The sequence below is a fragment of the Plecotus auritus genome (genome assembly GCF_963455305.1).
Source record: "Plecotus auritus genome assembly, chromosome: 6".
Classification (NCBI taxonomy): Eukaryota; Metazoa; Chordata; class Mammalia; order Chiroptera; family Vespertilionidae; genus Plecotus; species Plecotus auritus.
In genome coordinates this window covers 98,242,555-98,314,643 of record NC_137773.1, presented here as the reverse complement: position 1 = coordinate 98,314,643, position 72,089 = coordinate 98,242,555, and the positions used below count along the sequence as shown (strand labels likewise).

The 72,089-nt window shown below is 41.6% G+C and overlaps 1 protein-coding gene across 5 annotated transcripts; it reads right to left on the bottom strand.

The window, feature by feature from the left end:
- Positions 1-13,767: 13,767 nt before the first annotated feature.
- LPL (lipoprotein lipase) lies at positions 13,768-38,351 on the bottom strand (the record flags this gene model as incomplete). 5 transcript variants are annotated; one of them, XM_080676937.1, is made up of 10 exons in its annotated part: positions 38,024-38,351; positions 31,873-32,042; positions 27,690-27,869; positions 26,044-26,155; positions 25,103-25,336; positions 23,262-23,504; positions 21,071-21,191; positions 20,163-20,345; positions 18,349-18,453; positions 13,768-15,676 (listed from the first exon to the last, which is right to left on the bottom strand). In XM_080676937.1, coding segments are annotated over exons 1-10 (1,434 nt in total). In that variant the 5' UTR covers positions 38,109-38,351. The 5 variants fall into 5 exon arrangements, with proteins under 5 accessions (XP_080533063.1, XP_080533061.1, XP_080533064.1 ...); XM_080676935.1 differs by lacking the exon at positions 38,024-38,351 and adding an exon at positions 37,714-37,999; XM_080676938.1 differs by lacking the exon at positions 38,024-38,351 and adding an exon at positions 36,800-37,532.
- Between the last annotated feature and the right edge of the window lie 33,738 nt (positions 38,352-72,089).

Genomic DNA, 72,089 nt, shown 5'->3' with positions numbered 1-72,089 from the left:
ATGGGGCAAGCAATTTACCAGATATAGGTTTCAAAAGAATGGTTATAAGGATGCTCATGGAACTTAGTAAGAACTTAGTGAGAACTATAGCAGCATGAAAATGACTTAGATACCATAAAAAAGAACCACTCAGAAATGAAGAATACAATATCTAAAATGAAGAATACACTAGAAGAAATAATAAGTTGGATGAAGCAGAGTATCAAATCAGTGATTTGAAAGACAAGCAGCAAACAGAAAAAAGTATTTTAAAAAGTTAGGATAGTTTAAGAAAACTTTGGACAACATGAAGCATACCAACATCCGTATCATAGAGGTACCAGAAGGAGAAGAGACAAGCAGGGGACTGAGAACCTATTTGAAGAAATAATGACTGAAAACTTCCCTAACCTGGTGAACAAAAATGACACACAATTTCAGGAAGTGCAGAGAGACCCAAATAAGATGAACCCAAAGAGGCCTACACCAAGACACATCATAATTAAAATGGCAAAGGTTAAAGACAAAGAGATAATCCTAAAAGCAGCAAGAGAAAAGACAGTTGCCTACAAGGGAGCTCCAATAAGACTATCAGCTGATTTCTCAACAGAAACATTTCAGGCCAGCAGTGATTGGCATGAAACACTTAAAGTGATGAAAAGCTAGGACCTATAACCAAGACTACTTTACCCATCAAGGCTATCATTTAAAATTGAAGGAGAAATCAAGAGCTTCCCAGACAATAAAAAGCTAAAGGAATTCATTACCACCAAACCAATATTATAAGAAATGTTAAAGGGTCTTCTTTTTTATTATTATTATTATTATTATTAATTTCTTTATTGATTAAGGTATCACATATTTGTCCTCATCCCCCCATTCCCATCCCAAACTCCTTCCCACTCATGCCCCCACCCCCCTGTTGTCCGTGACCAGTGGTTAGGCTTATATGCATGCATACAAGTCCTTTGGTTGATCTCTCCCCTAAAGGGTCTTCTTTATGAAGAGGAAAAAGATGGAAGAGGAGGAGGAGGAGGAGGAGGAGGAGGAGAAAAAGGAACATAGTTAAAAGAATCAAATGGCAATAAATACATGCCTATCAATAATCACTTTAAATGTAAATGGTTAAATGCTCTAATCAAAAGACATAGGATAGATGAGTAGATAAGAAAATGAGACCCATATATATGCTATCTACAAGAGACCCACTTCAGAAGGAAAGATACACACAGAGTAAAAATAAAGGGATAGAAAAAGATATTTCATGCAAAATAAAATTTTTTAAAAAGCTGAGAAAATAGACTTATATCTGACAAAATAGACTTTAAAACAAAGGCTATACTGAAGGACAAAGAAGGACACTACAAAATGATAAAGGGAGCAATCCAACAAGAGGATGTAATCATTGTAAGCATTTATGCATATAACATAGGAACAACTAAATATGTAAATCAAATCCTACTCTGGCTGGTGTGGCTCAGTTGGTTGAGCATTGTCCCATGCACCAAAAGGTTCCCAATTTGATCCCCAGTCAGGGCACATGCCCGGGTTGCAGGCTTGATCCCCAGTAGGGGGCATGCAGGAGGCTGCTAATTGATGTTTCTCTCTCACATCTGTTTCTCTCTCTCTCCCTCTCCCTTCCTCTCTCTCTCTCTAAAATCAATAAAATCATTTTTTAAAATATGTAAAACAAATCTTAATGGATATAAAGGGAGAGATAGTAGGGGATTTTAACACCCCATTGACATCAATGCATAGATCTTCCAGACAAAAAATCAACGAGACAGCAGCCTGAAATGACACACTAGATCAGATATACTTAATTGATATCTTCAGAGCATTTCACTCCAAAGAAGCAGAATATAATTCTTTACAAGTGAGCACAGAGCATTTTCTAGGATACATCATATGCTGGACACAAAACAAGTCTCAATAAATTTAAGAAGATTGAAATCATATCAAGCATTTTCTCTGATCATGATGGTATGAAACTAGAAATCAACCACAAGAGGGGAAAAAACACATCTGAAAAACATGCAAAGACATGGAGGTTAAATAGCATGTTACCAAACATTAACAATGAGGTCAAGAAAGAAAAGTGAGTGTCCATTTACATTTTCACTAATAGTATCTAAGGGTTCTAGTTGCTCAATATTATTACTCTCTCAATTTCTGCTTTTTATTTGGGGGTATTTATCATATTTACAATTAATGTTATTACCGATATGGATAGATTTAAGTATATTACTTTGCTAATTGTTTTTTATTTGTCCCATCTCTTATTGGTTCCCTTTTTCTCTTTTTCTGTCTTCTTTTAGATTTTTTCTTTTTAATACATCACTAGAGGCCCATTGCACAAAATTCATGCATGGGTAGGATCTCTAGGCCTGTCCAGCAATCACGGCTGATCTGTGGGACAACCGGCGGGGTGATTGGGGCCCCTGCTCGCACCGACCTTGGCTGGCCTGGTGCTGCCTGCTCGCTGGCCCCGCCCCCCACTACCGCCAGTCAGGGCCTGTGTGCTGGGGGCAGCCCCTGCGTTGAGCGTCTGCCCCCCTGGTGGTCAGTACGCATCATAGCGACCGGTCGTTCCACCATTCAGTCAATTTGAATATTAGGGTTTTATATAGATAGACTACTGGCCCGGTGCACAAAATTTGTGCACGGGGAGGAGAGGGTGTCCCTCAGCCTGGCCTGCACCCATCCAAACTGGGAGCCCTTGGGGGATGTCCGACTGCCAGTTTACAAGTGGGATCAGGCCTAAACCAGCAGTCGGACATCCCTCTCGCAATCCGGGACCACTGGCCCCTAACTGCTCACCTCCCTGCCTGCCTGATCGCCCCTAACCACTCTGCCTGCTGGCCTGCTCGCCCCCAACTGCCCTCCCCTCCTGGCCTGATTGCCCTTAATCGCCTTACCTCAGCCCTGCCACTATGGCTTTGTCCAGAAGGATGTCCGGAAGGTCTCCCGGTCTAATTAGCATATTACCCTTTTATTAGTATAGATTGTTCTCCCTTTCCTTGTTTATTAGCTCAAACTGTTTTGTCATTTTATTTTCTTTACCAACTATGGTGTGAAACTTTAACTTATCACAGTCTTCATTCTAATGCTGTTATGTAATACAACTTCACTTGTAGCATACAGCCATAGGATACTTTTCATTTCTCCCCTCCCAGCCTCTGCTTCATGTTGCCATCCATTTTCTTTTATCCTATCTAATAAAAGAGTAATATGCAAATTGACTGTCACTCCAAGACACAAGATGGCCACCCCCATGTGGTCAAAGATGGCTGCCCCCATGTGGACACAAGATGGCCACCACAAGATGGCCTGCAGGGGAGGGCAGTTGTGGGCAGTTAGGGGTGACCAGGCCAGCAGAGGAGGGCAGTGGGGGAGACCAGACCAATAAGGGAGGGCAGTTGGGAGGGACCCAGGCCTGCAGGGGAGGGCAGTTGGGGGGGACCAGGCCTGCAAGGGAGGACATTTAGGGGTGACCAGACTGGCAGGGGAGGGCAGTTGTGGGGGAACCAGGCCTGCAGGGGAGGACAGTTGGGGGCAACCAGGCCTGCAGGGGAGGACAGTTAGGGGTGACCAGGCCAGCAGGGGAGGGCAGTTAGGGACAATCAGGCTGGCATGGGAGCAGTTAGGCGTCAATCAGGCTGGCATGGGAGTGTTTAGGGGGTGATCAGGCTGGCAGGCAGAAGCAGTTAGGGGTAATCAGGAAGGCAGGCAGGCGAGCAGTTGGGAACCAGCAGTCCTGAATTGTGAGGGGATGTCCTACTGCCCATTTAGGCCCGATCCTACCTGGAGGATCAGGCCTAAACGGGCAGTCAGACATCCCTCTAGGGGTCCCAGATTGCAGAGGGTGCAGGCTGGGCTGAGAGACACCCCCCCCCCATGCATGAATTTCATGCACCAGGCCTCTAGTATATGTAATAAACCCCATGAGTCTTTGTTGTTATTTTTGCTTTAAACAGATGATTGTTTAAACACATTTAAGTAATAAGAAAAAAACTTAAATACTTACCCAAATAGTTACCATTTCCGGTGGTCTTCAGCATGTTGTGTAGGTCCATGTTTCCATCTGGCACTATTTTCTTTCTTCCTTGGGAACATTTAACATTTCTTGCAGTCTGCATCTGCTGGTGCTAAGTTCTGTCACCTTTGGTATGTCAGAAAAAGTTGTTGTTTTTTTATGTTTTGGTGGGGTTATTTTTAATATATTTTTATTGATTTCTGAGAGGCAGGAAGAGGGAGAGAGATAAAAACATCAATGATGAGAGAGAATCATTGATTGGCTGCCTCCTGCACACCCCACACTGGGGATTGAGCCACAACCCAGTCATGTGCCCTGACCGAGAATTGAATGGTGACTTCCTGGTTCATAAGTTGACACACAACCATGGAGCCATGATGGCCGGGCTATTTTTTTATTTTGGAAATATATTTTTACTAGGTATGAATTCTATGAAACAGTCTTTGTGTCTGTGTATTTAAAAGATGCTGCTCATTAGTATTTCATGCATTTTTTTTCAGCAAGAAATATTTCGCCAGTGGTATATCTACACAATGGAATACTACACTGCAGTAAAAAAGAAAGAATTCTTACCATTTGCAACAGCATGTATGGAATTGGAGAGCATTATGCTAAGAGAAATAAGCCAGTCAGAGAAAGATAAATATCACATGATCTCACTCATTTATGGAATATAATGAACAACATAAAGCGATGAACAAAAACAGATCCAGAGACAGAGAAGCAATGATCAGACTGTCAAACCTCAGAGAGAGGGGAGGGCAGGGGAGGGGTAAGAGGATGAGATCAACCAAAGATCTTGTATGCATGTATATAAGCCTAACCAATGGACACAGACACCAAGGTGGTGAGGGCATGAGTGGGGGGGTGGGGGTCAATAGGGGGATAAGGACACATATGTAATACCTTAATCAATAAAGAAAAAAATTATTTAAAAATAAATAAAAATAAAATAAATAAATAATAGAAGCAAAAAAGAAAAAGAAATATTCCGCCATCCTTATCTTTCTTCCTCTGCATTCATATATCTTCTTTCTCTAGCTAGTTTAAAATTTCTTTCTCACTTGCTTTGAGCAACTTGATCACGATGTGCCTTGCTGTAGTTTTCTTTTTGCCTGGGTTTTATTGAGTTTCTTAGATCTATGGAGTTATAGTTTTCATCAGATTTGAAAATATTTCCACCGTTTTTTCATTGCACATTGTTTCTGTTCCTCAAAAGCCCTCCTCTCATTCAATGTCACTAATTGCACATCACAGACACTTCAAATTATCCACAGCTCACTGATTCTGTGTTTAATTTGGACACTTTTTACTTTCTTTTTAATGTTCTATAGTATGTCTTCTGGTCTATTAATCTCTTCTTCTGCAATGCCTGCTCTGCAATGCAATTAATTTGATTCAGTTTATTTTTTATCTCAAACATTACAGTTTTCATCCCTAGACATTTGATTATTTTTTAAGGTAACTTCCATGTTTCTATGGAACATAGTCCTATCTCTAGCTCTTAGAATAGATGGACTATAACTGTTTTAATGTCCTAGTGTACTCACTCTATCATTTGTGACATTTCTAGGCTGATTATGACTGATTGGGTTGTTTTTTTATTTTTTAGTTATGGGTCACATTTTTCTGCTTTTTACATTCCTGATCATTTTAAATTGGACACTTTGTGAATTTTACCTTGTTGGGTGCTCAAAATTCTTATCTTTATAAATATTCTTTAGCTTTGTTCTGGCATGCAGTTTCTTAGAAACAGTTTGAGCCTTTTGGGTCTTGCTTTTAAGCTGTGTTGGCAGTGAAGTGTTTAATTTAGAGCTAATATTGTCTACTATGGAGGCAAAACCCTTTTGTGTTTTCTACTTGATAAGCTATTAAATATGAAATTTTCTAGTCTGTGAGTTGGAGACAGACAATATTTTATTTCTGTGTGTTATGTAGTTATTCTTTTCTCTATTTCTTTTAAATGATTCTTTTGTGACCATTTGGTAGTTCATTCTCTCTCTCTCTCCCTTTCTCTCTCTCTCTCTCTCTCTCTCACACACACACACACACACACACACACACACACACACTGATCAGTAGGAAACTGAAGACTCAAGGGACCCCTCAGCAGACTCTAGAGCTCCCTTTCTGTCTCTCCCTCATATCTAGTAAGTACTCTTCCTTCAAGTTCTAGCTGTTCCCTAGATACTCAGCTTTGTTTTCCAAACTAACACTGGGTCCCTTCTCCTGCACTGCAGCCTTAACACTCTCCCCAGATATTAACCTGGATCATTGCAGGACTCACGTCATTTGTTTCCCTTCTCTCAGGGATCACTGTCCTTTGTTGTCTATTGTCCATTGACTTAAACACCATTGTTTCATATATTTGTCTGGTTTGGTCCTTTGCTTTCATCTGTATTATTTATTACTTCATCTTACTTGGAAGTGGAAGTCTGAAGACATCCTCTTTGTAGCAAAGTCCACACTTTAAAACTCGTAAATGAATCTCTGGTAAACCAATTTCAGTCTCTTTGAGGAAGATGTTCATGACTCACAATGGCCTTTCAGGGTCACTCTCTGGAACCTGATATTTTGAATGAGGAAACTGAAATAGAGAGACTACATAAATTGCCTAAGATTACAAGAAGGAAATGACAGGCACTAGAATCAAATCCAGGTGAGTCTTTTGCCAAAGCCCACATTCTTTACTCCATTATGCTTCTTACACCTGTAAGTGAATTATGGAGGCCATATTTGATATCAGAGACTAAGTGACTGTAGTCCAACAAAAATACCAATATTGTGCCCTGACCGGTTTGGCTCAGTGGATAGAGCGTCGGCCTGCGGACTGAAGGGTCCCAGGTTCCATTCCGGTCGAGGGCATGTACCTTGGTTGCGGGCACATCCCCAGTAGGGGGTGTGCAAGAGGCAGCTGATCGATGTTTCTCTCTCATCGATGTTTCTAACTCTCTATCCCTCTCCCTTCCTCTCTGTAAAAAATCAATAAAATATATTTTTAAAAAAAATACCAATATTGTGAAATCCAAAGGTCAAGTGGCTAGGAAAGTCTCAATTGAGAATAGACTTGACTTCTGCAAACTAACTTCTCTCCTTCCCCCCTACCTCCAATTCTCTCCTTTTTGTCCCTCCTACCATGTACTTTTACTGGATTTACCAGGTTCATCATCTGACAGTTGATTGAGATTAAAATCCTCTAATCAGTCAGAAAGATGGTGAAGTGGTACTGCTAGTCAAAGCTCCATTTCAAAAAAAAATAAAAATGAAAGAAAATAAATGAAAGTGACCACTGAAACACTGGTGACAAGGTAGCTCAAAGATTACCTTTCATCTGCTGCTTGGACCTCACTTTCAGCTTCTTGCCTTCCTCCCTGAATAGCATGAGCTTCAGCACCCACTCCAACTTCTCCACAAACTTCGGAATGTAGGGCTCTGTGCAATAAATAGCCCAGCCACCCGGCCATCCAGCCAGCAGCACAGCCAGCATCCATGCAGGTGCTGAGGTTTTGGGCTCCTGGTTCTCTGTGTCTTACTCTACCAGTGTGCAGGGCAACTGGGGGTCCCAGGGCCTGACTACGGAGATGGCATGGTTCTGGTGGGCATAAGGAGCATCCAGAGTAAGAAGGAGACTGCAATGCCTGAATGACTGCCTGGCCTCCTACCTGGAGAGAGTCAGGAGCCTTGAGGCTGATAATCAGAGACTGGAGAGCAAAATCCAGGAACACCTGGAGAAGAGACCCCAGGTCAAAGACGGGGGCATTATTATTTCAAAACCATCAAGGTCCTGAGGGCTCAGATCTTTGCAAGTTCTGTGGACAATGCCCGTATTGCTCTGCAGATTGCCAATGCCCATCTTGCTGCTGAAGACTTCAGAGTCAAGTATGAGACAGATCCGGCCATGCACCAGTGTTTGGAGAGTGACGTCAATAGGCTCTGAAAGGTCATTGATGACCCCAATGTCACTTGACTGCAGCTGGGGACAGGGATTGAGACTCTTAATAAGGAGCTGCTCTTCTTGAAGAAGAAATTGTCTACAAAACCAGCTTGCCAACTCTGGGTTGACTGTGAAAATAAATGCGCCCAAATCTCAGGACCTCAGCAAGATCATGGTGGACACTGTGGCTCAGAAGAGATTCTTTTTCTAGAGCATTAATAACTGTCTCTAAATGTCTTAAGAGATCATTACATATTTTATAAAACCATACTTATTTTATTTTAAGGTACTAGGAAAACAAAATATATGGCTCATAACACTTTACATGAAGAAAGTGTGGGTTGGGAAATCAAACCAATAAGAAGCTAATCTGAGTCCCAGGAGGGAAATCCCTGGTCTAGAAATTGGTGCAGGAGTCAGCAACCTCTCCCAGGCGTGGCAATAGGAAACATGCTGTGATTTGTTCAGTGACATGGTGGCCAAAGCTATGGAGAGTCATGCGTAAGCATGTGCATGGACACAGGTAAAACCCACCCAGCCAATGCACCAATTTTTAAGTTAATCTCTTCTCACTCCTTCCCGTTACATCCCAAGTCTTCGGGTTTCTGGATAGCGGAGAGCCTGAGGCCTGCTCAGCGTTCCTCTAGGTTGTCCCCTATCTCTGGAGCAACCAGGCTCCCAGTGAGACAATATTTACCACATGTATCATAGTGTCTGGAACACAAAAAGATATTCAATAAACATGGTTAGCACCTGTGAGGCAAATGTTGACTGGTTATTTTGTCCCTTCACCTTGACTTGCTTGGAAAGATCTTAACAAGGACTTGGCATGTCTCTTCAGAAAGCTCCCAGTCCCTGAATTGAAGGGTGTAATAACAGAAGGGAGACCACATACTGACAGTCATGCTACTGGATAAAAACTGGCCAGGGAGGATAGCTAACTCAAACACAAAGAATTTCTAAGCCACAGGAATCTCCTAAGATTTCTTGTGTGAAACCAGTTTTCTAGATGGCAATTCTGTGGGAAAGAAGGGAAGAATGTAGTTGGTAAGTTCTTTGGTTATTCTTAGCCCCAAATCTCATTGGGGCTATGACTCTATAAATAATCCTATTATGTGGAAGTAGTGTATCATTTTGTAAAAACAAAAATGAAACACAACAGAAATAGAAATCAAAGAGCTGATTTGCATTTTCTTTTGCCCTACCAAAGAAAGGTAAAAGAGAGGGAAAGAGGGTTCTTTCAAAATGTAACCTTCCCTGATTCTTTTGAAACATGGTTTTCTAAATGTTCAGATTTATGAATAACTATTGGAGGGTCACTTATCAAGTAAAGTAAACTATGCAAATTCATTTTCTATTGCTCCATAACAAACCATCCCCAAATTTACCAGCTTCAAACAATAAACATTATTTCACAATTTTTGTGGGTCAAGGATTTGGGAGTGTTTTGCTGGGTCTCTCATGAGGTTGCATTCAAGCTCTTGGTGTGGGCTGCTGTCTCTGATGCCAGCCTGGCTCTTGTGGAGGCACTTCTGAGCTGACCTGGTGGTTGCTTCCCCAGAGCAAGTGATGAGAGAGAGAGAGAGAGAGGAGAACAAGAGGGCAACCACAATGCAAGTCACAGACCTGTTATCACCTTATTTTGGGAGTGACACACCGTCGCTTCTGCTGAATGGCATTGGTCACAGTGATCAGTGTGAGAAGAAACTGCCCAAGCATGCAAATACCAGGAAGTGAAAATTTTGGGGACCAACCTGACGGCTGGTTGCTACACTATTTCAATTGTTGTACACACATTTGATCTGCAGCCTCGTGGTCCTCTGTCTAGGACACTGTGATGACAAATAAAAATTTGAGGTGTGATGAACTAGTTGGTATCCATGGTACAGAGTGCCCTTAGTGGGTAGGCTCACCACCACACACATACTTTTATCCTATTAGAAGTCCAAGGCATGCGTCTTCTAATGATAAATGTATTGTGCTAGGTTTGTATATGAAGCAAACTTATAATTAAGCATGTAGTTTAGAATGTATTTAGGAAATAGAATGATGTAAACAAATGAGGATACACTGAGTATTATTCAGTAAGAACCAGTTCCAGGTCCATGTGTGTGTTACTAACTACAACTGCAATGTTAGGCAAATCACCTAACCTCTTTGAGCTTATTATCTATATATATAAAAAGCCAGTGACCAGAACGCTATAACAACCAGAATGACCGGTTGCTATGACACCCACTGTGGCCAGCAAACCGGCCCTATTGGGGGATGGGGCCAGCCAGTCAACCTCCTGCAGCCCCTCCGCCCAGCTGGCCCCACCCCTGATTGGAGTTGGGGGGTGATTGGGGGCGGAGCTGGCTGGCGGTAGGGGCCATGGGCTGATCAGGGTGGTGGGCGCCCATTGGGAGTGGGGCCTGCTGCGGGGAGGGCCTGGCCAGCCCTGACCCTGATTGGGGTAGGGTGGCTGATCTGGGGTGGGGCTGGCTGGGGGGAGGAGCTGCAGGAGGTTGGCTGGTCAGCCCCACCCAATTGGGGCCTGATCAGGGCCCGGCCAGCTGAGGGGAGAGGCTGTGGGTGATTGGCCGGTGGACCCACGGCCTCTCCCCTCAGCCAGCCAGGCCCTGATCAGGCCCCATTTGGGGCAGGCTGGCTGGCCAACCTCCTGCTGTCTCTTCCTCCCAACAGGCCCGGCCCCAATCCGCCCCAGACGGACCCCACCCATGCAAAAATTCGTGCACTGGGCCTCTAGTATCAACTATAAAATGAGTGTGTTGTATTAGGTGGTTTCTAATAATACTGCTACTTCTAAAAAATGGTTATTTGATGATATTCTAATTATGGAAAATTCCTAATAAGATGAATTTCAGAGTATAATTTTCTAGACGATAGCATTTCTAAAGTAAGAGAAATGCATCACAAATGGGCCTTTAATCTAACTGAATCAGATCAAGATTATTGGCTGCATTCGCTTATGACAAACTGCCATATGCTGGGCACCAGGGATATTCAGGGCCGGCATTAGAGGATGGTGTGTAAGCACTGCAGAGCTTCCTCCTCTAGGGGCCAGAGAGGTGTGTCCCCAAAGTACAGTTTTCATAGGTCACATACGCAGCATGTGGTCATGTCTATCCCCACAGGTCTAGGAGTATACTTTTTTTCATTTACATGCCATAAAATTGACTTATGTTAAGTGTACAATTCAATGACTTTTAGCAAGTTACAGAGTTATGCGATCATAACCACAATCTAATTTTCATCATTCCCAAAGGCCTTAGATCCATTTGTAGTCAATTGCTTTTCCAACTCCAATCCCCAGGCAACTGCTAAGTCTACTGTCTTTATAAATTGCCTTTTCTGGAATTTTCATACAAATGGAATCATACAGTATGTAGTCTTTTGCATCTAGTCCCTTCCTATAGCAAGAGGTGTTCAAGGTGCATCCATGTTGTAGTATGTATCATCAGCTTGTTCTTTTAATTTCAGAATAATATTCATTCGTACAGGCATTTTGCTTATCTCTTCACCAATGTATGGACATTTGGCCTACTTCCACTTTGGGGCTGTTAGAAACATTTCTGTCAAATCTTTGTGGACATATGTTTTCATTTCTCTCCGATATATACCCAAGTAATGGAACTTCTGTGTCACATGGGTTAAATTCTATAATTAAGTTTTAAAAAAACTGCCAAACTATTCTCCAGAGTGGCTACACCATTTCACATTGCCATTTTTTATTATATCAACAGGTGTTGATGGGCAGTGAGGAAAGCATAAACTGGGGAGTCTCTTCTTGTCAGGGTGACCCCAGCTCCAGAAGACCTTATGCCTAACTGACAATGAAGTTTTGGGTCAGTGATCACTGAAACAATTGTTTTCTGGACTAAATTCTTCCTGATTGTACTAAAAAGTAATCCCTATTGCCTACCTGGTTTGGCTCAGTGGATAGGGCATCGGCCCACAGACTGAAAGGTCCCTGGTTCGATTCCAGTCAAGGGCACGTACCTTGATTGCAGGTTCCCCGACCCAGGTAGGGATGCGTGCAGGAGGCAACCAATTGATGTGTCTCTCTCACATCAATGTTTCTCTGTCTCTCCCTCTCCCTTCCACTCTCTCTAAAAATCAATAGAAAAATATCCTCGGGTGAGGATTAACAAAAAAAAAAAAAGAAGAAGAAGAAGAAGCAATCCCTACTCAGTTGTGTGGGTGCTATCGTATGTTCTTTTTCACTATCAAGACAGCCCAAAGCAAAGTTCTAAAAAATGTACCTCCCATCCCAAGTAGTTCATTTTATTGCATAAATGCCAATTTCTTTGTAGCTAGTTATTTAGACCTCAGAAAGAGACAATGTATTCCAGAAAATGGACAAAGATATCTTTATATTAATCTAACATTTTGCTTGTGAAAAAGTATCCTGCAGGTGAGGAAAGTTCTCTGTATTTTATTTAGGAAAAAGTCTGCATCATTTTCCTCTGTAGTTAGTTTAAAGGAACTTTAAGACATGGATGGACCTAAAGAGTAATATGCTAAGTAAGTCAAACAGAGAAAGACAAATACCATATGATTTCATTTATATGTGGAACTAAAAAAGAAGATAAATCAACAAACAAAACAGAAATAAACTCACAGATACAGAGAACATTTTGATGGTTCCCAGATGGGAGGAGGTCAGGGGGTGGGTAAAAAAAGTGAGGGGATTAAAAAGTACAAATTGACAGTTATAAAAAGAGTCATAGGGATGTAAAGTACAGCACAGGAAATCTATAATAATAAAAGCGTAATATGCTAATTAGACGGGACAGCCAAACAACCTTCTGGACATCCTTCCAGACAAACTTCTGGATGAAGGCAATAGTCAATAATATTGTAATAATAAAGAGGTAATATGCAAATTGACCCTCACTTTGTCATGCCATCACAAGATGGCTGTGCCCACAGTGGAGAAGGGGTTCCCGTAATGAGCCATATGGAACAATCAGCAGGGACCTGAGACTGCACTCCCCACCCAGCAGGGCTTGGTGGGGGCCCTGAGGCTGTGCCCCCTGCCTGGCGCCGGGCCAGGGGACCTGAGGCTGCGCCCCCCGCCTGGCAAGGATTGACGGGGGTGGGGCCGGCTGGGTCTGGATCTCGCCCAGTGGGGGTGGGGCCAGCCAGATCTGGGTCTCGCACAATTTTGAGGTGCACGCGGTGGGCAGGGACTTGACTCTGGGTCCTGCGGAGTGCCCCAGACTCTGTCAGGAGGAAGATTTTCATATACATTTTACTAATTTTCTTTCATCTTTGACACTTCCATTATAGAGAAAGGGCAAATAGCAATATTAAAATATTTCCTCTAATTAATTCCCTTTTAATGTGCATGAATTTTGAGCACTGGGCCACTAGTATTCTAATAACTATGTATGGTGTCAGATGGGTACTAGAATTATCAAGGTGATCACTTCATAAGTTATATAAATGTCTAATCACTATGTTATACACCTGAAACTAATATAATATTCTATGTCAACTGTGATTGAAAAATAAAAAAAAAAATTATTTTTAAAAAAAATTCTTAGCTTGTGGGCCATGGAAAAATAAGTCACAGTGGATTTGTTTGGCCCATGGGCTGTAATTTAGTGACAAATAAATAAATAAAGGGTCTCTAAGTATGGCCCTGTACAAATGTCAATATAAAAAATGTACATAATGTGCACTCTTATTTTAGAAGCCATATTTTTTACTAAGTATAGTGGTTACTCAGTAAAAATTTACTAAATGAATCTGCCCTAAGAATAAACTTCTACTTTAGGGGACTAAAATTATACAAAATAATGACTTAGTGTTGTAATAAAATGTCAATTTTATTAAAACTTCACATGGTTAAGTAAATTTGTTTTTCTTAAAGCCCATTTTATTGTATTTCTTCATCAGAGTCGGTTGGCTCAGTGAGACTGTCACCAATAAAGACATGTACAAAGTTAGCACCGCACACCTATAAATGCAGATAGCCATGACGACCTTTCCCATATGTACAACCCTTTTACACATACACACATATATTTACAGCTAATAAATAACACTTAAAGCCAAAGCATTGTTAATATATAGTGAAGTCCACAGAAGCCAGAGTTCCCAGGGCCATGCACTGATTTGATTCAGATGTTCTTAAGTTTATGCACTCAAATCCAGAAAATTAATGAATTACAATAAAGGGGGATGCCAGCCATGAATCACACAACATTTATTTTTAGAGAGAATTCATGCCAAACTGGCTGATATCAATCACAACATTCGTCCTACTCTGTACAACCGTATTTCTCAGATGAAGGGCAGACGTTATGGAACTCCAGAACCTTTCTAAGCCAACAAATCCCAATACATCTTTTGATCATTCACCTTCTGAGCTGCACTGAATAAGTAACGTACACGGTGCTTCATATGTGAGTATGCATGTGTTCAGGTGCCCACATGTGTTCACAGTTTGGATTCCCAGCAATAGCCTCTGAGATATTTGACTTCATTTTATATTAATAGATAGAAAAGCATTCTGAACGCAGGAGATCTATTTTATAAATAATTGCTCACTCACTCCTGACTAGTTGTTAAAAACAATTCTCATGACATTTCATGTGGCTGTGGCCATTGATGATTCTTTTCATCACGCAGGATGGTTTTAAGCACTGTTTATGAATCTGTCCCAGTGACTTTTCCATCTCTCTACTTAGTAAAAGTGGTCCTGGTCTAAAATGTGGAGACATTTGAGTGATGCAGAATTTGACTTGGAACACATTTTCTTCTCAAAACCAGGAAAAAAAGAGTCCTACTCAAAGTATGGCTGAAGCAGGGCTGAGATAAGCCTAAAGTCGAATAGAAACCATTAGATATTAAACAACTTCACATCGGTGAATATAGTTTGGAAATCTGATGCTAAAATTATGGGATCATTTCTCCATAGTGAAAATTATGTGTCAGCTAAGTGTGACAGGCTCATTTTAACACCTACCCAGGGAACACTGTTAAAATATAACTTAGAGACAAAGCAAGAAAAGGAGGGGAGAGATTAAGCAATAAACTGTAAAGCCTTTTAAGACTTAATTGTTCTAAATTTTATATCTCCTTTAATTTGTAACAGTTATGATGCAACCAACCACAGGAAGTGTTAAAGGTTCAGTGAACTCCATTCTCCACGCCTCCCTCCAGTCACTGGTTCCTGGTTAAACTCCTGGGCTGCAACCAATGGCAAGAGGGCAGCCATTCCAAAAAAAAAAAAGGTGTTTGACCGGTAAGGAAATAAGTCGCACTCAAGCCATAAAAAATTATTTTCTATTCAGGCTTGGAGTAAACTTTGAGAATGTATGGATCCTGAAAATGCAGAATTCCAACTAAAATATGAGGTTCTAATTAATTGTAGGCTATGGCTAACGTCACTACATAAAGAAGCTTTATTATTTTACCACAAGCCCAACAAATTCTTATTTCTTTCTCAAAGGACAAAATGCAGTGCTTTTCCTATCTGCCGGGGTTTTGTTTTGTTTTTTAATGTTGCAAGGCGTGCTCTTTGGCCACTGTACTCCTCAGATTAAATTAGCCACTTTCTAGTATTTGAAACTGTCTCTTAAGATAACTAACAAGGATAGCTGGGATTAATACTCAGGAAATTTCACTTTTAACCACCCAAAGCTCTGGGCATCTCTTGTAAAAGTTACTTCATTCTTCACAGAATTCGTGTGCTGTTCTTCCTTCTGCAGATTCTGAGAAAAAGAAAAGAGAGAGAGAGAAGGGTGATTTATTACCTGCTTAGTGTTTTACAACCCTCTCCCCTCCCCCACCACCTTCAGGATGTAAAAGATTTCAACTGAAAGGTCAAAACGAAAGTGAGAATAAACCAGGGAAGACGTGGAAAATGGGTCAGAGCAAGGTTGCATTTCCTAGAGAGGAAAGGTACTGTATCATCTACTCAGCCATGTTCCAATAAAGACTCTCATTCTCAGAACACTGAACCCAGTGGTTTCGAAATTTAGGAAGATGTCTTACTTCTAAACTTGCCAAACGAAATGCCTAGTTTGTGTGGGTGTGTTTTTTTTTTCTTGTGATATGAGACTTCTAAAGAGTTATATCAGAAAAAGAAACTTTGTTGATTGATTAACTTAGTCACAGAAGGAAACTGCAAAAGGTTGCTAGTCTGGTTCATAATGACCTAGATAAGTTCAGATGCATTAAAAAAATGCTGCCTAAGTATTTGTTGTCTCAGTAATTCTATAATCAGATAAGTATCATTAGACTTTCTCAGGTAAATTCTTATAACTTTTAAATAATATGACTAGAAATACCTTATAAACAGATGGAGCAATTTCCTAATTTGGGGTTTATTTGTTTTTACATTGACATGTAGATTTAAAGTTGTGAGTATTTTTGGGAGAAAGTGTGTGTGTACATGTATGTTTGTGTATGTTTGTATGTGACATAAATTCATGTATAAAACTTCACATAGGAGTCCCTTTCTAAGAGTTAAAGCAAATGTGAAATTGCCTCAAATTTGTGATGAGGAAAAACAATCCTCAAAAGCAATGAACCTGTTATTAGAACAGTCTCTATGCCACTAACTAGTCTCCGTTTCAAATTTATCTTGAGTGTCTTACATTAATGTTTGTAATCCAGATAGCTTCACCTTGCCACTGGATTCCATTTTTGTAAAATAATGTAAAATATATACGTACTATATATGCATAGAGAAAGTCTGAAAATATAACAGGCATATCTCAGAGACCTTGCGGGTTTGGTTCCAGACCACTGCAATAAAGTGAGTGTCACATTAAAGTGAGTCACATGAATATTTTGGTTTCCCAGTGCATAGAAAATTTAACAAGCATGTCAGACTCATGGCTGGCAGGCCACAGGGCCCACTGGCTACGAGTTTGACATGCTTGCTCAGTCTATTAAGTGTGCAATAACATTATGTCTAAAAACAATGCACATACCTTATTTAAAAATGCTTTATTGCTAAAAAATGCTAACCATCATCTGAGCCTGTTGGAAAAATAGAATCGGTAGACTTGCTTGGTGCAGGGTTGCCACAAACCTTCAATTTATTAAAACGCATTATCTGGGAAGCACAATAAAGCGAGACCTGCCTGTATATTAAAAAGTTAATTGGGGGTTGTCCCTAGGTGATAGAGTCACAGTGATGTTCATTTTGCCTCTTTTTCCTAATCTGCCCATAATCTATAATTATCCATGGATACATTACATTAAAAATAGAAATTAAAAATAATACATATATTCCATGTAGGTCTTTAATATGTTTTTCTCATTAGGCAATTCTTATTCTGTACTTTTGTCTACAAATGTAACTGGGAGAAGACAACCCAAAAGCAATTGCTTTTTCTCTTTCCAGATAACATTGTGGCCAGCCTTTCCCATTGCTTCTTGTGTCACTGGCTTGTAGGGCATGATCTAAGCTTTCTCCTCTTTCTCCCTGCCTGTCTCTCACATTAGCACTTGGCGCCTGACGGGGGAATGCGTGGAGGAATGGAAGTGGCACCGTGCAGGAATGTAGGAAGGGATGGGGAAGGTCACATGCTTAGTCTCCACTTAGTACTGACGCTCTGGAAAGATTCAGCTGACAGCTGCCACGTGGATTAGCCTTCAAGGTCAGGTAGGAAAGAGCCAGGGAGCTGTTCTGAGGTGGAAAGGAGACCAGCCTCCTACACTCTAACTCCATTAACGCCCCATCTTTAGAGTTTTGAGACGGATGCTTGGTGGCTGCCCCTTTGACTCTCTGTCCCTGAGTCGGCTGGCACTTAGAGCATCGTTGAAGGACTATGTGGCTGCAGCTGATGTTTCGCTCTCCTGGGAGGAGCGGCATCCACAGCCACATGACTACTAACTTGTGCTGTATGCTCTGCACACGGGGTCATAAAGGTAGAAGGGACGCAGCACAGGGAAAAGCACTGAACCCAGTGGTTTTGAAAAAAGTGAAGATTTTGTGGCTGTTGAAGAAGTAAAATAAAATCTAAAAAGTGTGTCAGGGATGAAGGCCAGAGCTGGCAAAAAGAACAGAAAGAGACAGAAAAGCCCAGTCAGTGTGGCTCAGTGGTTGAACATCGACCAGAAGGTCACAGTTCAACTCCCAGGACATATACCGGGTTGCGGGCTCAATCCCCAGTGTGGACCGTGCAGGAGGCAGCCAGCCAATTAATGTTTCTCTCTCATCATTGATGTTTCTATTTCTCTCTCCCTACCACTCTGAAATCAATTTAAAAAAAAAAAAGTTTTTAAGAAACAGATAAAAAACAAATGGACCAGTCTGATGTGTGTACAGAAGGGCTAAAGAAGACCACCGGAAGGTTCTGATCACAAGAATCAGTGAAGGCCTCTGTTCCTCGTGAGGGATACCCAGAGAGCTTTAGCCCATGATGCTCACCAGTCAGACTTTTTATTCAGAGACTTGTCGTGGCATTTCACAAATACCACAGATGTCTTTCCTTTCTGCAGACGAGATACTTTCTCCCTGGAACAGAAGATCACCCTGTGGGGGAAAAAGGGATGTGAATATGCCATATGGAACAATGAAAAAGACCATTCAGAAATCAAGGCTGTTTAAATCCCACGTGACTGGTCTGATTAATTTTTTTATATTTCTAATAATTAACTGTTTACACACAGGCCATTCTGATCAGCAAGACATCTGAATCAGAGGGTTATGCAACTGGCATACAACACCCTGGAGCATCCTTAAAATCACCAGGCTTCCACCAAGAGATGATACAAGATCAGTTTCACTGCCTCTGAGTGTCTGCCTTAGGGAATTCACAAACCAGCTTCCAACTTGCCCTGCTACAGAACGGAATGCTCTGCTCCTCCAGCCACACCCCATTATTATTATTATTATTATTATTATTATTATTAGTTATAAAATAAAATGACCAAAGAGAAATACTTATCAATCCTAAGTTTTAAAGTCATATTTTCACTAACAATATTATATTGGCACTGTAGGTTGCAACACCCCTGTACATTTCGTATAAAAGTTCTCAATCCTACGGGGCTCTCTATGCAATTCATTGTATAGATAAGTGTAGGGTGGGACTGGAGAGTCCGGGTGAGATTATCTTGGCATCTCATCCTTCTTGAAGAGGTTGGTTCTAATCTTTGAATGTGAAAGTAACATCTCCGAGGTTCTTTCCATAGCGGCTCTGTGCTTGCAAGAAGCAGTGAGAAATGAGAAACTGAGATTCCCCACTTCTCACCTCAGCTCTCACACGTAACTGTGACCAATGCGGGGCTTATGTTGTCTTTTCGTGAAATTCAGAAATACTGTTACTTCCCTGGTGTGATAATTAAGGAACACTCCCCCCAAAATTATAGGTGTCATTATCTAGCTGACATTGTTTTTTTGTTTATTTTTCAATTACAGTTGACATGCAATATTGTATTAGTTTCAGGTGTACAGCATAGTGGATAGACATTTATACAATTTACGAAATGATTCCCCCTGATAAGTCTAGTGCCCATCTGGCACCATACATAGTTATTACAATACTAGTGGCCCGATGCACGAAGATTCGTGCACGAATGGGCCTTCTTTCCCCTGGCTGCCGGCACCGCCTTCGCTCTGGCAGGAGCAGCCTTTCCGCTCCAGCCTGGAGCCGCCTTTCTGCCTTCCCACACTGCCCAGAGGCCCAGAGCATCGCCATGGCAATGACCCAAGCCTCCTGCCCCACCCCCAGCCGCCTGGCGCCTGTGTATGCAAATTAACCCGCCATCTTTGTTGGGTTAATTTGCATATTCACTCTTGATAGGCTGGTGGGTGTCTCGAAGGTATGGTCAATTAGCATGTTTCTATTTTATTAGTGTAGATTGTCTACTATACTACCTATGCTATACTTTACATCCCTGTGACTATTTTGTAACTGCCAGTTGGTACTTCTCAATCCTTTCCCCTTTTTCACCTAGCCCCCCAAACTCCCTCCCATCTATCAACCATCAGTTTGTTCTCTGTATCCATGCGTCTGTTTCTGTTTTGTTGTTTATTTTGTTTTTTAGATTCCACATATAAGTGAAATCATATGGCATCCATTTTTCCCTGTCTGACTTATTTCACTTACTAGCTGATATCGTTTTAAAGACAAAACTCACTAAAGTTTCATCTGAGTATTGAAGGCTCCAGAAACACTATCTCTAGGTAATGGCATTACAGTGAGTCTAAAGGGAGTGGAGAAAAATAAAGGTAGTTACTTCTTTTGAGTCTCTCCTGCTTTCACTCTGATCTTCTCAATGGCAAAGCCAGGGCTGCTCCACCAGTCAGACCAGCTGAAGTATGAGTCGCTATTCCATTTGAGTTTCAACATCAGCAGTTCTCCAATGTCCACCTCCGTGTAAATGAGGAAGGAGTACGTCTTATTTGTGGAAATTTCAGGCCTGAATACAAAAATCAACATATTTGGTTAGTTATGGGAATCAATTGTTTGTTTTTTTCCCCTTTTCTTCCTCCCAAGATATAAATAGCTTTATTGTTGGGGGAGGAGGAGGTTATTTTAAAAATGCAAAAAATGTCCAACAAAATATTCAAGATGAATGTCAATGGCATTTAATGTATTTCAAAAGATATCTCCATCCCTTTCATCAGTTCCAACTTTTATCCTAGTAATATGAACCATTTTACACAATTTTAAAAGAAAAAAATCCATTAGCCAATTATTCAGAGACATTATTTTCATTTTTATATATTCTCTTCCAATTTGTATTGATATGTGAACATGTGCTGGTTTTGTAACAATCACAGTGTACATAAAATTCTCTATTCTTTCTTTCTTCACTACATATTTTGCCTTCTACTTTTGCCATGTTTTACCTAGTTTTATATAATTATAGTTTTTAGAGGCTAGGTTGATTTTGTTGACTTGTTAAATCACAATTCACTTAACCATGGCCTCAATGTTGGACATTTACTTTGTTTCTAATCTATGCTATTATATGCACCACTGTCATGACCTTCTTTTGCCATATAGAGTTTTTTAAAATTCTCTTTAATATTTCTTTTTCTAGGTGTCTTACTCCTCTTCTGCTCCTCAGATCAATGGCTCTGGCAGGTAGCAGGGCCGTGGCAAACCCACAAGCTGGAGGCCATGCATGCGGCTACTCACAGGGTGAAGGGGATGTTCTCACTCTCGGCCACAGTGCCGTACAGAGAGATGTCGAAGGCCTGGTTGGTCTGTGTGTCACTCTCAGTCCCAGAGAAATGTATCTTTACTTGGTAATGGAAGACTGTAGGGAGAAAATAGAAACAAGTGCTGATCAGTCTTTATGGAAACATCACAGCCCCCCAAAAGCAGGCAATTCAGAGCCACAGATGGGATTTCACTAGTGATCAAGTAGGAAGTGCTCACACACGACTATCAGTGTGGTTTAAAAAGATTTCTTCATGTCTGTACGGTGTTTGCGACTAGAAAAGTCAAACCTTGACTTCTACTCTTTTTCAGAAAAGTGGGATTGCAGTGGAGAGGAAAAATCCAGGTGTATCTGAATTGCCAAGCAGTCCTAGGAAGTAGTCATCTTTGATGGGGTACTCGAAAGATTAAATCAAAATGCCAAATTACCCATGATGCTTTCTCCATGAACTCCACCTCTTTCTTGGCTAACATGTCCTTAAGTTTCTATACCAGGCATATTTGGCATTTGTTACTGTGTCACTGTATGTGACTATGTTTCTTTATGCTTCATGGGTATGGCTGACCTCCCTACCCTGTGTTTAAGCTCTTCCAGGTCAGAGGATCATGTTCATCCTCTGTTCCCCCATCGTCTAGCACAGTAGGTATATAGCAGTCTCACAATAAGACTTGTTTCGTTGGATCACCAGTGAGGCCATAAAGACTATCAGTTCCTAAAGCATCCTGTGTTAGAGACAGACTTTGAACTTGAACGTCTCCTCCCTGCTCTACCTATCTCTACCAAAAACCCTGAGAAGATGGAATGAAGGAGACAATAAGGACTAGGAGAGGCAGCAGACTAAGCTACTACAGGGTGAAGAGAAACAGAATTTGATGTTAAATGGAGCCCTTGCAAGCATCACCACAGACTGAAGCAGGAAAAGTCAGGGCTGCCAGAGTGCCCCAGAGACAATGGTGGAGCACTGAGTGGCATCATGCAGAATGCCTGGTCTCCTCTACACCTCACACACACTTCCTCATTCTGAAGAGTCAGGGAAACAAAGGGTTTGCTCATGACTTAAAAGGCTTCCTTGAATTATAGGAGCTCCAAACCTCCAGGCCACCAAATGCACCTCTGCAGTTTCACAAACCACCTCACAAACAGATGCCTCTGTCACATCTATTTTCTTTAATATCATTCCTTCCCTTGGACTTCCATTGGCTGCACATAAGCTAGAATTTCTGATGTTAGTCCTTCTGGCCAGGTACCTGATTATCCCCTCTCCTGTCTCTCCTCAGTTCCTGTAGGTCTTGCTCTAAATTTAACTGTAAACAAATTCATAATGAAATGCAAATACCTTAGGAGGTTTGATATATTCTCCCCTCCCAGGAATAGTTGTAGTTTAAAATACAGGTAGTTCTTCCCTTCACTTAAAGCAAACTTTAGGAGCTGGCCAACTTTTTCTGTAAAGGGCCAGGTGGTAAATATTTTAGGCTTTGTAGGCCATCCAGTCTCTGTCCCAACTACTCAACTCCACTATGGTGGCAGGAAAACAGCCTTAGTCTATACAGAAACAAATGCATGTGACTTGGTTCTAATAAAACTTTATGTACACCCTCACCCTTCACGCAACACACATTCATGGGGAACCTGGTGCTAAACCATTCATAGACGACCTGCTTCTGGGTCAGGGTTCTGTACATAGCAGAGCAGCTCCCTCACTGTGATCTATTGGAAGTCAGCCCTCGACACAAGGTTTTGTAAAAAAAGAAAACAAACCAAAAGAAAAAAGAAACTTTATGTTCAAAAGCAGGTGGTGACTGGATGTGGCCCATGGGCCATAGTTTGCTGACTCTCGATGGATGGTTTCAAATTAGCTCTGAATCTTGTACTAATGGGCTGGCCCATGCTAATGGTCATGATTACAGAGGAGGGTGGCCAGCAGGGCTGCTGCACAGGGCAGGCAGGTTGTGCGCTGGACCTTCCTGGCAACAGGAATTCAGTGCTTCAGTAAAGTGGATCCATGCAACTCCCTCTCTACCAACAAACACAATTTGGGCTCAGTGTTTAGTAACATCATTTTATCATCTCTGTTGCAATGAACAGCATCAGTATGTGTGATGCAATGAGCATGACAAAAAAGTGGGATCAAATTGATTTTCCTGTTTACAGCAGTCTCGAGCTTACCTTTGTAAGGCATTTGAGAACGAGTCTTCAGGTACATTTTGCTGCTTCTCTTGGCTCTGACCTTATTGATCTCATAGCCCACGTTGTTGCAACGGTTCTTTCTGCAACTCAGGCAGAGCCCTTTCTCAAAGGCTTCCTTTGAATTGCACCGGTAAGCCTTACTGGGGTTTTCCTCATTCAGCAGAGAGTCAATGAAGAGATGAATGGAGCGCTCATGGGAGCACTTCACCAGCTGGTCCACATCTGGTGAAAAAGGGAAGCAAAGAAAATTTCAACTCTGTAAAAGTCCTCAATGAGTGCCTCGTCTAGAATGTTTAGGTGTAGTGTTAAGAATAAAATGACCTCAGGCCCTGGCTAGGTAGCTCGGTTGGTTGGAGCATTGTCCTGTACACCAAAAGGCTTCGGGTTCAATTCTGGCCAGGGCACATACCTAGGATGCAGGTTCAATCCCCAGTCAGGGTGTGTACAGAAGGCAACTGATCAATGTTTCTCTACCTCTCTCTCTCTCTTTCTCTCTCTCTCTCTCTCTCTCTCTCTCTCTCTCTCTCTCCTTCCCTTCCTCTCTTTAAAAACATATCCTCAGGTGAAGGGTTTTTTTTTTGTTGTTTTTTGGTTTTGGGGTTTTTTTATTGATTTTTTACAGAGAGGAAGGGAGAGGGATAGAGAGTCAGAAACATTGATGGGAGAGAAACATCGATCAGCTGCCTCCTGCACACCTCCTACTGGGGATGTGCCCACAACCAAGGTACATGCCCTTGACCAGAATCGAACCTGGGACCTTTCAGTCCGCAGGCCGATGCTCTATCCACTGAGCCAAACCAGTTAGGGCTGAAGGGTTTGTTTTTTTTTAAATAAAATTGCCTCAGGATCTAGTCCTATGACTTTTTTATTGTATATCCTATTTAAGGAGCTATTCTTGGTGGCAGCTTCTCAACTACCTCCAATAATGTAAAAGTTGCAAATTTATAGGGAACTTTAGGCTTTACTGCTCTCTTATATTTGTATGTCTAGGACACCATAGGAGATATCCAAAGTAGAAGCTGATTTCAGCCAGTATCCTTCTCTTATATTTAAAGCATATAATAATCCCAAATTCTTCTAGAAATCTCATCATAAGGGCATAATTATTAAATAAATAGTATTTTGTCATAGATGCTATGTAACATTCAAGGGTTTTATTACTACTAATGATATTTACATTAAATGAATTATAGAAATAATCACTGATATCATAAGAGTATATCTCTTACCATAAACTTTCATAATTATTGAAAATAGTAACATTATGCTGTAAGTTTTATAATGTGCACAAAAGTCTTGAACATATTCTCTACAGGTATATCCCATTGTCTACAAAGTATACAAAGTTCCCTTAAGACAAATAATATATTTAACACAAGCTAATATAATTATTAATGTAAGTATTAAGCCAATATTATATTTTCTTCTTAGAATTTTGGATTATCTGTTGTTAGAGAATGGTGATTTGTTTCTGATTTGTGTATCTCTTTAAAACATGACAAAGAAGTGTGGACTAATTAACATGTCCCTTACTTTCCATAAAATTCAAAATAACTCTACTGGTTCTACAACTACATTCAAAGTATGACAACATGCTATGCTGCTATTATCAAAGGCAGTGGAGCTTCCTTGTCTAACCCTCACCTTGCTTGTCTTTTGTCCCTCCAAATGTGTTATTATGTGTAGTCTACACGTCATCAGGAACGTAACTCGGCTAAAAGTGTATATTAAAATGACATACTTTGGAGAATGGTAGAACACTGGCTTGATAAGAGTTAAGAACACAACTTATGTGAAATTAACTTCTAAATCATATTTACCTCCGAGGCCTCTCTCTGCAATCACACGGATAGCTTCCCCAATGTTACAGCCTGGTTGAAAAGTGCCTCCATTCGGGTAAATGTCAACATGCCCTACTGGTTTCTGGATTCCAATACTTCGGCCAGGTGACCCTCTAGTGAATGTGTGTAAGACGTCTACAAAATCCGCATCATCGGGAGAAAGACGACTTGGAGCTTCTGCATATTCAAAGTTAGGTCCAGCTGGATCTAGGCCTTGATGGGGAGGAGGGGAAAAGGGCCTCAAGATTTTTAAATTCCTATTGTTTTTAGTCTCCATCAGTATCACCATTTGAATAAATTGGCAGCCCCACCGATTCTTTTTTTTTATTATTGTTTAAAGAATTACATATGTCTCCTTTTTCCCCCATCAACCCCTCCCTGCCACTCCCACCCCCACCATGAGAAGCCCCCACCGCCCCAGTGTCCTTGTCCATTGGTTATGCTAATATGCATGCATACAAGTCCTTTGGTTGATCCTCATAGATTCTTAATAGGATCTTTAAATTACTGAGAGTCAGAAAAGTAAACTTAGTTCCTTCAAAAATGAAATTTATAGGGAATTTTAAGCATTACTGCTCTCTTATATTTGTGAGTATGAATTAGTAGTTTTCACTCAGGATAACTTGATTTCCTTCAATGGTAGCATATGGGCAACACACTCCCAAAGCCCGGGGCAAAGGGAGGAGGGACACCGCGGGCTCTCTGTGTTTACTCAGCTCTGTTTCCCTTCTGCCAGTGCATGGTCTGCCAGTAAGAGCAAGGGCCTATATTCTATCTCACCAGAAAAAAAAGAGCACTCCCATGAGATAATCAAGTGGCTGGGGATACCCAGAACACATTTGACAAACATTCCCATTCTCTTTCAGAATGACAGGCATCTCAACTCTTTTGTTGTAAGATGAAAGGCACTGCTTTCTTACCGGTAATTCTGTTGACCTTCTTATTGGTCAAACTTCCCGCAATGCCAGCAGCGTGGGCCCCCAGACTGTATCCCAAGAGATGGACATTATCCACAGGGTAGTTAAATTCCTCCTTTGGAAAAGAGAAAGAAAAAAAGGGTTCTTACAGTTCTTTGCAAAAGATCAAAGCTAAAAGAAAAATGAATATAAATATTGTTTTCAAAATATAGGCAATACTGAAAACTAATTCTACTTATTTTAATTTTGTGTTACAGATAAGAAAGACATATCCTCTAGTGTTGAGTTTTTCTTTTTCCTTAACAACATATTTGAATTAGAAAGCTTTTCAATACATCTGAAATTGAAATGTATGGAGATTTCCATATATCTGAAAATATGTGTATGCATGTATATGCATGCTTAGAGTTATATATAGATATGTATATCTGTATGATACACATATGTATACATATAGATACACACACAAATACACAAATTTAACTTTAACCCATTATTCCCTACTCTAAATATCCTGCAACTCTTTATTCTTTAAGGTCAGCCAAGCAATGTCTAAAAATCAGAAAATATTACAGGGAAAAGGACCACAGACATATATATGGCCCAGCCTCCTCATTCAACAGATGAGATGTCTGAGGTCCAGAGAGGTGATCTGATTTGCCCAAATTCACTCTCCTGGTTAGCAAAAGAATCAATGTCAACTTTTCAGTGTCAGTCCAATAAACACAGTTTATTGTTTACCTCTAAGCATCTGAGTTAAGTAATTTGGCCCTGTTCTTTCCATCCCAGGAAACTTTTCAAAGCTAATTTTTAGAGGATGGCCTCACTGAGTTGTGTGGGTAAAACTGGAAGCTAAGTTGAACTCCTGGCCCTGATCACCTCACATCCTACAGATTGTCCCTGCCACATTCTTGCTAGCTCACTCCCCTTATTCCCCTAACCCTCAACAAAAGCCTGGACCCCTAATCCATACTAAGGGATAAGTACCATTAATATTTTCATCAAGTAGATCAGCATCCCAACAGGCCAAAGCCAGAATAAAATGTCATGTGCCAGCCAACTGTTAGGGAAGGAAGGGCCCAAGCATGACATCTTCCCTAGGCCCAGGAGTAACAAGCTTTTCTTTGTTCTGCCCACTTAGTTCTTGGTCTCAGCAAATCTATTCACTATGAAAATATCAAAGGACAGAGCAGGACAGGACTACGTCTTGGCTTTATGGTTTTATCATTCTTATCATAATGCTGCTTTTGGATTAAAAAAAAATAATGCCGATGCCCACCCTAACTGGTTTGGCTCAGTGGCTAGAACGCTGGCCTGCGGACTGAAAGGTCCCAGGTTCGATTCCGGCCAAGGGTATGTACCTTGGTTGCGGGCACATCCCCAGTAGGAGGTGTGCAGGAGGCAACTGATCAATGTTTCTCTCTCATTGATGTTCTAACTCTCTATCCCTCTCCCTTCCTCTCTGTAAAAATCAATAAAATGTATTTTTTAAATAATAATAATAATAATGCTGATGCCCATCTAGTGTTGAGATTTGAATTGCCCCAGAAAATACCTATAACGGAGTGAAAAAGAACAAAGACCAGCCATTTGTCCAGCTCTAGCCAAGAGATCTGTTTTGGGCACACGGCTTCTTCCCCCAGTCTTACCACCATCCAGTTGATAAACGTGGCCACATCCTTCCCCACCAGCTTGGTGTAGCCCGCAGACACTGGGTAGTGCTGCTGGGCCCGCGACAGCCAGTCCACCACGATGACGTTGGAGTCCGGCTCCCTCTTGTACAGGGCAGCCACAAGTTTGGGCACCCAGCTCTCGTACATTCCCGTCACCTGAAGAGGATGATACAAGCTTTCTTAGAATACCCACCTACAACCTGTCACAGAGGTCAGCCAATTACACCTACATTAAGTGGAGAAAACAAACCCACAAGGAAGCCCATAGGTTCAGACAGAAGAATCAAACCACACAAATGTTCAGGGATGGCAGACTGCGGCTTAGTACGCCTTCAATTTTAAAAGCACGTTTTATGGCCCTAGCTGGTTTGGCTCAGTGGATAGAGCCTCAGCCTGTGGAGTGAAGGGTCCTGGGTTCGATTCCAGTCAAGGGCACATGCCCAGGTTGCAGGCTTGAGCCCCAGCGTGGGGCATGCAGGAGGCAGCCGATCAATGAGTCTCTCTCATCATTGATGTTTCTATCTCTCTCTCCCTCTCCCTTCCTCTCTGAAATAAATAAAAATATATTTTTTAAAAAAGAAAAGCACGTTTTATGAATTCAGTAAAATATCAATAATTTAAAGTATTAAAAGAAAAGATCAATCTGAACAAGTTTAAATTCTGCAGCAGAATTACAAACTGTATTTGAAAAATCAGTTTTAATACTATCAATTAGGCTAATAAATGTTTCTGAACAGAATTATTTTGGGGGATAAAGGACCACTTTTTTCTTATAAAGAGTCACATACACATTTAATTTGCTAATGAAAAAATAGTTTGAAACATGCTAATGTCTCCTAATAGAAGGTAAGTTTGCTTAACAATCTCTTTCTTAATACATAAGAAAATTACCAACTTCAGCTCAGACTTTTTCACAAGTCTCTCAAATTCTTCATTATTAGCATAGAAATTAATGAGGTTTAATGGTCACATTTCCCTAATTATTAGATTGGTCCTGTTTGGAGGTAAGCAGACTGCCAACTGTAATTCTTTACTTCTTGTTAATAAAGGCCCCAAAATTCAAAGTCAAAAGAATTATGTGGTCCTCAAATTAACTCTATTTATGTAAATTTTTAATTTATGTTTTCAGAAAGGAGATGTTGGACACCTGTGGAAAGATGCACACTTTGAAACACTTAAAAACTGCAGATTAGAAAATTGCACACCACCCTGCCATAAACTTGTACACAGCAACAACCTGATTTAAATCCCCAAATCTACCCACCCTTAAAAGATCTGAGAGCAGATCATATCTTTAAGGTTAGCCACCAGTACTCAGCAAAGGAGATTCTGAAATATATGGGTAAGGCAGCTTTTCGGGGCAGACCTGTAAAACCTTTAATCTTCTAAGAGTAATTCTAATAGAAAAACATTTGCAAACCAAGGGACTTCATTTGGAATTTTGATTTATAGGGTAGGTTCTTTCAGATTTACACTTTCATTTTGTCTCATCTATTTTCTAGACTAAGGTCTCTAAACATGGTCACTTGCCTCACTCCTGACACTAACAAACTGCACAATTTTTTTACCCCATTGCTGTGCTCTGTGGTACTAAAAAGCAGGCCTGAGGATGAGATCTTGGCTCCAACCCCAGCTCTTCCACTAACTAACTACTGCTATGAACAATGTGGGCACTGTCTACTCGGCCACCAACAGAACAAAGGCGTCAGACTCAGGTGATCTCAAGGTTACCCTCCACCTCATCAGTCATTCCTCGGGACCATTCTGGTTCCCAATCTACTTGCAGGGATAAAATCCCAACTCTAGAGCTATTTTAAGCATGAAGAGAAAACAAAGAAGGAAAAGTACAAAAGTGATGTTAGCCCATTAGAAACTCCATTAAATCTCCTTTGATCACGTCCCAGAGACTCTGCTTCAAGTCCTGGTGCAGCCTGGATGTTCCAGGGAACCAGCCAGAACACCCACTTTGCCCGAAACTCTGAGAAATTGGTCCTGCCCCCTTCCTCCTCTATTGGAGATTAGGGGCCACCCTGTGCAGCTGTCTCTCAAGAGAGGAGGATGTCGTTTCTTCAGAAAACAATGTTAATCACTCCTCCTTTCAGCCAGGGGTAAGGACCTCCTGCATCACAATGAGAACCCTGTGCTTAAGGCAGGGGTCTGTGAAACCCAAGCAGGTGGCAAAACTCCAGCACAGCTGTGTCTAAACCGCCTTCTGAGATGTGCCCTGTGCACACAGCACGCTAAGCGTTCCTTTGGGTTTCTCATGACAAAGCTGCAGAACCTTCTCACTGCCCTTAGTCCTCAGCCCTTGGTTGCTGAGCAGTCTACTTCAGACAAGGCAGGAACTAAGGCCCTATTATAAGTTTTTGAACTACTTGTTTGAACTAGGGCCCTATTATAAGTTTTTCCTCTACTATCGATGTTTCCAAATGAGGCAGCCTGTCAAAGAGTAAGTAACCCAACTTACTCCTACTGTGATTGGTACTTGTCTTAACTGCCTATTAACTAACCCAGTGGTCAGCAAACTCATTAGTCAACAGAGCCAAATATCAATAGTACAACGATTGAAATTTCTTTTGAGAGCCAAATTTTTTAAACTTAAACTTCTTCTAATGCCACTTCTTCAAAATAGACTTGCCCAGGCCGTGGTATTTTGTGGAAGAGCCACACTCAAGGGGCCAAAGAGCCACATGTGGCTTGCGAGCCGCAGTTTGCCGACCACGGAACTAACCTAATCCTTCCTTTTTTAATTCAACATATATACTGTAACTAACCTAAAGGGGTGGGAAATCCAAGTGAGAACCCACCTTCTGCAGTCTGGAAAAGTTTTTCTAGGTTCTTCTAAGGTTCCTTAAACCAGTACCAACTTTTTAAATTTTTTATTGTCAGACACACAACTGAACTAAAGCCCTCATTGCCACCTGCATCAGGGAGTCCACCTGAACCAGCCAAGGAGTTCACTGAGATAAGCCGAGGTCATAACCAGCATGGCTGGATTGTGCAGACCAGCCAGCTCTATGCAGTGAAACTCAATCCCCCAGCCAGTGGCCAAGCCCCTGAGCCCATGCTCTCAAAATGTCAGGACTGTGATGAGAAGAATATAAATAGGCTTCATGAACAGTAGGACCAGTGATAGAAATTGGTACCATCTACTGATGCTGGATTAGCTGTGTCATATTAGCATGAGAAAAATACATGTTTTAAAAAAATTCCTAACTTTTAGCAATTGTCCTTTACTGTCAATAACAGTTGGGACTAGAAGTATGTCAATCATTATAATTTAGTACCTATTACCATATTTGCAAGCTCTGACATAATGGAAAGATGCTATCTCTTTAACCATCCACTTTATTTAAGTCCTTTTTAATAAACAATGAACTCTGCTCACTAGGGATTTAAAATATTAAAAACCAACTGAAGTACTTAAGTAAGAACTGCACCACATAGAGTGACTAGCTGGCCTATTTAGAGAGAACTAGTTTATTCATGTTTTTAAAAGTAAATTTAACGGCAGTTTTTACCTTTTCTAGTCATCTTGCATGACAGTTCCCTGGCTAGCCTTCTTTCATCTCTAGAAAAGCTCCCCAAAGTTTATCATTGGAGAATGTTGGAAGTGGAAGGATGCCTAGTCCAACCTCTTTGTTTTACAGATTTATAAGCTGAGGCCGAGATGAGAAGTGGCTTGATCCACATCACAGAGCTGGAGAACGGCAAAACCAGGACTGGAACAAACACCCCCTCACTCCACTCCAGCCCTCTCCTCGCTCTCACAGGCTGTCTTCCTTACGAAGATGTGCTGGACAAATCAGGATCATGCCAGGTTTCCACTGGTTCCCAAAAATGATAACCTACATTCTGCTCTGTAGTTGAGCAAAGCCTGATTTTCCACATAACAGGAAGGCTGGTTCCCGGGCACCAACTAGGTACCAAGGTAAAATGCAGCACTGTCTGGGGGAAGTACCCAGGAACCTGTGACTTCAGAGTCCATAATTCCCAGCCTGAGACAGAACTGCCTTTACTCACGTTTAAAGCAAAGCCATCGGGAAGCAAGTAGAAGTATGGGGTGTGGAGACCCATCATTGGGTTCCCAACAACTAGGGCAGGATGGACAGGACACAAGGCCACCCCAGACTCCACCTTCCTACAGAGCCTCTCTTACCGTCCAGCCGTGGATCACCACGAAGGTTTTGCTGCTGTGGTTGAAGTGGCAGTTAGCCACAGATTCTGTCACTCCAGGAATGATGTGGCACGTGTCCTCAGCTGTGTCTTCAGGGGTCCTTAGAGCAAATTTACTTTCAATGTCTGTAAAATCTCTTCCTCCTATAATATCTGAAAAGGAAAAATTGGATATGAAGTTCATTGGAGGACTGTCTTTCTTTATTTGATGAAATGGTCGCTGTGTTTAAGGTTCATAAGCAGCCAGCATCAATACCATTTGTGTTTATAAAGTTTTTTAAAAACGAATGTGGGTTGCAAGAGAATGATTCTCTAGTGGTGATCAAAGTTGACAGAGATGGTCTTCAAATAACTGAATTAAACAATATTGTGCTCTCCTATATATTCCATCCTCTCCTTCAGTCAGGGTGTGTGTGTGTGTGTGTGTGTGTGTGTGTCTGCTATTTGAAATTCCTTAGTTAATTCAATCTTCTCTCAAAATATAAATTAGCCAAGGTCATGCTGCTGATATTAGTGGGAGATAGAATGGGGACCAGAACCCAGGTCTCCGGGTTCCAGTTCAAAGATCATTCTCTTAGAGAACATTAGCTCATGGCTCTCTCGTTGTCTAGTTCCATGTATTTCATATATCTTTGATCCCACAATAGTATAGAATAAAGCTAGTTTGCGGGAAGATTGTTTCCTTTTCACCAGCATAATTTTTTAAATATTAGCAAAAAGAAAAGTTGGCGACCTGAGGAAGCTTTGACATGGAATGGGTTCCAATACCGTGGCAGGACACATCAGTTCAAGATATTTTTTAAAGTAATTTAGTGGGTTGTTCATAAATACCTGAGCCATTGTTAACTCTTTCCCCAAATATTTATTTTCCCACTTATCCCTTTAGTCTCCCATAAAGTCAAAGCTTAAAAAACTTCTATAAAGCTGGTTTTGGAAAGAATCCACTTTGGTTCTTCATAATTAATCCCAAAATGAGTAAGGAGAGAAAGAGAACTTTAGCCTATTTCTCTCTGGACAATAAATCTAAATGTTGATAAATCTTCACAGGGTATTTGTAAACAGTACATATCACATCACAGTGAACACTTGAAGTAAATGCTGTGGCAGATAAGATCAGACTGTTTTACAAAGCAAACACAAAGGGAAGTCATGTTAGGGGGAAATATGTAATTTCTTGTCAAGGGAAAAATAACCTGCCTATTCACTTTAAGAAGGTAATAACTTATAGATGTCAGATTTCACTATTTAAAACTTTCAGGCGATAAATAACTGAGATTTAGAAATACTTCTAACTTCTTAATCTACATTTATTCTTTTCTCAACTCAAAAGCTAAAAATCTGTCATTTTAAATAACATTGCAAAAATGAGGCCAAAAATAAAAATAAGAATGATATCATATGCAGAAAGACAAGCATTCAAACCAAAATTATCATCGATTTATCTGAGGACTGGCCAACATTTTCCTTTTTATTTTTCATAATAATTTTCATAGTTATTTTTCAAAATTCCTAAAACAGTATTGTGGTTACTTCTTGCCAAGTATTCATTATATATAACAAGGTGATCACTCACACATACACACACACACACACACACACACACACACACACACACCAATCTCTAGAATCTAAACATTCTAAGATAATTTCTTCAAATAAGAGTGACATTTAAAGCTCTTTTTTTCATTTATATAGTAAAATTGCACTTGGAATGCACTCATCCATCAAGAATGCACTCTGTTTTTCATCTTATTTGAAGCTATAGGTCTTCCTTTTACTTCCTAACCAGGAAGCACTCTGGTGGCCTTATTATTTTTCTGACAGTGGGAAAAACATATTGCAGATTTTTAATCTGCTTCTGTATCATGTGCAAGAAGTTCTTTTATTGTTAGAAAGTACTTTAGAAAATTTAAAACTAAATTAGTGTCCCTCTCCACATCAAATAACTCTTGCCTCCTCTCTAACAGCCTTATTTTAACGTGTTCAGTTAGCAGTCTTTTTAAAGCAGGAATAATCTGAACAACCTGGCAGATAGATCTCACCCACCACCTATTTGCCAAACTGATATTTAAGACTGTGCCTTGCACAACTCCAGAGGACAGCACTAGCTTTTAGTCCATTTTTCCTAGATTATGCAACATGGTGGTCCTGGTGTTGCTGGTGATTTTGAAATGATTAAGAATATTCTTTGTAATTACTAAGGCTGGCTTTGTACATTTACACACACATGCACACACACACACACACACACACACACACACACACACATATATACACACAGACTCTATTCAATCCATAGATCCTATGTCAGGTTATCTGTATAGCTCATGGAGAGCTCCAATTCCCCACAACCAAGATCTCATTTTGGGTATATTGCTTGCAAAGAAAAATAATAGGAAATTCATACGTTCTCAAGCAAATTTGTATTTGGAGACTTTTATTTCACTTTGCAAGGAAAGTATTTTTCATTTTAAGTTACAGAAAGCATATGAAGCCTTTGACAGGAAAATACTACCACTCTATAGGCTATGTGATGTTTTTAATGCTATAAATGAAATCATAGATGTCAGCCTTACCTTCTCTCTGATGTTCTGATAGGAATTTTCATACTATAGGTGTTTGTGGCCCTCTCAAGGATGTCTCGGCATCCTAAAGACGAATGTGTTTTACAAACTCCTATCAGCCCTCACAGAACTGACTTGGGCCACGTAGAGATAGGGAGAAAAATGGATCCTGATTGTGAGCTTTTAATATGTGCAGTTGTCCATTATACATTGGGAGTGTGCCTGGCTGGCAGATGAACTGATACAGCTTCATTTTATTAAGAAAATGACTGTTTCCATACATGGAAATATTAGTCACTCTGCACTTATTCTTTGAAGGGGATAAGGATCTTTTACCCGGTCCCCTTGGAAATTAAAGCTCTCTAGAATAGTAAAAAGGGGGGTACCTAAGGAGTATTTCTTTATAAGGACCTCTATCCTGAATTTAGCTTATCATATCAGCACCACCATGCCAACCTGGCCCCATCAGACATGTCCTTATTAAGCACTAAGGGGAAATGTGGGGGTGCCAAGCAAATTACATGCTAATGCATTTCATGACTATGTAATCTTTATTCCTAAACTCCTAAATAGATAGCTAAAAATCTAAGTGTGTATGTAAAGACAAGGAAATTATCTTAATGTGGATAATAACTCACAGAGATAAAATTAGGTTGAGAAGTCAAAGCACTTTAAGGATAAATTTAGAGAAGATACATTTTTGTTTGCTAGCAAAGGAAAAGCATGAAGCTTCCCAGTAAAGATATTCCAAAGGCAGCTCACAGTTATCAGATGAATTTGATTGACACTTATGAGAAGACTTGAGGTATAAGAGCTCAATTATAATGCAACTCTCTTTGAAGTTTCTACTTTCTATCCCCCCCACCACCTCCCTCTCCTAAAGGACCTCATCAGTCATTCCTCTGCTCTCTAAGACTGATAGACACAATTATTGACTCAGGCAGCTTCTGCAGAGTACCAAGAAGTAAGTTAAGTTAATGAAAATAAAATTTTTAAAAAAAGTTCTATGAGGGGGAGAAAATCAATATTGTTATCTAAAATAGAGATAATGAACTGTATAGCCCAATTTCTCCTCCGGAAATAAAGCAAGAAAGGAGGACTGAGCTAAAAATACACTGCCTGAAAGTGAAAATGTTCCTTTGTAACTCTTCCCCTGACTCCCACCTTTCAATACAGCTCTTCACCCATCAATCCCATGCCGAGCTCAGCTCCATTGCAGGTGGTATCTGCTATTTTGCTGTCATCCCCCAGCATGTTTAATTCAGATGTTAGCCTGGAAATTCACTGTGACCAGTCAAATGGGACTTCAGCTACTGAGCACTGACCCATATGCTCGAATTCTAGTTCTTATAGTTTCCTGATGAGGCCACGCAGAGATCAGGTGGCTCCAAGAACAAGGAAACTGAGGGCCCTGCCTCCTATCCTCCTGTTCTTGGAATGAACTCGAGATGAGTAGATAAACTCAGAGCCCAGAGGAGGTACTACTTACCTTTCCCTCACACCTGTATCGTTCTTCTCTGAAACTCTTACTGTCTCAGATGAACTCCTTTGGAGGAGAAAAGGGGGTGGGGAAGTTGCTGCGCTAGAAGAAGCCTAATATGAAGGGGGGTGGGGAGGGGTGAGACTGAGAGGAATTAATTTCAAGTCTACTTAAAAATGACTCCTCCATACAGCCAGTAAAAGCATTCTGGTTAAAATCCAACTTAATTCCTTCATCACTTAAGTGTCCATTTAAATCAAAGAGTAAGAATCAGAGGGGCCTAAGAAACATTTGAGTCTGGCCCAAACTCCTCTTTTAGAGCTGAGGAAGATAAACCCCAAGAGGTGACACTGACTAGCCCAGGAATTTAGGGTCCTGAACCTCTCAGAGAGCCTAGCAAGAACTTACACTCTGGCCCTAACTGGTTTGGCTCAGTGGATAGAGCATGGGACTGCGGACTGAAGGGTCCCAGGTTCGATTCTGATCAAGGGCATGTACCTTGGTTGGGGGCACATCCCCAGTAGGGGGTGTGCAGGAGGCAGCTGATCCATCTTTCTCTCCCATCAATGTTTCTGACTCTCTATCCCTCTCCCTTCCTCTCTGTAAAAAATCAATAAAATATTTTTTTTAAATTTACTCTCTGGAGGACACATATCTGTGTGCGTTTTGTGGTAGAAGTAACACTACTCGATGGTGTACTTTCTAAAATAAGAATATGGAGCTTGTTCCTACCATCATCTTGAATAGTGGCAACCATTCAAGGGGAACGTGCCACCACACGAGATGTTCAACTTTAGTGGAATCGACATTGTTTTCAACCTAATAAACATGCTCTTTCACACAATTCAGTACTGAAATAAACTCACACAAAAGCCAGGGACAAACTCGACTATCACTTGAACCACTGCTCACGGGCCACCTGAGAGGACATCCAAGCAGCACCACCAGCGCTTCAATTCCACCAGCGAGGAGAAAAGAAAACGCTGCCTCCTTTTATGACTTGCTTCAGTTGCTTTTCTTTTTTTCTCTGTATTTTATCATTTAAGAAAAAACACAGCAGCAAGTTCTGTGTTGACTTCAATACGACCAAATAGCCCATCCTTTTTACTTGCTGTTTTCTGATAGCTGAATGAAGGTTCAAGTTATGCAGGCTGCCTCTATTGTGGACAGGTCTCCGGCTGAGCGCGGGTTCCTCCCACCCCCGCCCCCGCCGCAAGAAAGAAATTCGCTCCTGGCCTCCAACGCCTTAAGCTCCCGGGCAGCGACTCGGGTTCAACCGCGGCCGCCTCCCGGCGGCGCCAAAAGTGGGGCTCAGCTAAGAAGACTGTAAGGATAACCAATGGAAACCTGGCAACCTCCAAGTCCACGTTTTCAGGGGTATCACCCCTTCTCTAGATTTGTTGGGCGCTCTGAAAAGCCAAGCGTACAAGAGCCCCAGCTGGAGGGGTTCCCTGCGGGCTGGGGGAAAGCAAGATGCGGCGCCCCCAGTCCTTCGCGCCTCGCATCTCCGGTCCCCCACGCCCACCTCGACGCAGAGTGAGAGTGCCCTGTGCTTCTAGGATGCAGAAAACCATTCCCCCGCCTTGGGCCGGCTTCTCCAAAGGGGCCACTTTCTGCCCGCGCTCCCACAGGCGGGGGCTGAGCCGCAGCCGATGCCACGCCAGGGTCACCTTGGCCCGCGCGCCTTTCGTTCCAGCGCCCCCGCCTCCCGAGCGGGGATGTGACTGCTGGTCACTGCCATCTGAGCCCTTCCTCCCGCCTCCCTCGGCCCGCCTCTCACACTCTCCTGTCCTTTCCGGCTGTGCCGGGAGTCCGGGAACCGGCCGCAACGGGAGCGGAGCGGACAGCGCGGGAACCGGGAGGGCGGGAACTGCGAGCTGCCCCGGCATGATCGGAGGGAGAACTGCCTTCCAGCCTCTCCCGGATCCCGCCCGGATGACTGATGACTTCTCCGAGCAGCGCTCGGACTAAGAGAGTCCTCGGTGCGCATCCGCATCCCCATTCGCCCTCCTCCTTCCCATCCTCCCGAGCGTGGAAGTGGCCACAGAGCCGAGTCTGCAGGTGGAGGGGAGTCTGCGCGCAAAACTTACTGTCGGCGGCCACCCCTCCGCGGGAGGCGGTCAGACTCTGGAGCCAGACGCCCAGAGCCACCAGGAGCAGCGCTTTGCTCTCCATCTGAGTTTGTTCCTCCGTAGGAACTACCGGGCACGGTCGGGAGAAGACACACTGATGGACCCGGAGCCGGAGGCGGGAGTAGGCTGGAGCTTCGGTTCTGAGCGGGTCAAGTCGCCGTTTAAAGGCAGCTAGAAGTGGCAGGTTTCCTCGGAGGAAGAGGAATCGAGTCTGACAACTGTTTCCACTCCACGGCTGCTTAAGTGACTGGAAATATGCAAATAAACCTCATCACCTATTGGCTATAAAATCATAAGTTGGAGGGAGGGCCCTAAATTCACTTCCAAATGTTTGAGCAAACTGTGATGAAGATCAACCCTGCCAGCGAGAAGAGGGTGAAAGAGCAGAAGGGATTTGTGAATTCCCTATTCGCTTTTCCTAAGGGATCTGGCTCTCCGGGGCCCCCTGCACAAGCACCAAGCACAGGTTTATATGGATTTATGTTAAATACTCCACAATCACTCCAAAATAGATTAGCAGTTTTCCAAGGAGGGGAAGTTAAGCTGTTAAACTACATTTGGTCCAAACTTAACCCCACTCCTCTTTTGAGGGATCCTGTTTGTAACTCGCAGGGTTTATTTCCCCCAAAATCTCCTGGACAATGTCAATTTAGGGAACCATAAACACACACTGTTCTGTAGCTTGTGCTTGAACAATCAGGTATTTTAATATTGGCAAAACGTATTAACTGATGTGGTGAAGGAAAGCCCTCTTACTGTAACTAGTTTCTAATTTTTCCCTCATGCAAATTATACCCAAACTCATCAAAGAATGCAAGTATACCATTTTATCCTCAGAGGCAGAATATCAAAGTCAAAAAATCTAAAGCTATATTGTTATGCAAAGTGAAGAACCAGTCGCAAAAGACAGATGTTGTAAAATATCCACAAATAGGCAACTCTTCTAGACAGAAAGTAGATTAGTGGTTGCCTGGAGTTGGGAATAGGGAAGGGAAGTATGGAGAAGTTTTCAGAGGGGGGGTGGGTAAGTGATGAAAATGTTTTAAGTTACATTATGGTCATGGTTGTACAACTTGGTAAATACACTAAAAAAAAAATTGACCTGGCCCTGACCGGTTTGGCTCAATAGATAGAGCATCGGCCTGCGGACTGAAAGGTCCCAGGGCATGTACATTGGTTGTGGGCACATTCCCAGTAGGAGGTGTGCAAGAGGCAGCTGATCGATGTTTCTCTCTCACTGATGTTTCTAACTCTCTATCCCTCTCCCTTCCTCTCTGCAAAAAATCAATAAAATATTTTTTTAAAAAATTGACTTGCACACTTTAAATCATTGAACTTTATGGTATGTAAATTATATCCAAATAAGGCTATTAGCAAAGATGAATTGAGATATGCAGTTAAAGTAATAAGAATAATGAAAAATAAATAAAAACAAAAAATTATAAGAATAATGAAATCACATTGGAAATTATATTTTTTGTCAAAATGCCCAGAATGCTATCAAATATCTTTTTAAGTGTAAAGGATTTGCATTAGCTAGAAAGGACAATTACCTCTATACTCTCCACTTTATATCCGAGAAACAGTCTCAAAAATCAAAGCCTCTAATTCACTATCTTATAGTGGATTCCCTCTCTCTCTCTCTCTCTCTCTCTCTCTCTCTCTCACACACACACACACACACACACACAATCTACATTTGTATGTTAAGAGGATAAAATGCCATATTATTTCAACTAGGCTCAGATTTAGAGTTTATCTCAAAAATGAAATACACCTGATACTACCCAAATCATTCAAAGTATGCTATCCTGAAGACTAGGTTTCTATTTTTAAGTTGATATATTAAATGGCACAACACAATATATTGTCTTGTATTGAGATTATTAACCAATATATTGTACACATTCATTCTATCCTGCAAAGTATGTGGAGGAATTTTGAAACCTGCCAAAAATTAAATACTTTAGAAGAATTTTAAAAGTAAAGAACAACCATGCAAGGGATGAATAACTGTGATGTGGCAGTCCTCCAAAAGTTATATAGTAAATTTGAATTTTAAAAAATGACACGAGATTAGTACAACTGTATTGCATGTACTCAGGCATAAATGACATATAAACGGAAGTGCAAATGCCTACTATCTTATATAGAATATTCATGAAGCCTATTTTCACACCTAATTTTTTTAATCATTTGCTAATACAACCAAACCAATCTGTTCTTCTGTGCCTTTGAAAGAACTACAAGAAGATTGCTAAAGGGAAGTCTGATGCTTATAATATGTGTTTAAAATGATTCTCCAGGTTAACAAGTAACAAAATTAAAGATTTTGAGTAATTCTTTTTTTAAATATGAAAGTGGTTTTGGAGTGGCCTATAGTGTTACACTCTATGTCCATTAAGGTTTCAGAGATTTCCAAGAAAAATTAACTCAGTAGCTCAGCTTGCTAGGAAAGCGATGGGTTGGCTCTAATCCCGAGACCAGCGGTGGGCAGGTGGGTGTGGCGGCAACGCTCTCTCCTGATTGGCTGCTCTCTGGGTGACCAGGTGCCAGAATTCTAGTACTGAGGCTCATATGACCTCCAAGCTCCCGCTGCCAGGCCGGTAGCCAGGCGCCTCCACCAAACCTCAGCCCGGTTATTTGATCCCCTATAGCGCGAGGCTCCACGTTTTCCGTAATTGACTTTTCCCCTGTAACAGACTTAAAAAGCTTCAGATTAAAAGAAGCTAAGCTTTTCATAAACGTTTAACAAACCAGTACACATGGTAGGACACTTGTTCCTGGTATAAGTTTTAAATGATGTAACAAGTTAAATGGGCATATCTAAAGAAATGACCAAAAAATCCAGAACTTCACATGTAGAGAAAGTGTATCAATCAAACAATCAATCTATCTATCTATTTATTATTTAGATAACAGGCCTGCTATATGCACACACTGGGCACTTTTCCTACCTTTCTGCATTTAGTCATTACCAAAACATCCCAAACTTAGTAATATTACTAAGATAAAGTGCAAGGAATATTAAATAGCAGTAACCACAAATCATGGTGTTTTCTTGTATGGTGGTCCTGAGAAAGAAGGAAAGAACACAGCCCTAACCAGTTTGGCTCAGTGGATGGAGCGTCGGCCTGCGGACTGCAGGGTCCCAGGTTCGATTCCGGTCAAGGGCATGTACCTTGGTTGCGGGCACATCCCCAGTGGGGAGTGTGCAGGAGGCAGCTGATCGATGATGTTTCTAACTCTCTATCCCTCTCCCTTCCACTCTGTAAAAAAATCAATAAAATATAAAAAAAAAAGAAGGAAAGAACACATCTTGTATTTGATTTTAATGTTGCTGTAATTCAAAGCAGAAAAGTCTGGAAAGATGGTTTTTGTATATGCATGGTTCAGTACAGATTTTATTTTGTGGCTTTTTTGCTAAATTATGATGAAATGTCTGGGCTCTTAAAGAGCATCAGGCCCTAGCTGGTTTGGCTCAGTGGATAGAGCATCAGCCTGCGGACTGAAGGGTCCCGGGTCTATTCCTGTCAAGAGCACATGCTTGGGGGGCATGCAGGAGGCAGCCAATCAATGATTCTCTCTCACCATGGATGTTTCTATCTCTTTCTTTTCCCTTCCTCTCTGAAATTAATAAAAATATATTTTTAAAAAAATAAAAGCATCCGTGCTTCTAAAGTGGATCTGGTATCTATCACAAAAATTATATGAAATGTAGAAAAAAGTATGGCTAATACAAATAAAATTTACCAATACAAAATCACATATAAAAAAATATGTTCAGATCTACTGACTTTTAATTTTAAAAAACCAAGATGTTCACTAAACTTTGTCATAAAAGACTTTTCCACTGCTATCTAACCATATCCCAGCCTTGAAATGTTGACCGGGAGGAGTGACGGCTGCATCTGGACAGAGATGGGGATGTGACAGTGAGGGGAGGATGAGGGCCAGGTCATAGCTCTGGGACCTGGTGCCTGAGGCTGCAGCTGTTCCTACAGGCAGTTCAGTGGAGATGCTTGTGTTGCAGACCTCTTCTTTGATTCCTTACCAACAAAGCTACTTTGAAGAAACACCAAGTAGCAGTTCAAGGAAAAATTAACCCAGACAGAATATAGTTCTCCATTGGTAACATTGGGTGTCATAGTCTAGAAAAGTTAAAATACAAATAAATGTTATATTTAGCCACTTTGTTCCTATCTCCTTCCTTCACCAAGTTTGAGTAAAGGGATCAGGGTTACTGTCTTTAATTTGGAGGTGAAGGAATTGTGGGGTGTGAAGAGAATTGTTTCAAATGATAAAAAAAAAATATGGTGTTAAATAATCCAGGCATATTTTAAGGATTTTAGTTTTCTTGGTTTGGGAATATTCACCCCCTTCTTTCTTCCAAAAACAAAAGAAAATAAACAAAAAAGAGAAAAAAAGAAATACTTTAATATCAGCATTAAAAAATTGACTAAGTAAAGTTAAGAGGAATAAAAGACTTTTTTTAAAAAAAAAGAGTGAATTTTTTTTTTAAATGTCAATGTATTGCCATGGCCTGTGCTGGAACAAGGTGTATTGGTGAGGGGGACACGTCAGAACATACCAGAGAGACAGATGCTGACAGGGGAGCTGCACAGGCTGAGCGGGGAAGGATGCAGGCCTTCCCTAGAAGACAGCTCAGACAAGCTGAAAAAATGTCCCACAAATAACCCACTGGATTTATCAGCTATGTTTACTTATAAGTAGTTTCTTTCCCCTTTTCACACACACACACACACACACACACACACACACAACTAAAAACTTAAATGCATGCAGGAAATCGAAGGAGACTGTCTATGAGACCTAGGTGATGACTTGAATATGCAGTACCACGCCTGGATGTTGCTGAGGGCTTCACATTTGGAGATAACCTCAGACAAATCATCGAAGCCCGAGGCTGACCATGAGCTGAGCCTGACTCCAGCACAGATATGTTTGAAGTGCCCCCTGCTGACTTCCTGGTGACACTGTAACATCTCAAAAAAGCCATTTGAAGAGGCCGGAAACAATTGACCTGAGTAATCATTAAGCTCTTGTATTTTTATTGGAGTTTTTCTTGTTTGTTTTGTCAAATTATATGTAACCATGAAGGAAGAAGCTATTGCTCTTCTCACCTCTGTGGTTACTTCCCACAGCATGCAAAAGTTAGTAGGTTCTTAGTTAATAATTGTTGGGTGAATGAATAACACTGAGTAAAAGACGGTCCAGTGCTAAATGGGGGGAAAATAAGGGTATTTTTTATTTTAAATTTTCACTAGCTTTAGTCATTATGAAACTTGAATGTGTGTGCGTACACACACACACACACACACACACACACATCCTCCTTGCCATAATCTAGTCTACTTAGACCAAATCTAACTGGGTAGGGAAATTGAGGACAATTTTATTTAACTCGGACTTTTTGCTGACCTCATATATTTCTCTTCCTTTTAATTAACTCTTTTGTTAAAAAATATACTCTTGCCCAAAATAAAACCATAAAAGACAAAATTTCAAGCAGTACGAAAGTGTGTGCAAGCAAACAAACATCCTTCTCTAGTGTCTCCAGGAGCAATAAGTTTCCTTTCTTGTGTATTTCCTATAAAAGTCTATGCATTTACAAGCATAAATGTGTACTAGTATTCATCCACACATTTACAGTAATGTCAGCATACCATTAGCACTGTTGTGCGATTTATTTTTTTCACCTAATAATGTGCCTTTGAGATGAGCTCATGCAGAGGGCCCCTTTTTTCTTTCTTTTTAAGCCATCCAAGAGTCTCCTCTGTGGTTGTGCCATCATTTTTTAAGCCAGACATCGATTAATAGTTATTTAGGCCTTTTGGTAATATAAACCATGTTGTAATGAGCAAAGACAAAATTCTTTGAAATTATTAATTCAAAAAGTATAAATATTTACCATTTTCATAAGCAAATCCACTAGGTTCACTAATGAACATGCATAAATTTACATTTCTACCTACAGTGTAGAAGAGTTGAGTGTGGACATTCTAGCCATTATTGTGTATTACTGAACTATTTAATCTCTACCTGGAAAGTGAAAAATGCTCTCTTGTTTTAATTTTCATTGTAAATAATAATAATAGCTAACTCATATAGTACTTGCTATGTGCCACGCATTATTCCAAGACTTTTAAGTATATGACTAATGTAATATAAAATAGTTTTATTAAGATACAACTTACATATTACTGAAAATATCCATTTAATGTGTACAAATATATTGGTTTTGGTATGTTCACAGGGCTGTGTAAACATGATAAATTTTAGAACATTTTAATTATACCCAAAGGAGCTCTTTAGCTATCACTCTGCTCACCTCCTTCCTCCAGCCCCAGACCTAGGCTACTTGCTGTTTCTATAGATTTATCTATTCTATACATTTCATATACATGGAATCATATAATATGTGTTTCTTCTAACTGGCTTTTTCCACTTAGCATAATGTTTTCAAGGTTCATCCATGTTGAACCATGAGTTGGTACATTCCTTTTTATTGCCAAATAATATTCCATTGTATGGTTATAACATTTTATTTACCCATTTATCAGTTGATATATATATCTGAGTTGTTCCCATTTTGGGGCTACTATGAATAATGCTGCTATGAACATTTGTGTACAAGTTTTTGTGTGGACAAATATTTTTGATTACCTTGGGTATACACGGAGCAATAGAATTGCTGGGTCATATAGTAACTATGTTTAAGTCTTTGAGGAACTGCCAGGCTGTTAAGTACCACTTTCTCTATAGTTTCCCAGATTTCCCTGACAGTTTGTCATCACCTCTTGTGTTGCAAATTAGTGCTCATGTCTTGATTATCATACTCATGAAGTTGGGGATAAAATTCACTCAAAGCCTCTCATGGAACAGACTGACATATCTTAAAGGAGGCTGGGGGGAGATGGGAGGAGATTAACCAAAGAACTTATATACATATTGGAGGCCCAGAGCATGAAATTCATGCACTCGGGAGAGGGGTCCCTCAGCCCGGCCTGCACCCTCTCACAGTCCAGGAGCCCTTGGGGGATGTCCTACTGATGGCTTAGGCCTAAGCCCGCAGTCGGACATCCTTAGCACTGCTGCGGAGGTGGGAGAGGCTCCTGCCACTGCCACTGCATTCGCCAGCCGTGAGCCTGGCTTCTGGCTGAGCAGCGCTCCCCAATGTGGGAGTGCACTGACCACCAGGGGGCAACTCCTGTGTTAAGCATCTGCCCCCTGGTGGTCAGTGCACATCATAGCGACTGGTTATTCCACCGGTCAGTTGATTTGTATATTAGCCTTTTATTATATAGGATTATATAGGATATGGGTAATCAATGGACACAGACAACAGTGTGGTAAAGGCCTGGGGTGGGGCAGGGGCTGGGAGAAGAGGATTAAGGGGGAATTGAGGAACATCTGTAATACTGTCAACAATAAAATAAAATAAATCCACTCATAGTCTCTATCACCTTAACACCAAACATAGAGCTGGGTATCAGAGTAGATACTCAAACATCTATGTGAACAAATGAGACAAAAGAGGGAGAAAAGAAGAGGAGGGAGGGAGGGAGGAAAAGTTGGAAACTTAAAAATCAGTATATACTGCAAGGTATCTACATTTACCTCAAAATTATTTTCTACTTTTCTTGTCAATATAGTTAAATAAATGAGCCATAATTAAAAGGATAAATGGAAACCTTTGAAGTCTTAAAGAAGTTTACATATGAATGAACATGACACTGTGGTACTGCTATTCACAAAGTAAAGGTAAATGCCAGAAGTCAGAACCAAATCAGAAGAATCCAGATCTGAGTTGCATTGTCCTAGACATCTGTGATTATATGGTAGTTCTTTTACTTTTATTATGTGAGTTCTATATCTTATAGCAACTGATATAATTTTATAGGTGATTTTCCTCCTACTTGATATTTTAGTGTAAAACTAATTGCCATTTTTATGTTTTCTTGTCATCACTGCTAAAGTAATAGTACTATTTTATCAAAAACTTATTTATATGTTGTTTAGTAGTATCAATTCCAATACCTTCCAGTCAAGATATGTAAACAGTCTAATAATAACACAATGTGTCATATATTAGCAGACTTCACAGTCATAAAGGCTAAGGCATCATACTCAGAACTGAGAATTTACCTGGACCCAGTGTGATTCTCAAGAACCTTTGGGAAAATCAGTACACGGATTGATCTTCAGAATTACTTCTAAAACGTCTACTCTCTGAATTCATGCGTCAATCACCATTTTCCCCTCACTGCATAGAGATTTGATTGACCCTTGCCCAAAATTCTACACAGCTATCTTAACCGTACTACAAGTACCCTACCCTAGATGCACTCTTTGGGCCATTTTAAACTACAGAAGTTCAACCCAGTTGACTTATTACCTAATAACAATGTAAGAGGAGCACAAATCTGCCAGGACCTTGAGTCTACATTATCAGAGGCTTTCTCTAGAGGCCTTGAACCCAGTTTGTCTGCTTGACTGGCCAGGAGAAAAGAGACAGTCTCCTGGGCTCAGTCCTGCCTGAATGAGAGAGGCGTTTCCATCTCAGACTTCAACTCCAGCAGCTTTACTGAGGAGTTTCAAGGAAAGCAAATCTCCTTAGAACTTGATAGAGAAAAAGACTGAGAATAGATGGTAAGGTCCACAGTGAAAGCTGTAGCTCTGGACACATTCCTCATTGCTAGGACCCGGCCCCAGGGGTCACTTTGATCACAGCAGTCTCAGAGAACCTGAGATGTAATTCTCTGTGCACTCAGCACTATAAATACAGCTCTGTAATGTGCTGAAGCTGGCTTTTATCAGCTTGCTAAAGTTGATTGTTAAATCTTTAGGAGTTTTGCAAGCAGGTTAATGGCATTTGTAGCTTGAAATAAGCCACCAAGGGAGTGTTTACACCACGGTAATTGGCAAACAGTACAAACCAAGACTTTTTCCCCAAGAGAGTCAGCTGTCAAATATTTACCAGTAAACCACTTATTCCTACCCTACAAAACCTGCATATAAAGCAGTGGTTCTCAACCAGGAGTGATTTTGGCCTTAAGGCAGTGTTTGGAGATATTTTGGGTTGCCATACATGGGAGGAGGGGGAAGTTATTATTGCCATCTAGTGGGCAGAAGCCAGAGATGCTGCCAAACATCTTACTACAACGCCACATAACAAATATTTCTCCAGCCCCAAATGTCAATAGTGCTGAGGTTGAGAAACCTTGGTGTATACCTTGAGAAAGTAGAGCTTCCTAATAAGTCATATTCATTAAAACCAAAAGAAATTTCCCTTGATGGTACTATCTCCTTCCCCATTAAAAGGCTCATATGGCCATCTAACAACCATTGCTAATGCTCATGTATTAAAAATGAACTTTGCAGGCACTTCACAAATAAACTGTTGCTGCTTCTCTGCATCTACTCATATTGTATTTGTGTCTCATTGCCTTTTTCAACTCTATTTTGGTGACATTCTGCTACCTGCACCCAACCAACCTCTACCCACCTCTCCAACTATGTTTTAAAAAATAGCTTGCCTGGCTGGCGTGGCTCAGTGATTGAGCGTCAACCTATGAACCAGGAGGTCACGATTCGATTCCCAGTCAGGGCACATGCCCAGATTGAGGATTTGAAAGACATTTTACCCAGAATAGAGTCATATATTTTCTTAACACAGATATCAATGAATTGTCCCATTGTGGAGTGTCCCTAAGGATTTATAGCCAAGGGCAAAGTACTCAATAAATGGTAGCTATTATTAGTACTATCTACAGGTCCCAGGTAGCCCTCAAGGCACTGTCTAAATCCCTAGTGTGACCATTTTTTGTTGCTGTTATCTTCAGCACATCAAACATCAATTCACAGTTTCTACTGGACTACAGACCTACTTAGATCATCCTTACTTCATGAAACCTTCCTTCACACTTCCAGCTCTCAGCAGAACTATTCAAGCATGAAAAACTTTTATATATGATATCAGGATTAGCTACATACTGTTTTATATTGTTTCAATTATGTGTATTAATCATGTGGCCCAAATCAGATTGTACCCTTTCTGAGGACAACAATTCTGATTTATAATTCTATATATTGCACATCTCCTCACAGGTGAACATTTAATAAAGTTTTTTTTTAATATATTTTATTGATATTTTACAGAGAGGAAGAGAGAGGGATAGAGAGCTAGAAACATCGATGAGAGAGAATCATCGATCAGCTGCCTCCTGCACAGCTCCCACTGGGGATGTGCCCGCAACCAAGGTACATGCCCTTGACCGGAATCGAACCCGGGACCCTTCAGTCCGCAGGCCGACGCTCTATCCACTGAGCCAAACCGGTTTCGGCTTAATAAAGTTTTTAATAACATAGTGTAACCAGACAATCAATGGGTCCATACTGCCTGTCACTACTTAAGCCAATTAAGCAGAGACAGGGTTGAATCATATATGAGCATTTATTCCAATACTGCCAGCAGTATGGGAAAGCAGCAGGTCATCCACAAAAATCTGCTCTGCACCTCACAATAAGCCAGCAGCTTATATTGGGTAGAAGGACAAAGATTGTATGGGAAGTAGGCAAAAGGGTATGCCAAATGGGCAATTTACAGGTAATGCAGGCTGGAGATTTGCAAAGGCCTGCAGGTATGCAAAGAACTAGGGGTCTTCAAAGGATTTCTACAACAAGGTTGTTAATCTTTCCATCATAATAGGCAGCTCCCCGATGGAGAGGATGGCTGCATTTCCAGGTGAGCTCCCAGGTCCCACATGCAACTCACAGCCAGGTTAGAATGTGCCTTCTTTAATCAGAACAAAACAATCACAGTTAACGCATGATTAATATTTCTTACAATTATAGCTGGTCTCCAATATTCTACTTCTGTCCCTATTTTTTTTTTTCTGTCCCTATTAACATAACATATGTGTTATGTTGCTCTTTCGGATTGTATTTCTTGGTTTCTGATCAGCATAAACTGGATTTCTTGTTTAACAAGAATTTGCTCATTGTTACTTGTTTATTATTTGCACTAAATTTCCAAGAAACTCAGCCTCAGGAATTACACAATGCCTCAGTTTCAATCACAAAACTGGCAAGAGAGAAAGGAAAGAACATTTAGTTTCTTCATGGAAATAATCCTATATAATAAAAGCCTAATATGCAAATCGACCAAACAGCAGAACGACTGGTCACTATGATGCACACTGACCACCAGGGGGCAGATGCTCAGTGCAGGAGCTGCCTCCAGCCAGCAAGCCACAGGCCAGCCAAGGTGGGTGCCAGCGGGTGGCCCCCGATCACCCCAGCAGTTGCCCCACAGATGGGCCATGATTGCCCGCCAGGCCTAGGGACCCTACCCATGCACGAGTTTTGTGCACTGGGCCTCTAGTACTATATAACTAAGATTGCAATCAACTACATTCCTGTCCTTTAGTATTTCTGAGTGTAGTAAATACACTTGTAAATAAGTAGGAGAATGGAGTGTGCAATAATAAATACAGAAATTATCTAATTATAGAGGAGTTAATTTTAAAAATCTATAGAAATGATCAGCCAGCACTCCACACCAACTTTTCCATAATAATTTTATTTTAACTATTTGAATCAGTGTCAATTATGACAAACCCTACTGAGGAAATAAATGCATGTTCCTTCATTAATCACTTTCTTATTTATTCTTCATTCATTTCTTTATTCACTATACATTTATTTAAACTGTGTGAATCATGCAAAGATGAATATAATTCATTGCCCCCTGTCCTGAGACTCTTCTTTTTTTCTGGATAGTAATATATTGACTGGAAAATCACCTGCCTTATACTGGTGTCTCTTTTCTCTCACCCTCCCCCCAAACAAACAAGCCAATATGCTGAACTCCCACTTAGTATAAGGTATTCTCAAAGTCACCCAGGAGTTTAAGAATGTGCTGTCGAGAAGCTTTTTTCAATCTTTCTTCATTATCATTTCTTGAGGATTCCTTACAGAGTTTTTTTCCTAAAGCTCCCTACCCACAACATTTCAATAGCACAAATGTACTGCTTTTCTGTTTATGTACTTTGGTCCTTTAGAGGACCACATCCCATTCTAACGTCTGAGATTGTTTCCATCCCCTGAAAGCCAAGGTTTGCCCCCTTGGAAGTGATATTATTCCCCCTGAGAATGCATGATCTTGAATCTAAACTTCCACATAGTCTGATGGGTGTCTCGCTGTCTCTCACATGTTGTTCCTGGACTGAAAATATAACTGTGCAGAAACTTCATTTCTTTAATCTAAACTTTTCTCCTTTTTTCCTTTTTGATTCAAACTAGTGAAGCATCCATCTTATATAAAAACTGCTGTTTGAAATTTTAACCCTGCTATTTTGGCTTCTGTAAATACTTGCTTGCTTAAATAATAAGGAAAATAAGACTACTCCCATTCCAGAGAGGCCGTGGACTATGCCCCAAACAGAGTTGTCAGTGCTGACACAAGGCCAGGCCTTGAGATATGGTCTCATGGCCCCTTCCCAGCACATAGGCCTTCTTTCCCAGAAGGCCCAGAAGTCTCATTCCAAATTTGGGAGACAAAAGAGCTAGGAAAAGTATAAATAGAAAAGGTTTCCTCCATGTGGGGGGGCCCAGAATTTGAAAGGCACATTTTTCTCTGGCCCTGCCCTTAATAAAATGTAACACCCTTTCTCTAAGCATGGCTTGGTTTTTTTCTGGTCTTCTGTAACACTAGCCTTGTCCAGCCCAGGAGCACCCTCACACACTCATCTCCCTCTCCCTTGCACGTCCACTCATCTAATCATTAAGCCCTCAGGACAATTCAGTTCTGGCCAGCATCAAGTAATGTTAGGAACAAAGCTTTAGTTCTATTGACCACAGAGACAATAATAGTCAAACTAAAGATAATATCTAGCCAAAACTGTTTGGCTCAGTGGATGGAGCATCGGCCTGCCGACTGAAGGGTCCCGGGTTTGGTTCCAGTCCAGGGCATGTGCCTTGGTTGTGGGCACATCCCCAGTGGGAGGTGTGCAGGAGGCAACTGATCGATGTTTCTCTCTCATCGATGTTTCTAGCTCTCTATCTCTCTCCCTTCCTCTCTGTAAAAAATCAATAAAATATATATTTTTTAAAAAGATAATATCTAGGCCTCCGTTGTGTTTCAGCTCCAGACCTAGAAAAGCAGAACAACCCCACTGACCACACACTTGTGAAACCAGACAAAATGATGCCATGGCTGACATGGACCAGATGCAATGACCAACAACCCCCAACCATAGCACCAACTAACCAATAGAGACCCTGACCCTAACCACAACCCTAACTCCCTTAGTCACTGAGTTTAATGATTTTCCCCTCAATATAACCCATCCCCTAGACGCTGTCAGGGATCCAGGTCTTAGAGCATTAGCTCACCTGTGACTCTGGATTTGGCACCATATTCTTAAATAAACTTTTACTTTCTTTGCTGCAAACTCCTGTTTGCGTTTGATGGACTTTATAGCTCAGTAACAGAAATAAGAGGTCCTTGAAAGTCTTCAGAAACTGCTAAATGCTAGAGATGTATCTTTGTGCAAGAGAATTCTGTTCTTGTCTTCATGAAGTTTTATAGTTTATAAATTATAAAAGTAATTTTAAACTGTAATTATGGGTCTGCTTCTGGGTAAGATGTACTAAGTAGCAGGAGGTCATCTCTCTTACTAGAAAAAAAAGAAGTTAAGTTAAAAAATCATAGTTTCAGAGGGAAAACCAAGATGGCGGCATAGGTAAACACCTAAACTGCTGCCTCGCACAACAATTTCAAAACTACAACTAAAAGACAAAATGTCTAGGAGAAACCAAGATGGCGGCATAGGTAAACACCTAAACTGCTGCCTCGCACAACAATTTCAAAACTACAACTAAAAGACAGAACGGACACCATCCAGAACCACAGGAAAGCTGGCTGAGTGAAAATTCTACAACTAGAAGGAAAGAGAAAAGCTCACAGAGAATTGGAGGTACGCAAAGGGTCTTTGTGCACGCAGAGAGGAAGGGCGGCTGAGAGCCTGACTGACTTTCTCTGGCGGAAGGGGGAAGGAAGCCCCCGACCGCACTGAACCCCAGTTCTGACTGCACTGAACCCCAGTTCCGGGCGAGCCCCTGGGGACCCACGCTCTTACGGGGGGAGTCTGGACTCTCGGGCGGAGACTCGGGAGCTGGGGAAGGCGGAGGACTGAAAGCGCGCTCGCGCCAGTGCGCACAAAGGCTGTGGAGGTTGCCACAGGCTTTCCCTAGTGGAAGGGAGTCAGAGGCTCCTGAATGCACTGAGCCCCAGTTCTGACTGCAGTGAACCCCGGTTCCAGGCGAGCCCCTGGGGACCCACGCTCTTGTGGGGGGAGCCTGGACTCTCGGGCGGAGACTTGGGAGCCGGGAAGACAGAGGTCTGAAGGTACGCACGTGGGCGCAAGGGCAAGGCTGACGGGAAGCCAAGGTTGAGACTCCACCCCATCCAAGCTGAGCACAGAGGCTATTGCAATTTGGCAAGTCTAATCCTATAAGGCTGTCTCCAGCACCGAACTTCTCCCAGCATAGACACAGCTGATCCTTACAGCCAACTGGCCTGGAGGTCAATTCTTCCCAGTGATACCAACAACAATCAAGACTTAATTACAACAAGGCTGTACACACAGTCCACAAAGGGGTGCACCAAGAGTGTCCACCTCAGGTTAACTGGGGAGGCAGACCCACTGGGCCAGATTGGAAACCTAGCACACAAATCTACCTTACCAACTCAGGGAAGCAATTAAAATGCGGTGTCAAAGAATCAGATCACAAACGAAAGAAATGGAGGAAAACAAACGACTGGATATAGAATTCAAAACCACGGTTATAAGGCTTTTTAAGAATATCCTAGAAAAGGCCAATAAATATAACAAGACCCTCTAAGATATGAAAAAGGACCAACTAGAAATTAAACATACACTGACTGAAATAAAAAATATTATACAGAGACCCAAAAACAGACAAGAGGAACACAAGAATCAAGTCAAAGAATTGAATTACAAAGAAGAAAAAACACTCAACCAAAAAAGCAAAAAGCAAAAAAAAAATCCAAAAAGTTGAAGATAATGTAAGAAGACTCTGGGACAACTTCAAGCGTACCAACATCAGAATTATGGGGGTGCCAGAAGAAGAGAGAGAGCAAGATACTGAAAACCTATTTGAAGAAATAATGACTGAAAACTTCCCCCACCTGGTGAAAGAAATAGACTTACAAGTCCAGGAAGCCCACAGAACCCCAAACAAAAGGAATCCAAAGAGGACTACACCAAGACACATCATAATTAAAATGCCAAGAGCAAAAGACAAAGAGAGAATATTAAAAGCAGCAAGAGAAAAACAGTTAGTTACCTACAAGGGAGCACCCATACGACTGTCAGCTGACTTCTCAACAGAAACTATGCAGGCCAGACGGGAGTGGCAAGAAATTTTCAATGTGATGAATAGCAAGAACCTACAACCAAGATTACTCTACCCAGCAAAGCTATCATTCAGAATTGAAGGGCAGATAAAGAGTTTCACAGACAAGAAAAAGCTAAAGGAGTTCATCACCACCAAACCAGTATTATATGAAATGCTGAAAGGTATTCTTAAAGAAGAGGAAGAAGAAAAAAGTAAAGAGAAAAATTATGAACAATAAATACATATCTATCAACAAGTGAACCTAAAAATCAAGTGAATTAAAAACCTGAGGGACAGAATAATCTGGTGAATATAATAGAATCAGGGGCATAGAAAGGGAGTGGACTGATAATTCTCAGGGGGAAAGGGGTATGAAGGGTTCATGAAGAGACTGGACAAAAATCATACACCTATGGATGAGGACAGTGGGGGGGAGGTAAGGGCAGAAGGTGGGGTGGGAAATGGGTGGAGGGGAGCTATGGGGGGAAAAAGGAGAAATAATTGTAATAATCTGAATAAAGATTTATTTAAAAAATAAAAATTAAAAAAAATAAAAGACAAAACGTCTATCACCCAGAACCACAGGAAAGCTGGCTGAGTGGAATTTCTACAACTAGAAGGAAAAAGAAAAGAGCATTGAGACGTGCACAAGCACTGAAAAGCTGAGGTACGGAGGCGCACGAATCAGGCTGGCGGCAGGCGACTGGGTACGCTGCTTTTTTCAACCCAAAGGGAGATAAGCTCCCGATTACTCTGAACTCCAGTTTCTGGGGAGACGCTGGGGACCCAAACTCCTACAGGGAGAAGCTGGACTGTCTGCCATCGAGTCGGAAAGTGAGGGTGGCTTTCTTGCAGAGGTGCGCGCAGCAATCATTGTTTACTGTGCTGGGGCACGGGACACGGGGATTTGGAAACATGGAGACACAGAGACAGCTGACTGGCAGCCATCGCTGTTTGCCATGCCCTAGCCTAGTGACTCCCTGACACCCTGCCCCGCACAATCTACAAACCCACCCAAGCTCCATGCAGCAGCTTTTGCATATAAATGGCCTGCCCGATTGCAGCTTAACCTACCAAACTGCAGCTCTGGTCAGACAGCTTCAAAACCTCCAAACCCCAAGCAAAGAGGAGGAAACTATAGTTCTCACTGTAGCTCCTGCTGGGTGGCCTCAGATAGTAGCTGACCTGCACCCCATTGGAGATCCAGAAGCCAGTGTATCTAGTGGTCAGTGTGAGACGACACCAGATTTCAACTACTCACATCCATAGTGACACATTCAAGAGGCAGACTCAGTGAGCACCAAAGCCCCACTGAAACAAGTCCTGCCCCATAAGCATGTCTCTAGCACAGCAGTTCTTCCATTATAGACACAGCGGGTCCTCACAGCCAGTTGGCCTGGACGTCAATTCTTCCCAGTGTACCAACAGCAATCAAGACTTAACTACAACAAGACTTTGAACTCAGCCCACAAAGGGGTGCACCAAGAGTGTCCACCTCAGGTGATAGGGGAGGCTGAACGACTGGGCCCTATAGGTCACCTACCACACAAAACCACTCCATCAACACAGGGAAACAGCAAAATGCAAAGACAAAGAAACATGTCACGAATGAAAGAAATGGAGGAAAGCAAACTACTGGACATAGAGTTCAAAACCATATTTATAAGGTTACTCAAGAATCTTCTAAAAATCACCAAGAAACTTGATGAGACCTCTGAGGAGCTTAGTGAGACCTTCAAGGACCTTAATGAGAATGCCAAAAAAATGGAAAAGGACCAGTCAGAAATTAAGCATACACTGTCTGAAATAAAGAATATACAGAAATCCGCCGAAACCGGTTTGGCTCAGTGGATAGAGCGTCGGCCTGCGGACTGAAAGGTCCCGGGTTCGATTCCGGTCAAGGGCATGTACCTTGGTTGCAGGCACATCCTCAGTGGGAGGTGTGCAGGAGGCAGCTGATCGATGTTTCTCTCTCATCGATGTTTCTAGCTCTCTATCCCTCTCCCTTCCTCTCTGTGAAATTTCAATAAAATATATTAAAAAAAAAAGAATATACAGAAATTCAACTGTAGATCAAAGGACCCCAAGTATCAAACCAAAGATCTGAAATACGAGGAAACAAAAAACACCCAACCAGAAAGAGTAAAAGAAAAAAGAATCCAAAAATATGAAGATAGTGTAAGGAACCTCTGGGACAACTTTAAGCGTACCAACATCCGAATTATTGGGGTGCCAGAAGAAGAGAGAGAGCAAGATATTGAAAACCTATTAGAAGAAATAATGACAGAAAACTTTCCCTACCTGGTGAAAGAAATAGACTTACAAGTCCAGGAAGCACACAGAACCCCAAACAAGAGGAATCCAAAGAGGACCACACCAAGACACATTATAATTAAAATGCCAAGGGCAAAAGACAAAGAGAGAATCTTGAAAGCAGCAAGAGAAAAACAGTTACTTACCTACAAAGGAGTACCCATACGACTGTCAGCTGATTTCTCAACAGAAACTATGCAGGCCAGAAGGGAGTGGCAAGAAATATTCAAAGTGATGAATAGCAAGAACCTACAACCAAGATTACTCTACCCAGCAAAGCTATCATTCAGAGTTGAAGTTCAGATAAAGAGCTTCACAGACAAGAAAAAGCTAGAGTTCATCACCACCAAACCAGGATTACATGAAATGCTGAAGGGTATTCTTTACGAAGAGGAAGAAGAAGAAAAAGGTAAAGATAAAAATTATGAACAACAAAATGACAACAAATACATACCTACCAACAAGTGAATCTAAAAATCAAATGAATGGAAAATCTGATGAACAGAATGGACTGATGAATATAATAGAATCAGGGACATAGAAAGGGAGTGGACTGACAATTCTCAGGGGGAAGGGGGTGTGAGGGGTGCGGGAAGAGATTGGACAAAAGTCTTACACCTATGGATGAAGACAGTGGCAGGGGGTAAGAGCATGGGGTGAGGTGGGGAATCAGGTGGAGGGGAGCTATGGGGCGAAAAAAAGAGGAACACCTGTAATAATCTGAACAATAAAGATTTATTTATTTAAATAAATAAATAAAAATAAAAAATCATAGTTTCAGCCCAGCCATCATGGCTCACTGGTTGAGCATCGACCTATGAACCAGGAGGTCACTGTTCGACACCCGGTCAGGGCACATGCCTGAGTTGCAGGCTCAATCCCCAGTGTGGGGCGTGCAGGAGGCAGCCGATTAATGATTCTCTCTCATCATTGACGTTTCTATCTCTCGCTCCCTCTCCCTTCCTCTATGAAATCAATAAAAATATTTTTTAAATCATATTTTCAAAGACATTAGACAGCTATGGTAGCAAAGAGGACTAGATAAACCCAAATTCCAAAGAGAAAAGGCCCATCTTAGTAACACTGATAATGGTCAGACAACTTCTTTGCTAGGGGCTGAAAATTGGGCTTTGTGTAGGCAAATGGCTGTGAAAATTATTCAAATACTTATTGAAGAAAGATAAGGAAGACTTTATTCAGGGGGACTATGACAGCATGTATAGAAACTGCTAAACTGAAGGGTTGGTCACTTGGGGTGCTCTATTCAAGAATGAGACGTGGTTGTCCCAAGGTAATTTTACGTACTTGCAACAAGTAACAGAGACAGGGGATTCACATCCAAAGCTCTGGCTCTCCAATGGAGGCTTAGCATTGCATATATATATATATATATATATATATATATATATATATATATATATATATATACACTAGAGGTCTGGTGGATGAAATTCCTGCATGGCGGGGGGGGGGGGGGTGTCCCTCAGCCCAGCCTGCACCCTCTCCAATCTGGGACCCCTCAAGGGATGTCCGACTGCCCAACATCCCTCTCACAATCCAGGACTGCTGGCTCTCAAGTGCTTGCCTGCTTGCCTTCCTGATTGCCCCTAACCGCTTCTGCCTGCCAGCCTGATCACCCCCTAACCACTCCCCTGCCAGCCTGATTGATGCCTATCTGCTCCCCTGTCAGCCTGTTTGCCCCTAACTGCCTTCCCCTGCCAGCCTGGGCAACCCTAACTGCCCTTCCCTGCAGGCCTGGTCACCCCTAACTGCCCTCCCCTGCAGGCCTGGTCACCCCTAACTGCCCTCCCCTGCAGGCCTGGTCACCCCTAACTGCCCTCCCCTGCAGGCCTGGTCACCCCTAACTGCCCTCCCCTGCAGGCCTGGGTCCCCCCAACTGCCCTTCCCTGCAGACCCAGTCACCCCCAACTTCCCTCCTCTGCCAGCCGGGTCACCCCTAACTGCCCTCCCCTGCAGGCCTGGTCCCTCCCTGCCCTCCCTTGCTGGCCATCTTGTGGTGGCCATCTTGTGTCCACATGGGGGCAGGATCTTTGACCACATAAGGGCAGCCATCTTGTGTGTTGGAGTGATGGTCAATCTGCATATTACTCTTTTATTAGATAGGATAGAGGCCTGGTGCATGGGTGAAGGCCAGCTGGTTTGCCCTGAAGGGTGTCCCGGATCAGGATGGGGGTTCCCTTGGGGCATGGGGCAGCCTGGGAGAGGAGCCTGTGGTGGTTTTCAGGCCGCCCACACCCCCCAACCCAAGCAGAGGCCCTGGTATCTGGGATTTATTTATCTTCTATAATTGAAACTTTGTAGCCTTGAGCGGAGCCAAGCCTCCTGCTCGCTCCGTGGCAGCAGCCATTTCTGTTGGGATTTATTCATCTTCTATATTTGAAACTTTGTAGCCTTAAGTAGAGGCCAAAGCAGGCGAGGGCTGCAGAAGCTTGGCTTCCTCCATCGCCACGGGCAACCCTAGCCTCCTGCTCTCTCCAACTCTGTGGCTGCCACCTTTTTGTTGGGATTTATTTATCTTTTATAATTGAAACTTTGTAGCCTTAAGCGGAGTCCTGGGCCGGCCAGGGTGTGTGGAAAGCTTGGCTTTCTCCATCGCCAGGGAAACCCAAGCCTCCCTCCTGCTCTCTTCGTGGCTGCAGCCATCTTGGTTGGGTTAATTTGCATACTCGCTCCTGATTGGCTGGTGGGTGTGGCTTCTGGGTGTAGCAGAGTGGCGGTTAATTTGCATATTACTATTTTATTAGATAGGATATATATATATATATATATATATATACACACACACACATATATATATATATATATATATATATATATATATATATATATATATATACACACACATACCGTTTGGCCAATTACATGTTGATTTCTTCTTTGCGGTTGTCTATATTTATCTTTTGAGTTCCTGTCAAGCTCATCCTATTTACAGCTGGTCTGCAAAACTATGTGCCACATTTTAACATTTAGCAAGAATAGCATTTATTAAGAACTGCCCAGACTTTGAGAGCCTTGTACTACCTTACAAAACTACTGCAATGGGGTTTTGCAGTAGAAAAATATGTCAGAATATGGCAAGAATATGTGGGAATTTATAGTCAAGGAGCAGAGTGAGGGTCTGTAAATGAAACATTACTAACAGGAGCCCTGTCCAGTGTGGCTCAGTGGTGATAGCATTGAAATGCGCACCAAGGGGTTGCAGGTTTGATTCCTGGTCAAGGGCAAGTACCTGGGTTGCAGGTTTGTTTCCTGGTACTAGTTGGGGCATATGCTGGTGGCAACCAATCAATGTGTCTCTTGCACATTGAAGTTTCCCTCTCTCCCTCCCTCTCTCTCTCTCTCTCTCTCTCTCTCTCTCTCTCTCTCTCCCTCTCTCCCTTCCACTCTCTCTAAAATACAATGATGCCCAGTCAGCGTGGCTCAGTGGTTGAGCATGGACCTATGAACCAGGAGGTTAGGGTTCAATTCCCAGTTATGGCACATGGCCAGGTTGTGGGCTCGATCCCCAGTGGGGAGTGTGCAGGAGGCAGCCAATCGATGATTCTCTCTCAGTGATGTTTCTATCTCTCTCTCCCTCTCCCTTCCTCTCTGAAATCAATAAAAGTGTATTTTTTTAAATCAATGGAAAAAAATATCCTCAGGTGAGGATTAACAAAGTAAAAATTACTAACAGGAAACATAAACTGACCTAACAAGATCCTTGCTGAAGGTAGGTGTGGATGAAAAAGGGAAGGCCTATGTGGTGGCCTTGCAAACTCATAGACCTACAGTAACCACAAAGGATGGTCTGAAATTAAAACTTTTTAATTACAAAGCAGTTTATGATGGGTAGTCATGTCCTAGGTCAGTATCTTCCCTGACAAAGATCAACTTCGATATTTACTGAGCCTTTTGTCTTTTTGCATCTAAGATAACATACCTGGAATATCAAGGTAACTTGTAACTTCCCTTTTTCCGGACTCTTCAGGGTACAACAAATGGTGCCAGGGTGCAGATCATAAATTCTTTCATTGTTAGTTATCTTGTTAATCGTTGACTGTTAACTATCCTGTACCCACCTATGTAAAAGAAGTGTCTATCATTTTACTTTTTATCCAATTCCAGAGGTTTCCCCTCCTCCTTTGCTTTCTCCTGTCTCCCTAACCTATTACCATTAGATTTCATGTCACCCACTTGTCTCCTCCTTTGATTGTAATGTATAAAACAAGGTGAAAAACCACTATTCTCCCGAACTCTATCTTAATACATTGAGATTCTGCTTCCAGGCAATTGTCAACAGTTTGGCTCAAATAAACTCACAAAAAATTCTTTACAGGTTTGAATGTTTTTTTATGTTAACACTAGAGGCCCGATGCATGAAATCCATGCAAGAGCAGACCTTCCTTCCCCCAGCTGCCAGCACCGGTTTCCCTCCAGCACCCGGGGCCCAGGCTTCCCTTGCAGCCATGGCTTCATCTGGTCTAATTAGCATATTATGCTTTTATTATTATAGTTAGGCCAGAGTGATCAGACATTACCTGGGGTATGGTGGAAGATGCAGGAACCTGATCTTATATCTGGGGTTATTAGATATCAAGGATAGGGATTATGGCTGAACTGATTTAGCAGGGTTCTTGCTAAAACTGTGCTCTACAGAACATGCCCAACGATGGAGCCTAATTGAAAAAGGGCTCAGAGGAACCTGATGAGTTTGGTGGAGAGAATCTTTGTCAGGGCCTTTCTTGGGGGAATAGAAGCCAACAGAACTTTTGGTCGCTGAGCATGTTGGTGTGATAAACTAGCACCTCAAACCCATGGCCTTTTCTCCAAATGAGACATGTAATAAGTACTGGAGTGACACTGGAGACTGGGGAACCTGGGAAGCAAACACCATCTTCTGGAGTCTCATAGTGTTAACAAGAAAAGTATTCTAAGATGTCTTAAATTAAATTATAGGCAGCTGAAGAGTGAAAGAGCTGGAGAGTCAGCTGGAGGCCACCTGACAAAAGACTGCTCGTATTTCTGAATGTATGTTGGAACTTTGAATCAACATTCAGACATCTACTAGCTGACCACTAAATAGGCCACTGCACCCTGCATGTGCATGAACTTTCAGGACTGCTGCCTCTATCTGATCAAAAGTGGTAAATATTTCTTCTTTACAGCCTGGGCTCCTATCCTAGAATCCCCACCCACTCCACCCCAACCCCACCCCTTTGACATTATTTCATACCCATTATCTACAGCCAGTGTAAATTCTTTCAAAACAACTTACATATTTTTCCCAAAAAACACAATGTATAAAAAGCGCTACTCGACCCGGGATAGCAGACAGGTTGCTTTCTCCACTTAGCGTTGCTGTTGGTAGTTTAGAATTTATGCCCCGGACTGGTCCTTTATGGTCCAATAAACCTTTTCTTTTAAAAAGCTTTTAGCCTTAAGTTATTTGTTTAAGAGTACTTAGGAGACAAAGCCTCCCAGCAAACACAGCAGAGGTCTTCACCTCAAGCTATTTTCAGATTTTTCATCTTTTGAACTGGAAGAAAAGAAAAGTAAGCAAAACACCTCTAATAGGCGAAACTTATGGGACTGAGGACAGAAGAGATCTGTCAGGCTCTCAATCAAGTGTGGAGAGGTGCCATGCCCCAGAAGAAGACTGAGCTGGACAGGCAGAGTAACAGCGTCCATCTACTAGTACCTAGGAGACAATTTCTTGTCTCACACCTGGGGCTAGCCTCCCTGTCAAGGCATCTGCTAGATTTTGAAGTTGCCTGTATAAGAGTCTAAAGAGCTAAGCTCAAATGTCCAAAAGAAATCTACCAGACTCTCAATTAAGAATTTGAAAAAGCAGTGTCTAAGGAACATGCACAAACTAGGGGAGACTGAGTCTAACTAAAAATGTACCCTACCCCAACTCAATTGGTTTTTTTGTTTGTTTTTTTTAAGATTTTTTAAAATAAATCTTTATTGTTCAGATTATTACAGATGTTCCTCTTTTTCCCCTCCCATAGCTCCCCTCCACTCATTCCGCACCGCCGCGCCCCCCCCCCCCCGACCCCATGCCCTTACTCCCACCACTGTCCTCATCCATAGGTGTAAGTTTTTTGTCCAATCTCTTCCCACACCCCTCAGGCCCCTTCCCCCTGAGAATTGTCAGTACACTCCCTTTCTATGTCCCTGATTCTATTATATTCACCAGTTTATTCTGTTTATCAGGTTTTTTATTGACTTGATTTTTAGGTTCACTTGTTGATAGATATGTATTTGTTGTCACTTTATCGTTCATAATTTTTATCTTTACCTTTTTCTTCTTCTTCCTCTTCTTAAAGAATTTCATATAATCCTGGTTTGGCGGTGATTAACTTCTTTAGTTTTTTCTTGTCTGTGAAGCTCTTTATCTGACCTTCAATTCTGAATGATAGCTTTGCTGGGTAGAGTAATCTTGGTTGTAGGTTCTTGCTGTTCATCACTTTGAATATTTCTTGCCACTCCCTTCTGGCCTGCATAGTTTCTGTTGAGAAATCAGCTGACAGTCGTATGGGTACTCCCTTGTAGGTAACTAACTGTTTTTCTCTTGCTGCTTTCAAGATTCTCTCTTTGTCTTTTGCCCTTGGCATTTTAATTATAATGTGTCTTGGTGTGGTCCTCTTTGGATTCCTCTTATTTGGGGTTCTCTGTGCCTCCTGGACTTGTAAGTCTATTTCTTTCACCAGGTAGTGGAAGTTTTCTGTCATTATTTCTTCTAATAGGTTTTCAATATCTTGCTCTCTCTCTTCTTCTGGCACCCCCCCATAATTTGGATGTTGGTACCCTTGAAGTTGTCCCAGAGGCTCCTTACACTATCTTCATATTTTTGGATTCTTTTTTCTTTTTGCTTTTCCGGTGGGGTGTTTTTTGTTTCCTCGTATTTCAAACCTTTGATTTGATTCTTGGGGTCCTTTGATCTACAGTTGAATTTCTGTATATTATTCTTTATTTCAGACAGTGTGTGCTTAATTTCTGACTGGTCCTTTTTTATTTTTTTGGCATTCTCATTAAGGTCCTTGAAGGTCTCACTAAGTTTCTCAGAGGTTTTTAAAAGATTCTTGAGTAACCTTATAACTGTGGTTTTGAACTCTATATCCAATAGTTTGCTTTCCTCCATTTCTTTCATTTGTGACATGTTTCTTTGTCTCCGCATTTTGGCTGCTTCCCTGTGTTGATGGAGTGGCTTTGTGTGGTAGGTGACCTATAGGGCCCAGTGGCTCAGCTTCCCCAATCACCTGAGGTGCACTCTTGGTGCACCCCCTTGTGGGCTGGGTGCACAGTCTTGTTGTAGTTAAGTCTTGATTGCTGTTGGTATCACTGGGAGGAATTGACGTCCAGGCCAATTGGCTGTGAGGACCTGCTATGTCTATAATGGAAGAACTGCTGTGCTGGAGACACCCTTATGGGGCAGGACTTGCTTCAGTGGGGCTTTGGTGCTCACTCAGTCTGCCTCTTGAATGTGTCACTTATAGATGTGAGTAGTTGAAATCTGGTGTCATCTCACACTGACCACTAGGTATACTGGCTCCTGGATCTCCAAGGAGGTGCAAAGTCAGCTACTGCCTGAGGCCCCCCAGCAAGAGCTACAACAAGATCTGCAGATTTCTTCTCTTTGTTTGGGGTTTGGAAGTTTTGGAGCTCTCTGACCCAGCTGCAGTTTGTTAGGTTAGGCTGTGAAAGGACAGGCCATTCATATGCAAAATCCCCTGCACACAGCTTGGGTGGAGTTGTAAATTGGGTGGGACGGGGTCTCAGGGAATCACCAGGGCCAAGCAAACAGCGATGGCTGCCAGTCAGCCATCTCTGCGTCTCCACGTCTCCATTTCTCCGCGTCCCCACATCCCGCACCCCCACACAGTAACAATGATCCCTGGGAGCACCTCTGCAAGAAAGCTACCCTCGCTTTCTGACCCGATGCCAGACAGTCCAGTTTTTCCATAGGAGTCTGGGTCCCCAGAGTCTTTCCAGAAACTGGAGTTCAGAGCAGTCGGGAGCTTGTATCTCCCTTCCAATTGAAAAAAACAGCACACCCAGTTGCCAGCCCAATTCACGCGCCACTATACCTCTGCTCTTGTGCACCTCTGCACCTCCTACCCCATCTCAATGCACTTTATTCTTTCCTTCTAGTTGTAGAACTTCTACTCAGCCAGCTTTCCCATGGTTCTGAATGACAGTCATTTTGTCTTTTAGTTGTAGTTTTGGTATGGTTGTGAGAGGCAGCACATACAGGTGTATACCTTATGCCGCCATCTTGGTTTCTCCTCCCAACTCAGTTGTTTATAGGATCCATTTAGCAGAGGAAATGTAAAGCCTCTTGGGGATGCTTAACATTGTCTTCAGTTTCTATAGATCTCTTGTAAAAATGCCCTGTACATAATAACTTGGGGGAATTCCAATAGGCAGCAAAGTGGGAACAACAATCAAAAAATAAAAACATGCAAAAAATAATAAATAAATAACTAAAAACATACAATGAAAGTACAGACCCAAAGATGATCCAAATGTTGGTATTAGCAGATAAATACCTGCTAATTATGTTAAGAAGAACAGTAGGAAAAGATGTAACAAACTGATGAAAAGATGGAGAATTTAACAGGACTATAAACTATAAAAAAAATCAAATGTACATTTTAGAACTTAAAATGTTTAAAGTTAAGAACTCATCATATAAATTTAACAGCAGTTAAATATGACAGATGACAGATTTAGTGAATTTGAACACAAGACAATAGAAAATATCAAAACTGAAAAAATAAAAACAACAAATCAGATTATAAAATATATGTGTTTGTACAGTCTAAAAGCAAAGAGGAAATCTCAAATACTGCCAGGGGAAAATAAGACACATTATCCTCAAAAAGCAATAGTAAGACTAAAGGTTGAATTTTCAAAAGAAATTATGGAAGAGCAAAGAAAATAGAAAGGTCATTAAAGTGCTGATAAAGAAAGGGAAAAAGAAAGTTGTAAAGGGCTGGGAGTGGGAACCACTATAATTGCCCATCAAGCTACTAGTCTGACTAAATGGAGATATCAGTAAGTAACAAAAAGAAAGCAAGCAAGAAAGAAAAATGGCATAAATAAATGAACGAGTGAAAAAACAGAGGTGAGTGCTGCTTGACCCTTAGGCCAAGAGATAGATTTACATTTAACTGTGGAAGTATTGGTTAAATGGACTGGACCCCACCATGTGCCACTCCAGATTCCTTTATCCTCACCTCTATCTTCCCCAACTCTGTGTCCCCAGCTTTACTCATTTGCCCTTTTTTCTGGCCAGAGTAGTCCTTGAAATGGCTCGTGCTGTTGTTGTGATAATAAAACTAGCGACAAGGAGAGCTCACCATACCTGTGCTCTGGTTGGACTGGACCTATGAGGTAGATGGAAATCCCAGTAGATCCTTGGAGGAACCAGGTAACACAATCCAGAACTGTGGAGGATGCAATGTGCTGTTGGGAAGACTTTGACCAAGGGGAGGGGAAAACAGGAAGAAACAGCAGATAAATTGTTCACTTTTCCTCCCCCACCAACTGGCTATTCCTGGATGTGGTGGTTTTATATCATTCTCAGGAGACATCCTGCAAGGCCAAACAACCAGTTTGGCCATTCCTATCATGTATCCCTTGTATTTGCTTTTCCTCTTTCCCTGCCTCACTTCCTCTTTTGCCCCTTATTCATTTTTCCCTGACATTGTATTGCCACCTTCCAATAAAGGAATAGCACATAAGCCTTTGGCTCAAGCATTGTATTATGGAGAGCCTAACATACACCATCAGGGAATTTAACCATAAGTCTGCATTCATAGCCACAGAGGTTAGTAGTTTTATATTCACTTATTAAAAGATGAGCCAAGAAAATTTCATTTTCTAGGTTTCCTACTTCTTAAATCTGAACTATTATCAGAAATAGTACAAAATGTTTGAGATTTGAATCACCTTTCTAGCCTGTTTCTTTTAATAATGCAGATGATTATTAAAAGGCATTGTTTGTGATAAATTATTAAATCTATTTAATGCCTCATGAGAAAAGTCCTCTTCATTTTCATATGAGATGAGAAATTATATAACTCCTAAATAGCTGTATTTAGAACAATACTTTTTCACTGAATTTCCTGAATGCTTAAGAGGGCAACTTTCCCATTGGATGATAGCAAAGCTTTCCGCCAGTTTAAGTATAGATTTAACTGAAGTAAAGAATCTTTTCAAGAACTTTGACTGTATCGTTCTACAGAAGCAGAAGGAAGAGGAGTAATGAAGGTCAGATACAGATATTTAAGTGGGGTGGTGGTCCATCCTGAATCTTTAGTGACCATGTAGTGGGATCAGTCAAAGAATAACATATGAGCACAAGATGGGCAAATTCACATAATTTTTTTCTGTTTCAGTCAAGCTTTTCACATATAAACTTAGTTAGTAGTACTTCAGTATAAAATTTCTTTCCAGAGGAGAAACCAAGATGGCGGCATAGGTAAACACCTAAACTGCTGCCTCGCACAACAATTTCAAAACTACAACTAAAAGACAGAACGGACACCATCCAGAACCACAGGAAAGCTGGCTGAGTGAAAATTCTACAACTAGAAGGAAAGAGAAAAGCTCACAGAGAATTGGAGGTACGGCAAAGGGTCTTTGTGTGCGCAGAGAGGAAGGGCGGCTGAGAGCCTGGCTGACTTTCTCTGGTGGAAGGGGGAAGGAAGCCCCCGACCGCACTGAACCCCAGTTCTGACTGCACGGAACCCCAGTTCTGGGCGAGCCCCTGGGTACCCACGCTCTTGTGGGGGGAGTCTGGACTCTCGGGCGGAGACTCGGGAGCCAGGGAAGGCGGAGGACTGAAAGCGCGCACACACCAGTGCGCACAAAGGCTGCGGAGGTTGCCACAGGCTTTCCCTAGTGGAAGGGAGTCAGAGGCTCTGACTGCATTGAGCCCCAGTTCTGACTGCAGTGAACCCCAGTTCCAGGCGAGCCCCTGGGGATCCACGCTCTTGCGGGGGGAGTCTGGACTCTCGGGTGGAGACTCGGGATCCGGGGAAGGCGGAGGACTGAAAGCGCGCACGCACCAGTGCACACAAAGGCTGTGGAGGTTGCCACAGGCTTTCCCTAGTGGAAGGGAGTCAGAGGCTCCTGACTGCACTGAGCCCCAGTTCTGACTGCACTGAACCCCAGTTCCAGGCAAGCACCTGGGGACCCACGCTCTTGTGGGGGGAGTCTGGACTCTCGGGCAGAGACTCGGGAGCCGGGAAGGCAGAGGTCTGAAGGCACGCACGTGCGCGCAAGGGCAAGGCTGATGGGAAGCCACCCCATCCAAGCTGAGCACAGAGGCTATTGCAATTTGGCAAGTCTAATCCTATAAGGCTGTCTCCAGCACCGAACTTCTCCCAGCATAGACACAGCTGATCCTTACAGCCAACTGGCCTGGAGGTCAATTCTTCCCAGTGATACCAACAACAATCAAGACTTAATTACAACAAGGCTGTACACACAGTCCACAAAGGGGTGCACCAAGAGTGTCCACCTCAGGTTAACTGGGGAGGCAGACCCACTGGGCCAGATTGGAAACCTAGCACACAAATCTACCTTACCAACTCAGGGAAGCAGTGAAAATGCGGCGTCAAAGAATCAGATCACAAACGAAAGAAATGGAGGAAAACAAACGACTGGATATAGAATTCAAAACCACGGTTATAAGGCTTTTTAAGAATATCCTAGAAAAGGCCAATAAATATAACGAGACCCTCGAAGATATGAAAAAGGACCAACTAGAAATTAAACATACACTGACTGAAATAAAAAATATTATACAGAGACCCAAAAACAGACAAGAGGAACACAAAAATCAAGTCAAAGAATTGAAATACAAAGAAGCAAAAAACACTCAACCGAAAAAGCAAAAAGCAAAAAAAAAAAAAAAATCCAAAAAGTTGAAGATAATGTAAGAAGACTCTGGGACAACTTCAAGCGTACCAACATCAGAATTATGGGGTGCCAGAAGAAGAGAGAGAGCAAGATACTGAAAACCTATTTGAGGAAATAATGACTGAAAACTTCCCCCACCTGGTGAAAGAAATAGACTTACAAGTCCAGGAAGCACACAGAACCCCAAACAAAAGGAATCCAAAGAGGACTATACCAAGACACATCATAATTAAAATGCCAAGAGCAAAAGACAAAGAGAGAATATTAAAAGCAGCAAGAGAAAAACAGTTAGTTACCTACAAGGGAGCACCCATACAACTGTCAGCTGACTTCTCAACAGAAACTATGCAGGCCAGACAGGAGTGGCAAGAAATTTTCAATGTGATGAATAGCAAGAACCTACAACCAAGATTACTCTACCCAGCAAAGCTATCGTTCAGAATTGAAGGGCAGATAAAGAGTTTCACAGATAAGAAAAAGCTAAAGGAGTTCATCACCACCAAACCAGTATTATATGAAATGCTGAAAGGTATTCTTAAAGAAGAGGAAGAAAAAAAAAGTAAAGATAAAAATTATGAACAACAAATACATATCTATCAACAAGTGAACCTAAAAATCAAGTGAATTAAAAACCTGAGGGACAGAATAATCTGGTGAATATAATAGAATCAGGGGCATAGAAAGGGAGTGGACTGATAATTCTCAGGGGGAAAGGGGTATGGGGGGTTCATGAAGAGACTGGACAAAAATCATACACCTATGGATGAGGACAGTGGGGGGGAGGTAAGGGCAGAAGGTGGGGTGGGAAATGGGTGGAGGGGAGCTATGGGGGGGAAAAGGAGAAACAATTGTAATAATCTGAATAAAGATTTATTTAAAAAATAAAAATTAAAAAAATAAAATTTCTTTCCAAAAGTATCTATTTTCTCCTATGTCAGTGAAACAAGTTGAGATCGTGAGAAGTGAGAATATCTGATACCTAGCAACAAGGCTAATTAGCAGCCACCTCTCAGAGTAGTATAAGTAGTTTGTCTGTACTTCCTTGAATATATAATCAGAATGAATTGTTATTATTATTATTACTGCTGTTGCTTATTTTGTTGTTGCTTATTTTTTTACAGACTAATCTCTGCATTAAAGTAATTCATTCATTCATTCATTCATCTATTTATTTTTGACCAACCAAGTTCTCTACTTTTGGTGAAAGTACCACAAATTTTGGCCACCACCCCAATATCAGCCCATGATTAAAGAGTAGGGCTAATCCCCACTTTTAGATCTCGAAGTGGATATGGTACCCATGTCTAGCCAGTTAGTATGTTCCATCCCATTGGCCAAAGTGCTATTTTCAGGACTGGATATGTGACCCAAATGAAGCTAATGATTGTAAAGTTTGAGTGGCTGAGAAAGAGAAAAGCCCACCTGAACCAACTCACCATAGTGGACACCAAACCAATAGATTGCAAGAGTGCAAGTCCTGGTCTCAATTTTTAGCCCTTGAGTTTGGCTTTGGATACTTCAATTTTATGACTCAATAGATTCCATTTCATTGTTGTAGCAGACACTCTCAGCCAGTTTCTGTCACTTGTATTCCAAAGAGTCCTGACAACATAGAAATTGGTCTTGGAGGTGGGAAATTACATATAATAGAATCTAAAATGTAGACTATGCTGAGTTGATGTGCTGTGGAGGGAAGTGACTATCCCTTTGTCCCTGAGATGGAAAAGTTGGAAACTCTTAGCATGGTGATAGAAAAGCAATTGTTTAAAGTATTGCCTGTGTATCTTTGTACTCCAAATCTGTTTCTACCAAATCTGAAATCTTAGGGAAATTGATAGAAAAAAAAGAGTCAGGATGTGTTTGCTACTCACAACCCTCAGGAATTTTCTGCAATAAAAACAACTACAGTTGAAGCTAGGATATTTAAAAGCAGAGATGATAGATTAGATAGATAGATAGACAGATAGATGATAGATAGATAGATAGATAGATAGATAGATAGATGATAGATAGATAGATAGATAATATGAATGTACATCTTTGCTAAGAGAGATGTTTTTGCACAGTCAGCAAACTAAAATAGATATTTCTTATTGCTAGGTTGAAAAGTCAAAATATTTGTTTAAATTTGGTGGCAGCAAAGATGGAGACTGTGTTAAAAGTGACAGATAAGAATAGGACTGCTCTGGCCAGGTGACTCAGTTGGTGGGAGTGATGTGTATGGGATTCCCAGTCATGGCACATATCCAGGTTTTGAGCTTCATCCCCAGTAGGAACTAAAGAACTAATATCTCTCTCTCTCTCTCTCTCTCTCTCTCTCTCTCTCTCATTTAAAAAGAAAGAATGGGACCAAGAAGGAGCTGGAAACTCAAAATCACCTCACCTTATTAGGTAACAAATCAACTCCACTATATTTTATTGTGAAGAGAAATATAGTGGAGTACATTCTGGGGCAAAGGGAAAATTTAAATTGATTCCATAGTTTTGGATGGAAGATGAAAGTAAACTAAAGAGAATGAGCAAGGAACTATGGACTATTGGAAGAAAAGTCCCAAGGATGCCATCTATTTTCAAAAACTAGATTTTCTCACAGACATTTAGTGAGTAGGTACAAGGTAGGTATGAGTAGAATCTACAGTGGCCTTGAGCAGGGTGAGAAGGTAGCCCCTGAATGAGGGAAGACTGGAACAAGGTGTGAAGCCCAAGCAGGAAGAGAAGGGAGTAGTGTGACCTGGTGTAGGGTGTTGGAGCTTCTGCACAGGAACCATGGTGGCAATGGGAATATTAGTCATGCACAGGGGATTGATCATATAAGTAAATGTATGTTAATAGAAGCCACTGTAAAAGAAGGAAATTACAAGTTTGGAAAGAGAAAACTAAAATGAACCCTGTGTTGCTGGGATGGGCATTGGAGATGTCTGTGTGAACTCATGGTTTTTAGTACCTATTGGTAGATATAAAAATAAACACAATCTGTATGTGGACGTGTATATATATTCATACACAGATTTCCTAATATTTTTTTTCTGAAAGGATCTGGGAGCAATGATATCACAGTAGCAATTTGTGTACTCAGTGCTCAGACTATGGCTTCTAAAAGGAATGAGCACTCCTGGGAGAAAAAGATGATTAATTCAGGGCTGCAGCAGAAATGTACAAAATTAGCCTGGGATCATTTCTTGTGCCAGAATGTCAGAAAGCATGTCAAGAGTGAGAGAGAGCTCTAACTGGTTTGGCTCAGTGGATAGAGTGTTGGCCTGCGGACTCAAGGGTCCCAGGTTCAATTCCAGTCAAGGGCATGTACAGTGGTTGTGGGCACATCCCCAGTAGAGGGTGTGCAGGAGGCAGCTGATTGATGTTTCTCTCTCATCAATGTTTCTAACTCTCTATCCCTCTCCTTTCCTCTCTGTAAAAAATCAATATAATATATTTTTAAAAAATAAAGTGAGAGAGATAATGTAAACTGACATGAAAGCTGACTTGGACTCCCATTAGCCAAGTCTAGGACAAGTTGAGTATCAATGTAAATTACCAAATACCAGATTAAAACTGGTGAATAAAATAAGCAGTATTAAAATAAATAAGTTAAGTTTGATGAGAAAAGAATATTTACAGAATTATAGAGTAACTTCCCACAAAGCACACATTACTTAAAAAGGAAAAAGACTAAGTTTATAGTGGAGAAGTTGGCAGACACACAGTAATTGACTAAGTGTTGGGCAAATCTTAAATCATATGTCACTTGGTAGAATGCAATGAGAATTAGACTCATTTCTGTGATATATCTACCATGGGTTTTCTATGTTTGATAGTTTTCAAAATAAATTGGGGATATCATCAAGATGGTAAAATAGGAAGCTCCTGACTCTCCCTGCTCTCACAGACATACCAGATTAACAGCTACACATGAATCAATTCATCTAGAGAAATCCAGAAACTAGTTGAGACTCACTGGGTGACTAAGAAAATATTCATATTGAAATGGGTAGGAAAGACTGCAAGTCACTCTGACTGCAAACCCCACCCCTGCCACGTCACATTGCAATCAGGAGGGAACCTGCAGCTCCCAGCAGCTCCCTGAGGAATGAAGAGCTTGGACAATGCATTTGTTGCTCCAACTTCTATGGTTGCCATCCAAGGGACTGGCTTCTGGCTCACCTGTATCTGGTAGCTGACGGGCCTGGCATTCACTAGTCCCCAAGGACCACTGAAATCCAAGAAGTGGTTTGTTTGTTTTTTCAATTACAGTTGACATTCAATATTACAGCATAGTGGTTAGACATTTATATAACTTACAAAGCGATCCCGCTGTTAAGTCTAGGACCCACCT